Source organism: Phyllostomus hastatus, unplaced genomic scaffold, assembly GCF_019186645.2.
Source record: "Phyllostomus hastatus isolate PE091 unplaced genomic scaffold, TTU_PhHast_1.1 phas_contig_194, whole genome shotgun sequence".
NCBI classification, from domain to species: domain Eukaryota; kingdom Metazoa; phylum Chordata; class Mammalia; order Chiroptera; family Phyllostomidae; genus Phyllostomus; species Phyllostomus hastatus.
Window position 1 is genome coordinate 885,369 of NW_025333703.1, and position 72,089 is coordinate 957,457.

At 38.9% G+C, this 72,089-nt stretch overlaps 1 protein-coding gene across 3 annotated transcripts; it reads right to left on the reverse strand.

Annotated features, from left to right (window-relative positions):
* Positions 1-2,702: 2,702 nt before the first annotated feature.
* LOC123815533 (zinc finger protein 850-like) lies at positions 2,703-43,665 on the reverse strand. Of its 3 annotated transcripts, none has more exons than XM_045833815.1 (5): positions 43,644-43,665; positions 42,507-42,566; positions 37,013-37,139; positions 36,709-36,801; positions 2,703-4,235 (listed from the first exon to the last, which is right to left on the reverse strand). In XM_045833815.1, exons 2-5 carry the CDS (start codon positions 42,537-42,539, stop codon positions 3,043-3,045), a joined length of 1,446 nt encoding a protein of 481 aa, XP_045689771.1. In that variant the 5' UTR covers positions 42,540-42,566; positions 43,644-43,665; the 3' UTR covers positions 2,703-3,042. The 3 variants fall into 3 exon arrangements, with proteins under 3 accessions (XP_045689771.1, XP_045689769.1, XP_045689770.1); XM_045833813.1 differs by lacking the exon at positions 43,644-43,665 and adding an exon at positions 43,350-43,483; XM_045833814.1 differs by lacking the exon at positions 43,644-43,665 and adding an exon at positions 42,695-42,876.
* Between the last annotated feature and the right edge of the window lie 28,424 nt (positions 43,666-72,089).

A 72,089-nucleotide genomic window follows, 5' to 3' on the forward strand; every position in this document is an offset into this window, starting at 1 on the left:
AAATATGATCACTGAAAAATTAGGCATAAAGTTATTGTGCCAATGGCCTAAGTAAGATGGACTTGTTTGCCTTTAATCTTAGGTCCAGTGGTACCCAAAAGAACATAGCAAGTTCCTCCTTTAAATTTAGTGGGTTTTCTGGGAATTACCATAATTTGGAAACTGGTATCAATTAAAGCCATAAAAGGTTACACATTGTGTGGTGACCAATGGACCACCATGGCTGTATAGGGTCAGTTGTCTGTGGGTGGCGTTTGGAGTCCCAAGGGCATGCTATATCACTGTAAAGCTAGGGAGGTTGCCACTGTTTCAGGTGAGGAAATGGGGCAGTGGGTCCTACATCTTAGGGATCTGGGTGGACAAGGAAGAGGCTGGATGCTCTGTAAAGTTTGTCATAGAAGAACTTGGAGCTCCTTGGAGTGTTATTGAGATGAGATAACTGGAGAAGCCCAGATGGCAGTGTTACCAACACCAGGTCTTCTGGTGAGGGCTCTATAGTGGTAGGGGGCAGCCTGGAAACTGAATAAGGGTACTTCCTTCAGTAACAGAATGTTAATTAGTGTCTGTGCCACAGGACAACATAGGTGTTTTTTCAAACAATCCTGAGGATCAGAATCTTTGTTGGGGTACCAACAGAAGAAATATTTAAAGGTCTCTCAATCAGACATCTGCAGAGGACAGAGCTCAGCAAACCTCACAACTGTTTTTTCACTCTCTAATGACTCCTCTTCCCCAAGCAACCAACTGATAGGTGCATATAATGTATAGGATATCAGTCTTTCCCAACCATTTCTGTAGAACAGGGGCCAATGCCTGGTGAGAGACACAACCAGTAGTCACAGTGTAAGAGGCATTCCCCTGAGCCTAGCATCAGTCACAGCTTATTATGTTGGAACTAGAGACACACAATTCTAAGACACATATGGATGTATCCAGACCAGGACACACAACCCAGGACCACTTTAATGAGGGCCTCAATCCCACAAGTAATAGGACAAAAGCTACTTTCTCAGGCCCTCTTTCCCAGAGTTAGCTGGACCACAGAAAGCATGACTGACCCTAATTGTTTTATGAGCCTTTATCCTCAGAACTAGAAAATTACTGGAAGCACCCTGAAGGTACAGAGGTTCCAGGAACTTGCAAAACAGGACATATCAGACCACAACCACAGGACCCTACACCCAAAGATAACATTGAAAAAAGTTGCAACCTAACTGAAACATCCTCCTCTACAATGGCCCCATTCCCCAATAAAAACTCAAAGCCCTAACCCCTCAGTGCTGGTGCTAGTGCTGGTTCATATCCCTACTCCTAGCCCTTTCTCTCCCTTGGGAAAGTAAAATTACTCTCTACCTTTACTCTCTGCACTTTCTTCTCTTTGTGAATTCTTTCACAGCCTGCGTCACCATCCCCAACAACAAGCCCATCCCTAAACACCAACTATCAAACCATCTGACTTTGGTTGATTATACCTATAACAGAGGTTCTATAAAATTCAGCAGATGAAGCACACAGAGCAGTACAAAGAGCAAGCAGCAGAGCCATTTCCCCAACTATTTAAAGTGTTTTGTACCCAGTTAGTGAGCTATGAGCAAAAAAAGACAGACCTTAAAGTAGTGGTGGTCACCAACAGTGTTAATATAAGTCTAGTCCTGACATGGTGGTGAAGAAAAATGTGGGGCTGTGTCTACAGTGGTCATGGGCTGGATGTGTAAATGCACGCAGAGGCAGCATCCCTGCCAAAATGGATGGGTGTGGCACTGAACCTATGAAGGGAAAATCTGGCCCTAGACCTGCCCAGTGTTAACCACTAGAAAAAGCTTCATTTTATATCCTTTTGTAAAGCTTATGAATTTCAAGGGACTGGAGCATTAGACCAAAATACTTCAGGGGATTTTTTTTTAAATATCCCTCAGAATTTTGGTTATATCAATACATATGGAAAGCTATCATTTTTGTCTGAAAACTAAACATGGCTATCTTGTAAACTATTTGTTACCAAAGTCTTCCCTTTTAATTGCACATGCATCTTGAATTTCAGAAAACATTAATTCACAACAAGGAGGAGTAGAATGTGTTCTGTTGTTGAAACAATTATTGTACCATTTTGTCATGTTTGTATTCTATTTAAAAGGCTTGAAAAGTCAAAGTTTATGAATAGCTTAACTAAAGTAGAACTGAAATATTCATAATCCTCTACACACACTGTGGCATACAATATAAAAGTTGTAATGTTTGTGATTCCTGTGCATTTTATTATTTTTATAATTATGAGCATTTTGATAGTCATTTTAAAAACAAACCAAAAAGTGGTAGTGGCGGTCATAGCCCAGAGATTGCCCTGCCAACTACACAAATTAATTTATGGTCACTCCACAAAGCAGGGATTGCTCTCCCTCCCAATTTTATATTGATTGTTGAGGCTGATGACACTCCACACATCAAGAGATTTTGAAAGTTTCTTACTCACAAATGGGACGCCTGGGCAGAGCAGGGCCTGCACAAACATATCTCGGGTAGCTTGTGCAGGTGGAGGGAAAAGGTTAGCTTTCATAGTAGACAGGAGGTAGAACTGGATATGGACTGAAATTTGCAAAATTTAAATTTCCCACTGGCTCTAAAGGAAGAGGGGCCTGTCCAGTTGTGGGGCCAAAGTGGAGAGAAAGGTAAAGCTTAAAAAGTCAGTGGTCAAACATCAAAACTGGAGTCAGACTCTTTATTACAAATAGGTACCATCAACAGTTTAACAATTAGTAAGTTTAAGCACACAGAAGTTAAATTGCCTAATGGCACATAATAGTAAATAGCAGCCTTTTCTCATTCACCACATTTTCTAGTCTGAATTTGTAAAATTCAACAAGGTTTGAGTTATAATAAAAACTCTTCAACATTCATTACCCATTTTTTCAGCATTAAATGTTCTGATTCTGAATAAACTGAATATCAGGTCAAAGGAACTGCCACATCAACTGTATTTTACTCTAGCATGAAATCTGATGAGCTACAACAAATGAAAGGCAGATAAAGGGTTTCCTACATTAATTATATTAGATTATGAATTCTAAGATGTTGATTAAGGTGTGCACACTGTCTAAAGACCTTTCCACATACCTTACATTCATGGGGTTTCTCACCAGTATGAATGCTATGATGTCGGGTAAGTTCTGAGACACGAATAAAGGCCTTTCCACATTCCTTGCATTTATAGGGTTTCTTGGCAGTATGAATTCGCTGATGTTGAGTAAGTTGTGAGGCACAAATAAAGGCCCTCCCACATTGTGCACATTCATAGGACTTTTCACCAGTATGAATTTGGTGATGTTGAAAAAGCTGGGAACCACAAATAAAGGCCTTCCCACATTCTCTACATTCATAATGTTTCATACCAGGATGAATTCTCTGGTGTTCAGTAAGTTGTGAACTACGAATAAAGGCCATTCCACATTCCCTACATTGATAACATTTCTCACCAGTATGAAGACGCTGATGTTGAACAAGTTGTGAACGCAGTCTAAATGCCTTACCACATTCCTTACAACCATAGGGTTTCTCACCAGTGTGAATTCTCTGATGTCGAGTGAGTTCTGAGCCACAAATAAAAGACTTCCCACATTCCTTACATTTATAAGGTTTATCACCAGTATGAATTCTTTGATGTCGGGTAAGGTGTGCAGATTGTCTAAAGGCCCTCCCACAGTCCTGACATTCATAGGGTTTCTCATCTGCATGAATTCTCTGATGTTGAATAAGATGTGAGCCACGAATAAAAGCTTTTCCACATTCCTTACATTCATAGTGCTTCTCACCAGTATGAATTCTCTGATGTTCATTAAGATAGGAAAAATGACTAAAAACCTTCCCACATTCCTTACATTTATAGGGTTTCTCACCAACATGAATTCCTTGCTGTCGTATACGTTCTGAGCCATAAATGAAGGGTTTTCCACATTCTTTAAATTTACAGAGTTTCTCTCCAGGAAAAATTTGCTGATGAAGAACAATAGATGTCTTCAGGCTGCAAGTTGGCATTTTTTCATAAGTCATTAGTGCTTGCCCCAGACATCCACCCTGATTTATCTTTTGCTTCTCAAGCTGGCCTTTGCATGCCCAGTCATCTCTGACACTGGAGCCTACAAGGCTATAACTTTTTTCCATTATCATCCACTGGGCTGATGTTACTTCACAGATTTCTTTTTGAAGACACAATTCCTTGGTCTTGCATCCGAATTCCAAGCCTGAAGGATAACCAGAAAGTAATCACATGATGTTTCTTCTTTGGAGAGAAATAAAGCTTCTATGGTAGAAATAAAAATAATGTCCCTAATAAGTGAAGATGGTGTACATAGACTTCAATTTGAAAAAGAGATCAAGAGCATAAACAGTTAAGAACTATGAAGAGGGTTCTTAGGAAAGTAAGTATAGCCAGTAGTTTTTAAATTTAGGTTAGATCAGAGTCATCTAAATAGTCTATTTTAAAAATTGAATGTCAGCGTACTCATATCAAGTAAATAAGAATTTAGAGCAATAGGTCCTAGGTTTCCTATTTTTAACACTCTCCACTAGCTAATTCCGATGTTGCACAAAATTTAAGAATCCCATTTAGAATTTTTCAGTGGTTTCCAACTACACTTAGAATAACATCCAAACACCTTACCGGAGCTTATGAGATCCTCCATATCTTTTCTTGGACATATCTCAATCAAAATTCTATCCAACATCTCAACCCACTTCTCACAGTTCATTATGTACGAAATATTCATCACCTGCAAGCATCTGATATAAACCAACTCTTTACCATTTCAAATGTTTTCATAGACTGTTCAGCTTGTTAGAAATTCTCTAAACTTGATACTTTGCATGGCTGGCTTCGTATTATACTATAAGTCTCAGGTAAAAAGTTATCTCCTTAGAAAGTTTGAGCTAGATAATCCTACTTAAATTCACTTCATTCTTTCTCATTGCAGTTTTCTGGGTTTTAGAATTATACAATCATTTATTTATTCATATGTAATATTTTATCTTACTGTTAAAACTCTTAAGGAGCAGGAACAATGGAATATCTCTCAATACAGAATAACTAACATCTCACTCATAATAGGTTTCCATAAATTTTTAAATGAATGAATTGTTTACTTAATTCATTCAACTGCTTATTGAATGAATTAATCCATTCAATTAATGGATTAATAAAGGGATTATTATAGGGATAAAGAGAAATATTATACAGATATATGCATGTATCTGTCCAGTTTGTGTTTATAATTATAGAATAGTTCTAAGCACTTGTCCCTGATTTTAATCTCTTCCCCATCACTGAAAATACAGGGTCTGGCAGAAGTAAGGCCTACTTGAGTGTGGTTGGTAGGGTAATAATATGGGTGTAATACTATATAGTTTTAATTTGAACATTTCACCTAAAATGTTATGTGGTGTGCTTAAGTGTGATATTGTTATGTTACAGAATTACATGCCTATGATTTTGTAATAAATGATTTTGAAATAAAAAGGAGAGTTATTTGTGTCAGTCCCTGTATATGCTGCTTTTTACTTCATCACGTCCCTCAGAGGCTTAAACAAAATTACAACCAAAGCTAGATGATTAAATGATGCAAATAGAAAAATAATACATATACCTAACCACCCATCTATCCAACCATGTCTCTATTTATCCTTTCTGTCTCCTTATTTCAACTACTGAACTGAGGTGCATTTTCTTTTAATCTTCACTTAAACTTGTGGTATTACTTACCCTTTCTTCCAAAACACCCTCTATTTTGTTCCTCCAGGTCCTTTCTCAGGGTCTCCCTTCCACTCTTGTCTAAGACCACTATATTTGTACTTCCCAGAAAACTGTATTTTCCCCCCAGGCATCCTAACATGTTTAAAGCATAATAAAAGACCTATGTAATGTTAATTAAGCAAAGGGAACTGAGAATGTTGGGAGATGAGGATCACCAACTGTTTGGTAGAATGAGTGGGTAAAGTAGACCACTAGGAACGCTATTAACAAAGGGTATACTGGATGTAAAATGAAGGAAATAATGGAGAATGACAATCTAGATAATGGAACAGACTGAGAATATTCTAAAATGTTGAGTATAGAATGATTACAATACAAATATCCCTATGACTACAGTATGGTAAGTTTTGTGGATACAATGAAACTATCATTTGGTGCAGGTGCTATAAAGATTGTCCTTGAAATAATACAGAAAGGAACTCAGGCAAAGTCTATAATAATGAATGATTTGACAGTAAAGGCTGAGAAATGGTTCAGAATAAAAGAAAAAGCAGTAATGAAATTCAGTGAGAACAGGATTCAGAGGGATTAGCATTTCATACCACACTCTGTTGATGATGACCTGTTACAAACAAACTGCTTTTTTTTTTATTAATCATTGTTCATATACAGTTTTCTCCTTTTTACTCCCAATCCAGTTCCCCCTCCCACCCGCCCCCCTTCCCTCCCATTACCACCCTCCCCTTAGTCTATGACCATGTGTCCTTTAAGTTACAAACAAACTGCTTTTACCTACTTCAATCTCCATTTCATCATATAGTAATAAATATAGAAATACTTGTTCCATAAGCTTATGGAGATTAGAAATAATATATATAAAGTAGCTGGCATAGTCAAGTGGTTGTTACTATCATTCTTATTACTACAAAAGAAGGTTCAGGGAAAAAGGGTGAAGGAGGACTAAGCAAGGAAAATGATATTAAGTTGTTCCGCACCTGCGCTGCTTTTCATAAAAGTCTATCATAAAGAAGATAAATGTGAAAGAAATGAAGCATGAAAAAAAAATCAGAAACCACGGACCTCCAAAACTCAAGCAGAAAGGTAAATATTATTCTATAATCATCCTCTTGTTCATGCCCTAATTATCTGCAATGTTAATTTTACTGTCAATTATATTCCCAATGGCCTAATCTAGCTTAAATTCCACAGTCCATCATTATAACTTAACTTGCATTCATCTTCCTAACCCTGAGTAAATCCAATCCCACCCATTGTTCTTCTCCACCTGAGTAGTTAAACATGGCTGGTAAAAAACACACCATCTTGACTAATAACCACACAACTCAAGTACACCCTCAGTATTTCCCCTCATCCCTACTACATTTCTTATTCTTTCACTCTGGGAAAAATATTCCCCACCTTTTCTCTCTCCTAAAACCTGGAAACTATCTCATGACTGATGTCCATACTGATTATTTCACTGAGAGAAAAAGAAAAGAAAGAACGAGAACATTTTCCTTTATGTAAGCAAATCAACCAACTTGTACATAAACTCCAATAGTCTGTTATCTCTGCTGATAAAGTGCTCTTGCCAAGGCCAATACCACTATTGGGCACTAAAGAACATCATCTCTGATATAACCTCTTCTCTTATATGCTTCTGCAGTTCACACCCCCTTCTCCTTCAAAAGTATTTTTCCTGATCTCCTGTTTTGGTCCCATCAGCATACAAAGACACTCCCATATATTCTCTTGTAAAGTGCACACACACACAACTTCCTTGATCTTGATCGTAGGACCTGCCCATGCAGCTAAATCACTTCTTTGTCCCTAGCTTTACAAAATTTCATACTACAGTAAATCCTCACTTAACATCACAGATAGATTCTATGACTTTAAGCAAACCAACCTATAATGAAACCAATTTTACCACAGGCTTATTAATATAACTGAGAGTTAAATTCCTACAAAGAGAAAACAAAATGACAATATTTGAGGACCTGCTATAGTTAGTTCCCACTTCACCATCCACCTATTGTCTCACTCTCTATTTTTTATTTTTGCATTAAAATTGTCTGCCACACAAAAAAAGTAAACTTATTTAAGTGGAAAAAACCAATGTAACAATTACTCAGCTTCAACAACTGCCAACTTATAATTTTGTTTATTCATTCACTTCTCACAGCAAATTCCACAGATTTTTAAAAAGATTTTATTTTATTTATTTGTAGAGAAAGGGGAAGGGAAGGAGAGAGGGAGAGAAACATCAATGTGTGGCCTCTCATATGCCCCCTACTGGGGACCTGGCCCACAACCCAGGCATGTGCCCTGACTGGGAATAGGACCGGTGACCCTTTGGTTTGTAGGCCTGCACTCAATCCAGAGCTACACCAACCAGGGCTTCAGATTATTTTGAAGCAAATTCCAGGCATCATGTTATTTCATCTTGAAATACTTCAGCATGAATCCCTAAGTCAAGGACATTTTGGCAAAAGTGTAATAATACAGTAATCATACCGAAAATTTAACAGCAATTCTTTAAGACCAAATATCTGCCCTGGCAGGTGTAGCTCAGTGGATTGAGCACCACCAGCCTACCAACCAAAGGGCCACAGGTTTGATTCCCAGTCAGGGCACATGCCTGGGTTGCAGGACAGGTCCGTCCCAAGTGGGGGGCCTGTAACAGGCAACCACACATTGATCACATTGATGTTTCTCTCCCTTTCTTTCTCCCTCCCTTCCCCTTTATTTATTTCTAAAAATAAATAAAATCTTTAAAAAAACCTATAAGATCAAATATCCATTTAGTCTTTCTATTTAATTACTTAATTATAAATGAGTAATTTTCCATTTGTGTGAACCAGGATGGATATGAAATCTATATATAAAACTGATTGATATCTTTAAGTCTCTTTTACTCTATAAGATATATAATTAAAGATAAAATACAGGTTTAGTTCAAAATAATCCCTCCAATTCATATTCAGGGCTATATAGTTTTTACTTAATGTTATCAATCTTACATCTGTGTTTCCTTTATCTCATACTGAAAATCTCAGTTTTCAAAGACTCCACCTAAATTGCTCATTTATTTTATTCCTCACTACATACACAATATTCTCAGAATAACAATATCAATACTTCTACCACTAATATTATTACTAAAAATGATGTAAGGTGAAGAGGGAGTTTTTTGGCAGGGGGGACATTAGTTTCTTTTGTCTTTGCACTGGATACATATTAATATTGAATTGCTTCACTTCTCTTTTGATCTCAGAAAGTTTTCTAAATTTATTTTAAAATTGTATAGGAAATTTATATAGTTCACAACTCAAATCTACAAAGCAAAGTATAGTCAAAGAAATCCTCTTCATCCTACTTCTTTCCTTCCCCTTGTAGGTAACAATTGAAGAAAACTTCTAAAAAATTATAATATCCTCCCTGTTTTAAATAGTAGCATACTTTAGTACAATCAGTGTTTGGCCTTGTGCTATCATTTTGATTTATGATACATAAACACTTGAACATGCACACATCCTTATCTTTTATATAAAGTATTTCAATTTATAGACTTTTTTACTTATAATGTACTCTGAGGTATATCTTTTCATATTTAGTAGAGTTTAGGTTTTGATCCTATGGTTATGTAATAAATTTATATAATTATCGTTCTCTCTTTTTTTGCTATTATTTTACAGACTTCCTATTATGAGAAATACTGAAAGTAATTACTAACCTCTTTTCTCTCTACCCAGCCTCTGATTCAAAGTAACTACTCCCTGTTAATACCTATAAGATAATTTGCAAGCTTATTATACTTATTCATATATTCTCCACATTCTCACACTACATTTTGGAGAATTATACTGTATCTACTATACCTAAACAATAAAACTATACTCTCTCCCTTAATAATACCACTGGATGTTAAATATACATATTATTGTATATTTAATGCTCACCACCAGTCCTTAAGTTGATATGTTTCTATTTTGTCTTTCCGAAGCTCATTTCCCAGTGGATTCATCAGGAAGAAGTTACAAAAATAATATACTCTGCTACTGTATATACTTAACAATTTGGCTACAGGTAATAGTTAGTTCCCACTATATAGCTCACAATTCTTAGCTCACAATTTAATGGAAAAATATAAATTGTTTTCTGTAATGAAGCTTTGCTATAGAAAGACCAAACAGCAATCTAATTTTTTACTTTTAAGTAACTTTATGCCTGGATACCAAAGATGTAATTTTTTCTGGACACATGGTGAACTGTTACAAAACATAATTCCAATCCTTTTGTTCATAATTATAATAAAGTCATTTTGAATCATTTCTATTGATTATTGTTCATTGCACTTTTATTGGAACTCATTATGAAGATGTTAGATCTTCATTGCCTATCTTCCATATTTTAAAGATATAATTAAAGTATATATAAAGTAAATATAAAACTCAATGCCAATAATATTGAAACTTTATATGAAAACTTACTCATGATCAAACAGAAAACTAGAATTATACCATAGCCACTAAAGTAAACAAGTCAGTGGGTAAAAACTTTCCTCTAGGCACATAAATAAAAATAATAAGGACTTCCAGCCAAGACAGATAGGTAGACACACTGTGCCTCCTCGTACAACCAAGATAGGGACAACAACAATTTAGAAAGAAAAAAACAACCAGAACTGACAGAAAATTGAACTGTATGGAAGTCCGACAACCAAGGAGTTAAAATAGACACATTCATCCAGATCAGTAGGTGGGACAGAGCAGCAAGACGGCCGGGTGGAGAGGGGTCGAGACACAAAAAGCAGTGACATTGGGTGTGCAAGGCACCCCAGGTGCACAAGATGGCAGTGGGAAGGCCCTGGGTGTGCAGGCAGCAGCAGGCAGACCCCGGGCACAGGGTGGCAATTGTGAAGTGAGGCACTGCACACCAGGCGGCTAGCTGACCTGGTGGTCCCACATTCCCACGCAGATAAACCAGGTGAAACTGGGAAGAGAGACAGACTGTGCAGCCCAGGGTCCCAGCGCCACGAAATAAGGCCTCAAAACACCAATTGAAAACACCTGCAGGAGTTGAGGCACAGGGAGAGACTCCCAGCCTCACAGGAGAGTGCACTGGAGAGACCCACAGGGTCCTAGAATGGACACAGGCCCACCCACATGGGAATCAGCACCAGAAGGGCCCAGTTTGTTTGGGGGAAGCAGTAGAGGGGACTGGGATCCAACAGAGAGCAGAGCAAGCATCATTGTTCCCTCTCAGAACCCACCCCCACATACTGTGTGACAACCCAGCAACATGGGTCGCTGCGTCCTGGTGAACACCTAAGGCTCCACCCCTCACTACATAACAGGCGCCACAAGACAAAAAAAAAAATGGCCCAAATGAAAGAACAGATCAAAGCTCCAGAACAAATACAATTAAGCAACGAAGAGATAGCCAACTTATCAGATGCACAGTTCAAAGCACTGGTGGTCAAGAGGCTCACAGAACTGGTTGAATTTGGTCACAAATTAGATGAAAAAATGAAGGCTACGCTAAGTGAAATGAAGGAAAATGTACAGGGAACCAATAGTGATGGGAAGGAAACTGGGACTCAAATCAATGGAGTGGACCAGAAGGTAGAAAGAAACAAACAAACAGAACAGAAGGAAGAAACAAGAATTCAAAAAAAAAATGAGGAGAGGCCTAGGAATCTCCAGGATACCTTTAAACAGTCCAACATCCGAATTACAGGGGTACCAGAAGGGGAAGAGGAAGAGCAACAAGTGGAAAAGTTATTTGAACAAATAATAAAGGAGAACTTCCCTAATTTGGCAAAGGAAATAGACTTCCAGAAAGCTCAGAGAGTCCCAAGGAAGTTGGACCCAAGGAGGAACATACCAAGACACATCATATTACATTGGCCAAGGCAAAAATGAAGGAGAGAATACTAGAAGCAGCAAGACATAAGGAGACAGTAACCTACAAAGGGGTTCCCATCAGTGTCAGCTGATTTCTCAAAAGAGACCTTGCAGGAAAGAAGGGGCTGGAAAGAAGTATTCCAAGTCATGAAAGGCAAGGACCTACAATCCAAGATTGCTCTATCCAGCAAAGCTTTCATTTAGAATGGAAGGGCAGATAAAATACTTCTCAGATAAGGTCAAGTTCAAGGAGTTCATCATCACCAAGCCCTTATTATATGAAATGTTAAAGGGATTTATCTAAGAAAAAGAAGATAAAAAACATGTACAGTAAAATGACAGCAAACTCACAACTATTAACAACCACACCTAAAACAAAAACAAAAAGAAACTAAGCAAACAACTAGAACAGGAACAGAACTACAGAAATGGATGGAGATCACATGGAGGGTTAGCAACAGGGGAGTGGGAGGAGGAGAGAGGGGGAAAAGATACAGAGAATAAGCAGCATAGATGGTAGGTAGAAAATGGACAGGGGGAGGGCAAGAACAGTATGGGAAATGTAGAAGCTAAAATAAGTATGACACATGGACATGAACTAAAGGGGGGGGAATGTGATTGGCAGAGGGTGTGCAGGGTGGAGGGGAATGAAGGGGGAAATGGGACAACTGTAATAGCATAATCAATAAAATATATTTTTAAAAAAGAATAAAAAAAACTGAGCAGAAACATCAATGGCCACACACTGTAGGAAAACAGACTACAGAATTAGTCCAAACAAGTCACTAAACAAATAAATTTTGAAGAAAAAAATAATAACAGCATTAACAACTCCTGGAAGGATTGAAGTTGCTATATTATATTATTTGAAATGTCATATTTTCAACAAAAATACTCAAACCATAAGTGTGTGTGTGTGTGTATTGGGGCAAGGGACATGGAGGGAAAATAGTCAATAAAAACTATCTCCCAGGAAGCCCAGAAATACACTTCAAAGCCACAAAACAAGTCTTAATAAATTTGAAGACAGTGAAATTATATTAAGTATCTTTTCCAATCACAATGAAATAAAACTGGAAATCAACAGATCAAGAAATCAAGAGCTAAAACTACAAAACTCTTAGAAGAAAACAAAGAGGAAAAGCTTTATGAGATTGGATATGGCAGGGATTTCCTAGACATGACAGCAAAAGTCATACAAAAAAAATAATTTTAAATTTTGAGCATCAAAGAACACCATGCTGTGGTCTGAATGTTAATGTTTCCCCCCACCTCTGGAGGGTGCTGAGGTCGTGTGGTAGAGCCCTCAAAAATGAGATTACTGCCTTATAAAAGAGTCTCCACAGAAATCACTGGCCCTTTCACAACATGAGGACACTGTGAGAAGGCAGCAGTTATAAAACAGAAAGAGAGGACATGTTGGTACCATGATCTTGAACTTCTAGCCTCCAGAACACTGAGAAATAAATGTTATTGTTTACGAGCTACCCAGTCTATGGCACTTTGTTATAATAGCTCAAATGGACTAAGACACACCATCAACAGAATGAAAGGCTACCCACAAAATAAAAGAAAACACTTGCAAATTACATATCCAATAAGGGATTATATACCCAGAATATACAAAGAATTTCTACAAGTAAACAACAGAAAAACAAACAATCCAATATTAAAATTGGCAAAGGACTTGAATAGCTATTTCTCCAAAGATATACAAATAAATAATAAGCACATGAAATAATGCTCAACATCATTAATCATTAGGGAAACACAAATCCAAACCACAATGAGATACCACCTCATGCCCATTAGAATGGCTATTATTTAAAAAAAAAAAAATATTAGTAAGAATGCAGAGAAATCAAAACCTTTGTGCATTGCTGATGAGAATATAAAATGGTACATTCAATGTGAAAGTGGCAGACCTACGTAGGCCTAGGAGGAATGGAAATCACCAGGCAGGAAAACTGTATTGTGGGAAACTAGCCTGGGAAAATGCCTGCCTGGGAAACTGCCTGCCAACCTTGCCCAGGACAAACAGATGCCCAGCTAAGATTAGGGCCTGGGGTTGGCCTAGCCTGCATAACAGGATGCAGCTTTAACATGAGGCTGACAAGATGTATCAAGAACAATGATCAGCAGAAATGGCACCCAGCAACCAGCTCTAGCCAATCACACTCTGACACGCCAACCAGTTACCCTTCTCGGGTTTTTGCACTTAAAAACCCTGCCCTAAGAACAACCAAGCAAATCTTAACCTCCATTGGTTGGCTCCCCAACCTCCCTAGGTTGACCCACTTTCCCCCACGAGTCCCAACCTCCCTTGGTTCCTTGGTTGGCTCCACTTTTCCCTCTTATTCTCTGCCAATGAACCCTGCTCCTTAGCTTGCTGCATTTGTCTGGTTTCTTGAGCAATTCCGATTTAACAGACAGTATAGCAGTTCCTCAAAAAATTAAACATACAACATATGATCCAACAATTCTACTTCTGGGTATCTGCCCAAAATCTTAAAAGCAGAGACTTAAAGAGATATTTGTACACCATGTTCCTAGCAGCATTATTTGCAATAGCCAAAAGATAGAAGCAACTCCATCAATGAATGAATGGATAAATAAAATACAGTAAATGTATACAACAGAATATTATTCAGCCTTAAAAAGAAACTTCTGACACATGCTACAACATAGATGAACCTTGAGGACACTGTACTTGAGGTAAGTAAAGTAAAATAAGTCATACATGAAAGGACAAACATTGTATGATTCAACTCATATGAGTTCCCTAGAGTCCTGAAATTCACAGATACAGGGGAGAAAGGAATTGGGAGTTATTATTTAATGAGAGCATAGTTTCATTTTGAGAGATGAAAAAATTCTGCAGTTGAATGCAGTGATGATTGTACAACAATGTGAATGAACTTAATGCCAATGAATTTATACTCGAAGAAGTTAAGATGGTAATAAATTTGATTATTCATATTTTATAATTGTAAGTAAATAAATAAATGACTCCTATCAAAATAATTAAGTATTAAGAAAATAACTTAAACAGCCTAGTGACAAAGATGGCAAAATTTCATATAAAAAGTATAAATAGCAAATATACTTAAAAAATGTTAAGCCTAATTAATAAAAACTAAAAATATAGTACAATTTTACATTCACTATTATGCAGTGAAAATAATTAACTTTCCCTAAAAGAGGTCAGGCATTTCTCCTAGATCCTGGAATTACCCAAGTATAGGAGGGCCCCAGAGTGAGGCCCTTGGACCACACTTGAAAATTTTGTATATATAATTTTTGTGTATATATATATACATACTATATATATATATATATACACAAAATATACAAATATATATAAAATATATATATAATATATATATTTAAAATATATAATATATATATAATATACAAATTTTATATATATATAAAATTTTGTATATATAATTTTTTTTTGTGTGTGTGTGTGTGTATATATATGTGTGTGTGTGTATATATATATATATATATATATATATATATATATAATTTTGAGATATAGTATTAGGTTCCTGAGTTGTGTGAGTTGGTCTAGTCAATTACCAAAGTTGAGGGAGTCCACGAAGATCCTCAAATTTGTAACTAGCTGATCTGAAATGAGGATGACTCTTGGACCCCTTGAATTTTCAGCAGGTGTCAGAAGTCTTGGGCATATTCTGCAGTCTGGAGGACTGTGCACTTAACATAGATGAATCCTATAAATATCAATAAATACTATTCCATATACTATGAAACAATTTTTATAAAATTCAATAGCAATAGCAAAATAGTATGTTTACTCAGTGATTCCTGGTGGGGGTTGCCCATGCCAGAAAGATGAATTATATGACTAAAGGGTTGGGTGCGTGAGTTGGATGAAATCAGCTTCCACAGAAAGGAAGAAAGCTGGACATTAAGTTCAATCATATGTGCAATAACTTAATCAATCATGCCTATGTAATTAAGCCTCAATCAAAAACTTTGGATGCTCAAGTTCAGGAGGATATCCTGGACTGGCAATATTCCATGCATCCAGGGTAAGGCAGAAGTAGGTTTATCATTGTTCACGTAGAAAATAATACTGTAAGAATAAACTCTGTGTTTTGCATACTCCCAGGTGTAAACCTACTTTTGCCAAACTCTGTATTGTCATGCATGAATGACAGGAAAATGCACCCCTGAGGACATGGAAACTTCACCTGTGGAACCCTCCCAGATTCTGCCCTGTGTCTCTTCCTTTGGCTGGTTCTAATCCTTTTGCTGGTATTCTTACACTATAATAAAATTAATCATAGATATAGTATTAGGTTCCTGAGTTGTGTGAGTTGGTCTAGTCAATTACCAAATTTGAGGGAGTCCACGAAGATCCTCAAATTTGTAACTAGCTGATCTGAAATGAGGATGACTCTTGGACCCCTTGAATTTTCAGCAGGTGTCAGAAGTCTTGGGCATATTCTGCAGTCTGGAGGACTGTGCACTTAACATAGATGAATCCTATAAATATCAATAAATACTATTCCATATACTATGAAACAATTTTTATAATATTCAATAGCAAAAAAACTAAATACATTGCTTAGGGATACAAACATACAGGACAAAACTATTACAGTGGCCTTATAGTTTGATATCAGGAGTTGTGACACTTCCAGCTTTGTTCGGTCTTTAGCGGTTCCCTATAAATTTTTGGAAATTTTATTCTAGTTCGGTCAAATATGACATTGGTATTTTAATAGGAATTGTGTTGAATGTATTGATTGTTTTGGGTAGAAAAGACATTTTAGTGATGTCAATTTTTCCATTCCATGAACTCGGCATATGCTTCCACTTATTTGTATACTATAAGGTCACTATAATAAAAACTGCCTGGTACCAGCATAAGAACAGACACATAGATCATGTAACAGGAAGAGAGCCTAGGAATAAACCTACAGGGAACCGATCTGCCTGGCAATGACAATTGTAGCTCAGCCCTATTGAAAAGTCCAATAGGTGTGCTGTGGCACACAGGAGCCAAACCCACAGATTGGTTCTCCCATGGGAAATCAGGCCTGCATTATACCTAGGCTGCTTTGAGGCTTGCTCTTGCTAAAACTCCTTCACCCCGAGTTCAGGCAGCAAATGCTTACTGCATATCTTTAAAGTAACTCCCTGAAGTCTGTGCTAATTCTCCCAAGGACTGAAGTATAACCAGACCAATTACTCTTATTGTTCCCTTCTTTTTGCAACATTTTTTTCCTTGTTAATCTGTAAGAAGTAATCAGTAACTTCCTTTCCATTGCTATCTGTAAAAGGTAATTACCTAAAGCAGACCTAAGCATAATGAATGAAAACCTTCTTTGATGTATGCTATTAGAAAGCTGATAAAAGCCTGTCAAGGCAAAGGTCAGGGCACTCTCCCCTTGAGAGAGTGGCTGTGCCATCCCTTTTCCTTCACAGGACTCAGTAGTCCATCTCGTCTCATCCATAACGCTGGGGACACTGCTGGTCAGTGTCCATGTCATAAACCCATGCCTTTATAATCAATAGATAATTGACAAAGGTGAATGAAACATACAATGGAGCAAAGACAATCTCTTCAATAAATGGTGTTGGGAAAGCTGCACTGGTACATGCAAAAAAAAAAAAAAGAAAGAAAGAAACTAGACCACCAACTTATACCATACACAAGAATAAACTCAAAATTGACAAAACCCATAAATGTAAGTCATGAAACCATAAAAATCCTAGAACAAAACAAAGGCAGTAAAATCTCAGATATCTCACGTAGCAATATTTTTGCTGATACATCTCTTAGGGCATTGGAAACAAATAAGAAAATAAACAAATGGGACTACATCAAATTAAAAAGCTGCTGCTTAACTAAAACCACCAGCAAGACAAACAGGGAACCCACTGTATTAGAGAACATTTTTGCCAATGATACATCTGATAAGGGTTTATTCTCCAAAATTTATAAAGAACTAATAAAACTCAACACCAGGAAGACAAAAATTCAATTAAGAAGTGGGCAAAGGACCTGATAGACATTTCTCCAAAGAAGACATACAGATGGCCCACAGACATATGAAAAAATGCTCAACATCACTAATCATCAGAAAGATGAAAATTAAAACCACAATGAGATATCACCTCATACCTGTCAGAATGGCTACCATCAATAAATCATTAAACAACAAGTTCTGGAGAGGATGTAGAGAAAAGGGAACCCTAGCGCACTGTTGGTGGGAATGCAGACTGGTGCAGCCACTGTGGAAAACAATATGGAGTGTTCTCAAAAAAATGAACATAGAACTCCCTTTTGACCCAGTGATTCCACTTCTGAGATACATCCTGAATATCCTAAAACACCAATACAAAAAAATATGTGCACCCTTATGTTCATAGCAGTGCTATTTACAATAGCCACAATCCAGAAACAGCCTAAGTGCCCATCAGTAGATAAGTGGATAAAAAAAGCTGCGGTACATTTACACAATAGAATACTATACAGCAGTAAAAAGGAAGGAAATTCTAGATTTTGCAACAACATGGATGGACCCAGAGAATATTATGCTAAGTGAAATAAGCCAGTCAGTGAAATCTAATGAATAAAATAAACTAATGAACAAAATAGAAACAGAAGCACAGATACATGGAACAGGCTGACAGCTGCTAGAGGGGAGCAGAGGGTACTGGATGAAAGATGGTGAAGGGATTAACCAAAGAACATTCATGCACAACACATGGACATGGACGATATGGGGAACGACATAGGGAGGGGAGAGTGTGTGGCTGGGAAAGGGAGAAAATGCAAAAACAAAAGTAATAGCATAAACAAAAAAAATATTTCATTCATTTATTTAAATATAAATCAAAAGTATTATTATATCATATAAAAAGATCAAAGGAAGAATAAACACAAAATCAGGTTAGGTGCTATGGGGACATTAGGGAAGTAGTAAAAGAGAATTAAAAATAAGCACAAGTTAGGTGTAATGGCACTGTAAATTATTCTAGCTACTGAATAGTGTGGCAGAGTCACAGGTTTTTATTGTTATACTTTAAAATTTATATATATTCTTTTTAAATAGATCATAACAAATAATAAAAAGAGTTTTTCAAACACAAAAAATTAAGCGGAATGTTCTGGGAAATTCCATAGAGCCAATCACACACACACACACAAAAAAAACACTCTTGAATTATATGGAGATAAATCACCAGTGAAAACTTTGTGCACAGGAGAGGAACTCTCTACAATGAGAGAAATGCAAAAGAATTTTTTGAAATAATGAAAATATTCTGAATCTGAGTTGTCCAATGTAGTACCCCAGAGTCAAATGTAATAACTAAGCATATAAAATAGGGTTAGGCAGCTGAAAAATTGAATTTTTTATTTTATTCAATTTAAATTACTTTAAAGTTAAATTTAAATAGGCACATGTAGCTAGTGGCTACCATATAGGACAGCACAGTTCTTGAGCATTCTCTATTCTACATTGGATTGCAAGAATCTTTATGTTGTCCCTTCAGGGTAAAAAAAAAAAAAACCCACAAAAAACAACAACAACAAAAAACACCTGAAAGCTTAAATTATGATTATCACATTATGACTTTAATATGTGTGAAAAGTAAGGCAGAACTCCAAATCAGGAACACATTTTCAAACAAAATGCCTACCCTGACATAAGAAAATTAATAAAAGATCTATAATTAAATGTTTTCAGTTAAAATAAAATGGTTTTGGCGCATCATACTTTTTCACTTTAACATTTTCAATAAACTAGCTGACTATTAATACTTGTCTGTATTGAGTTGGATAAGTCAGCTTCATTGGATAATGTATTTCTGCGCTAGAATATCAGGAGCTTTAAAAGGTTTAAACTTTTTGGCCCAGGAATCTCACATCTGAGAATCTAACATGAAAACACCCAACTAAATCAAGTTACATAAGACTAGTAATTTTAAACAGCAGAAACAGAAAAGCAACCTAATGTTTGTTATCTTGGACTTGCTTTAAAATACATCAGGGTTGAGGATTATATAGGTCAATGGGGATAGATCAAATAAGATTGGAAACATTGTGATAATTGCTGGAGCTGAAAAATGATTCATGAGATGTTCAATTTACCATTCTTGTATATATTTAAAACTCTCTGCATTAAAGTAATAAAATTTAAAATACATTTGTAATGCCCTGTGAAAAAACTAAAAAGCATTGATACCCTACAACTAGAACACTTAAAAAATGGACAGTGTTCCCATTACTTAAAAGTATATTTTTAAGAAATTAAAAGCCTTATCTTTTCTCAAATTTAAAAAAAAATCCCTCAGTCTATGCTACTTAAAACCCAATTTTTGCCCACATTAAGAATGTTATCAATAACTTCAGCTTCCAGCCATGATGGAGGCATATGCAGATAAGCTTTGCTTCCTCACAGAACCAAAAGAAGGATAATAACCAATTTAAAAACAAAAAACAACCAGAACTGCCAGAAAATCAAACTGTATGGAAGTCTGACAACCAAGGAGTTAAAGAAGAAACATTCATCCAAATGGTAAGAGGGGCAGAGATGGGAAGCCAGGGTGGCCAGGACTCACAACAAGGCAGGGGCTGGCAGACTGGCTGATCCCACATTTGTCTGCAGATAAGCCAGGAGGAACAATTGATGAGCAACACAGACCACGCAATCCAGGATTCCTGCACAAGAAACTAAAGACTTAAAACCCCTGGCTGTAAAAAACTGTGGGGGTTGCAGTGTTGGCAGAAATTCCCAGTCTTATAGAAGAGTCTGTTGGAGTGGCCCATAGGATCCTAGAATGTACACAAGTGCACCCACCCAGGAATCAGCACTAGGGCAGCACCTGAAATGTCACATCCACTTGTGGAAAGTACGAAAGAGACTGAAAGCAGGGCGAGAGCCAAGTAAGTGGCATCATCCCACTTAGTCCTCGCCACATACAGCACCACACACAGCAAACTGGGTTCCCTGCCCTGGAGAGTACTTAAGGCCCCACCCCTTACAATGTAACAACTACATGGAGACAAAGAAATATGGCCCAAATGAAAGAACAGATCAAAACTTCAGAAAAAGAACTAAGTGACAAGGAGATAGCCAACCTATCAGATGTGGAGTTCAAAACACTGGTAATCAGGATCCTCACACAAATTATTGAATACAACTGCAAAATAAAGGAAGAAATGACAGCTATAGAAAGTGAGATAAAAGAAATATATAGGGAGCCAACAGTGAAGGGAAGGAACCGGGACTCAATTCAATGGTTTGGAACCATAGGAAAAAATAAACATTCATTTATCCACCTTGAATTTATTTTTGTGAATGGTGTAAGTTGGTGATCAAGTTTCATTTTCTTGCATGTTGCTGTCCAGAACTCCCAACACCATTTATTGAAGAGGCTATAATTGTAACACCATAAAAGTCCTAGAGAAAAACATTGGCAAGAAAATCTCAGACATTCCACGCAGCAACGTCTTCACAGATATAGCCCCTAAAGCAAGGAACATAAAGGAAAGAATAAACAAATGGGACCTCATCAAATTAAAAAGCTTCTACATGGCTAAAGGAAACAGCATTAAAATGAAAAGAGAGCCAACTGTATGGGAAAACATGTTTGCCAATGACAACTTGGACAAGGGCTTGATCTCCAGAATATATAAAGAACTCATATGACTCCACTCCACAAAGACAAAAAAAAAACAATTAGAAAATAGGCAAAAGACTTGAACAGACACTTCTCCAAGGAGGACATACACAGGGCCCGGAGACATATGAAAAGACGCTCAGCATCACTAGCCATCAGAGAGATGCAAATTAAAACCACAATGAGATACCACCTCACACAAGTCAGAATAGCCAACATAAACAAATCAACAAACAAGTGTTGGAGAGGATGCGGAGAAAAGGGAACCCTAGTGTACTGTTGGTGGGAATGCAGACTGGTGCAGCCACTGTGCAAAACAGTATGGAATTTCCTCAGAAAACTAAAATGGATCTGCCTTTTGACCCTGCAATTCAACTGCTGGAATTATACCCTAAGAATCCTGAAACACCAGTCCAAAAGAATCTATGCACCCCAATGTTCATAGCAGCACAATTTACAGCAGCCAAGTGCTGAAAGCAACCTAAGTGCCCATCAGCAAATGAGTGGATCAAAAAACTATGGTACATTTACACAATGGAATTCTATGTAGCAGAGAGAAAGAAGGAGCTTACATTCTTTGCAACAGCATGGATGGAACTAGAGAGCATTAGGCTAAGTGAAATAAGCCAGGCAGCGAGGGACAAATATCATATGATCTCACCTTTAACTGAAACATTATCAACAAAAGAAAAAAGCAAACAAAATATAACCAGAGTCATTGAAATTAAGAACAATCTAACAATAGCCAGAGGGGAGGGGGGAGGGAACAGTGGGAACAAGGGTTTTCAGGAACTACTATAAAGGACACATGGACAAAACCAAGGGAGGGAGGTGGGTTTGGAGGGGGTGAGGGTGAAGGGTGGGGAGAAAATACAGACAACTGTAATTGAACAACAATAAAATAATTTAAATTAAAAAAAGATATTTCATATTCTCAAAAAAAAAATTCAACCAGAACTGAATGAAGAAACAAGAATTCAAAAAAAAAAATGAGGAGAGGTTTAGGAATCTCTAGGACATCTTTAAACATTCCAACATCCGAATCATAGGGGTGCCAGAAGGAGAAGAGGAAGAGCAAGAAATAGAGAGATTTCTCAAAAGAGACCTTGCAGGCAGGGGGCTGGAAAAAGTATTCCAAGTCATGAAAGGCAAGGGCAGATGAGTGCTTCCCAGATAAGGTCAACTTAAAGCAGTACATCATCATCAAGCCCTTATTATATGTAATGTTAAAGGGACTTATCTAAGAAAAAGAAGATCAAAACAATGAACAGTAAAATGACAACAAATTCAAAACTATTGACAACTGAACCTAAAGAAACAGAAACAAAAACTAAACCAACAACTAGAATAGGAACAGAATCACAGATTCACAGAAAAGATCACACGGAGGGTTATTAGTGGGGAAGGGGCAGGGGAGAAGGGGGAAAAGATACAGGGAATAAGAGGCATAATTGGTGGGTACAAATAGGCAGGGGAATGTTAAGAATAATATAGGAAATGGAGAAGTCAAAGAATTTATATGTACAACCCATGGACATGAACTAAGGTGAGGATTACTGAAGGAAGGTGGGTGCAGAGAGGATGGGGAATAAAAGGGAGAAAAAAATGTGACAAGTATAATAGCATAATCAACAAAATATACTTTTAAAAAAAGCAGGTCATCAACTAGGGAGTATGAGGGACTTGGGGCAGTGTGGGTAGCTGCAGTGGTGCTTTCCTGCCGGACTCTGGTGGCCTTCACTTTCAACCGATAGTGGAAGCGCACAAGGCTGTCAAGCTGCACTTTTGCCAAGGAGCTCTTCCCAGGTAAAATCAATAAGAAAGAAGTTTTCACATTTCTGGAAGTTAGCCAAGATGAACTTCATGAAATCAGTTTGTGGAGCCCATAGAAAAATTTTTCACTGAGGGTAAAAAATCTCAAAGGAAACTTTAGAGAAACAGAACAGCCTAGGGCTTTGGGGAATGGAAGTCCCAAAAGAATATGGGGATCATTTTAGTTGGCAGTGAGGAGCTGAAGGCCAAATACCTGCCCAAACGGGCACCTGGAGAACACACTGTCACCTTAGGCCTGACAGAGCCAGCCAGTGGGTGTGATGCTGCCTCTACGCAGACCAGGGTGACCTTAAGTGAAGACAAGAAGCACTACATCCTCAGTGGCACCAAGGTCTGGATCATCAATGGAGGACTGGCCAATATTCTTATCTTGTTTTCTAAGACCAAGGTTGTTGATTCTGACAGCTCTAGTAAGACAAAGTCACATCATTCATAAAGAGAAACTTTGTTGGAGTCACCAACAGGAAGCCTAAAGGTAAGTTAGACATCCCAGGTTCCAGCAGTCAGCTCTGTGTGTGTGTGTGTGTGTGTGTGTGTGTGTGTGTGTGTTGTGTAAGAGAGACCCTTTAGCCCTATCCAAATGTCAAGATAAAATGAGATGTAAATACTTTTGATTGCACTTAAACATTTTAGCAAAATCAAATTAAGACTGCCACAGTGGCATTATAAATAATGCTGCAATGAACATAGGAGTGCATATATCTGTTTGAATTAGTGTTCTCATTTTCGTGGATAAATACCCAGAAGTATAGCTAAAGGGTCATATATCTATTTTTAGTTTTTTTGAGGAATCACCATTGTATATTTATTCCCTAGGGGATGCAGCCCACTGAGAGTGTACCAGGGTTCCCTGTTCTCCACATTTTCACCAACACATGTTATTTGTTAGCTTTTTAACAATAGCTCTTCTGACTGGTATGAGGTAGTATCTCTTTGTGGTTTTGAATTGCAGTTCCCTGATGATTAATGATATTAACTGTCTTTTCATATTTCTAATGTCCATCTGTATGCCCTCATTGGAAAAATATCTTTTCATGTCCTTTGCCTATTTTTGAATTGGATTATTTATTATTGGTTATTGAGTTTTATATTTTGGATATCAGCCACTTATCAGATATATCATTTGTGAATATATTCCCCTATTGCAGTAGGTTGTCTTTTTGTTTTGTTGGTACTTTCCTTCACTGTACATAAGCTCTCGTGGGACACAGTCCCATTTGTTTATTTTTGCTTTTGTTTCCCTTGCTCAAGAGTATAGGGAACCGGTCAGCATGGCAGTGGCGAATGTAGCTCAGCCACGATTTGGAAAACCGGCAGGCACGAGGCAGCACACAGGACCCAGGCATGCAGACCAGCTTTCATGAGCAACCAGGCCAGCATTGTACCTAGGCTGCTTTAAGGCTTGCTTTTGCTAAAACTCCCTCACTCTGAGTTAAGACTGCAGATGTTTAATGTATATCTCTGAAGCAACTCCCTCAAGTCTGTGCTAAGACGTCCCAAGGACAGAATGTAATCAGATCAATCACTTTTATCATTCCCTGCATTTGCAACATTTTTTCCCGTTGTTATCTGTAAGAAGTAATCACTTAAAGTAAGCCTGAGTATAATGAATGGGAACCTTCTTGATGTAATACAACTAGAAAGCAATAAAAGCCTGTCCAGGCAGGGGTTGAGGCACTCTCTCACTCAGAGAGTGGCCATGCCATCACTTTTTCTCCACAGGACTTCTGCAGTCCACGTGAATTTGTTTATTGCATCCACAACACCACAGACACTGCTGGCCAGAGTCTGCATCACAAGGGGATGTATCATAAAAGATATTATTTAAACTGCTGTCAATTAGTGTACCTCATGTTTTCTTCTAGGAGTTTTATGGTTCCAGGCCTTATATTTAAGTTTACCCATTTTGAGTTTATTTTTGTATATGGCATGAGAAAGTTTCAGCTTTTTTGCAGGTATCTGTTCAGTTCTCCTAACACCGCTTGTTAAAGAAACTGTCGTGACTCCATTGTGTATTTTTACCTTCTTTGTCACTGATTAGTTGACCATATAAGTGTTTATCTGTGGGCTCTATATTCTGTTCCACTGACCAATTTGTCTGTTTTTGTGTCAGTACTATATTGTCTTGATTATTATGGCACTGCAGTATAGTTTGAGACCAGAAAACATGATATCGCCAACTTTGTTGTTCTTTCTCAGGATTGCTTTGGCTATTTGGTGTCTTTTGCTGTTTCATATAAAGTTTAGGATTATTTGCTCTAGTTCTGAGAAGACTATGTATGCACCACTATGTTCACTGCAGTATTATTTACAATAGCCAAGATATGGAAGCAACATAAGTGTCCATCAATGGATGAAGGGGTAAAGATGTGATATATATGTGATAGAATATTACACAGCAATAAATAAATGAAATCCTGCCATTTCTAACAACATGGATGGATCTAGAAGATATTATACTCAGTAAAATAAGTCAGGCAGAGAAAGACAAATACTATATGCTTTCACTTACTATGTGGAATCTAAAAAAGCAAAACAAATAAACAAACAAATCAAAACAAAAACACTCTCATAGAAATAGAGACCAAAGGGCACTACCAGAAGGGAGAGGATGTGGAATGGGTGAAAAAGGGAAGAATAATGTAGTCAATAATATTGTGGTAAGTTTACGCAAATGATTACTATTATTAGTGTGATAATTACATGGTAAGATGTAAAAATGTCAAATCACTCTATTGTACACCTGAAACTAATATAACCAATATAATACTGTATACCAACTATACCTACATAAAATTTTTTACAAAATGAATGTCATCAACTTATTTGAAAATGAATCTCTCACTTTTCCTTGAAACCTAAATTTTCTACAATTTACTTATCCACTTTTATCCACAACCATTTCTGTGTAGTTTTTCTCCTAAAATGAGCGTATCATTTTCTCCTAGGACTCTCCCACATTAATATCTTTAGCTCTTTCTTCTAAGCACAATATTAGAAGTCTTATGGTTAATTCTGTTCTCTGGAAGTTATTTATCAACATGTTCTAGACCCTTTATTAGACTGTATCTTAATAGCTTATATACTTATTTAATTCCCACCCACCAAGAAAAGGCTGTATTAATTTTGAAGTCAAAAATGCTGATTTCAAATGAATGAATACCCATTCACACACAGAAATGCTGTATCAAAGCAAAAGGAGTCAGAAAAAAATAGTCGAAGATCAGTAGGAACTATGCACAGTAGGGTTTAATAATGTATTTCAAGAGATTTAAAACATACGCACACAAATTTGAAAGGGAAAGAAGGGACCCTGACTTGTGTGGCTCAGTGTGTTGGGCATCGTCCCACAAACTGATAGATCATCAGTTCAATTCCCAGTCAGGGCAATTCCTGGGTTGTGAGCCACGTCACCAGTTGGGGGCTTGTGAGAGGCAATGGATAGATGTTTCTCTCGCACATCAATGTTTCTCTCCCTTTCTCCCTCCCTTCCTCTCTCTCTAAAAATAAATAAAATCTTTAAAAATAAATAAAAGGGAGGAGACTTCCAGTCAAGATGGCAGACTAGGTAAATGCTGTGTTATCCCCCTCCCACAAACACAGCAGAATTCCAACTAAATACAGAACAACCACCCTTGCGAACTGCCAGAAGTCAAGCTGAACAAAAGTCCTATAAAGAAGAAACTATATGGAGTCTGGTAGGGGTGGTAAAGATGCCAAACTGGCTGATTCCAAACCCACCTGTGGCAGTTAATGATAGGTGCAATATCTCAGCTATGGAGGTCCACCCCAGAGGAACAAAGATCCCAGCTCTACACCAACCTCCCCAGCCCAGGTTTCCAGTGCCAGGAAGAAAAGTCCACATACCATCTGTCTGTGAAATTCAGAGAAGATTATGGCTGATTGAGAAGGAGGGCTTCTGGAGACCTAGGCATTCTTCTAAAGGGCCCATGCAAAACCTACTCAGACTCACTCATTCTGAGCTACAGCACAGGGGCAGGAGGTCACAAAGTGCTGAGGACATAGGGGAGGAACTAAATTGTCTGGCTTCAATGCAAGGGCTGGTGGGCAGCTTTCTCTGAGACATAGTGCTAGCAGAAGCCATTGTTCCTTTGTTGACCCCTCCCCCCACCCAGGCTGCAGGCTCAGGTGGGTGTCATGTCTCCATCGACCTACTAATACCACTCACCCCATCCTGGTGATTCACTGAGACCCCATCCCACACAACTTGTAAACCCATTCAAGACACATACAATGGCTTTTCCATACCAATGGGCTGTCTTACCTCACACTGTGGACTTTCCTAAAATCTCTCATATCTTCACAAACCCCAAACAAGCAGCATCTGGCCAGGACATACCCTGTACCACTTGCTAAACGGCTCCAAGACCAACACTAATGGCAGCCAGCCTCACTTCACAACTTAGCTTCTCCCAGGCACTTCCAAACCCAGCACAAGCAGAAACAATCTGCATATTGCTTAGTACCAGGTAGCCCCAGGGAAAGCACAGGCAGTGGCTGACCTTGGACTGCACCAGAAACCCTCTCAAGAAGCCCCCAAATCAACACACCTGATGGCCAGCTTCAGACCACACCAGAGCAGACCAGCAACCTCCACAAACAACATACCCAAAGTGCAGACTCAAAAGGCACCAAAGCCCCACTAACGCAAAACCTGCTTCATGGTTTCAGCCCTTGCACAGAAGCAGCTCCTCTGAGGCCTCAAGCCAATTAGCCTGAAGGTCAATTCCTCCCACTGACATGCCAATAGCAATCAAGGCTCAACTACAAGAGGACACACATGCGACTCACAATAGGAACACACCTAAAGCACCTGGCTGAGGTGGCCAAGGAGAGTGCGCCACTGGGCCCCACAGGACACCTACTACATAAACACACTCTGCTAAAATTGGGAGTTGTAGCAGTTCCACCTAACACTTAGAAACAAACGCAGGGAGGCAACGCAAATGAGGACAGAAAAAAACATGTCCCAAATGAAAGAAGTCCCAAAACTACAGAAAAAGAACTAAGCAAAATGGAGACAAGCAATCTACCAGATGCAGAGTTAAAAGGATGTTCAGTGAATAACAGTGAGAACTTCAATAAAAAGATATGAAACATAAAAATGGAAATAGAAAGCATAAAAAAGAACTAGTCAGAAATGAAGAATTCAATAACTGAAATGAAAAAATATTAGAGTAAATCAACAGCAGATTAGATAAAGCAGAGGTTCAAATCAGAGATTTTTAAACATGACAGATAATACCACTTCCGGCCAAGATGGAGGCGTAGGTAGACACACTGTGCCTCCTTGCACAACCAAAATAAGGTCAGCAACAATTTAGAAACAAGATAATAATCAGATCTGACAGAAAACTGAATTGTATGGAAGTTGGACAACCAAGGAGTTAAAATATACACATTCATCCAGAACGGTAGAAGGGGCAGAGTCGGGCAGCCGGGTGGAGAGGGGTTGAGGCACAAAAAACGGTGGCACCAGACACGTAACGCATCCTGAGTGCAAGACCGCAGCGGGCAGACCCTGGGAGAACAGGCAGCTGGCAGACCCAGTGAGGCGGCGACTGTGAATCGAAGCACTACGTACAAGGCACCTGGCTCTCTGGGCCGCTTTCGTGCACAGATAAACCAGGTGAATTGGGGAGTGAGACAGACCGTGCAACCCAGGGTCCCAGCACCGGGAAATAGAACCTCGGGACACTGAAAACACCTGTGGGGGTTGAGGCACAGGGAGAGACTCCGTCTCACAGGAGAGTGCATTGGAGAGACCCACGGGGTCCTAGAACAAACACAAGCCCACCCACACGGGAATTAACACCAGAAACGCCCAGTTTGCTTGGGGGAAGTGGCAGAAGGGACTGAAATCCAAGGAGAGAGGAGCAAGCGCCACTGTTTCCTCTCAGACCCCACCCCCAAATACAGCATCACAACCCAGCAACTGGGTTGCCCTGCCCTGGAGAACACTTAAGGTTCCACCCCTCACTATGTAACAGGCGTGACTAGACCACCCCCGCCTCGCACAATGGCTCAAATCAAAGCCCCAGAGCCAATACTTTTAAGCAACCAAGAGAGAGCCAACCTATCAGATGCACAGTTCAAAGCACAGGTGATCAGGATGCTCACTGAATTGGTTGAATTTGGTCACAAATTAGATGAAAAATGAAGGTTATGCTAAGTGAAATGAAGGAAAATGCAGAGGAAACCAATAGTGATGGGAAGGAAACTGGGACTCAAAACAATAGAGTGGACCAGGAGGAAGAAAGAAACAACCAAACAGAAAAGAGAGAAGAAATAAGAATTCAAAAAAATGAGGAGAAGCTTAGGAAACTCCAGGACATCTTTAAATGTTCCAACATCTGAATTATAGGGGTACCAGAAGGGGAAGAGGAAGAGCAACAAGTGGAAAACTTATTTGAAGAAATAATAAAGGAGAACTTCCCCATTCTGGCAAAAGAAATAGACTTCCAGGAAGTCCAGGAAGCTCAGAGAGTCCCAAAGAAGTTGGACCCAAGGAGAAACATACCAAGGCACATCATAATTACATTACCCAAGATAAAAATGAAGGAGAGAATCCTAGAAGCAGCAAGAGAGAAGGAGACAATACAAAGCAGTTCCCATCAGACTGTCAGCTGATTTCTCAAAAGAGACCTTACAGGCAAGAAGGGGTTTGAAAGAAGTATTCCAAGTCATGAAAGGCAAGGACCTACATCCAAGTTTACTCTATCCAGCAAAGCTTTCATTTAGAATGGAAGGGCAGATAAAGTGCTTCTCAGATAAGGTCAAGTTCAAGGAGTTCATCATCACCAAGCCCTTATTATATGAAATGTTAAGGGGACTTATCTAAGAAAAAGATAAAAAACATGTATAGTAAAATGACAGCCAACTCACAACTATTAACAACCACACCTAAAACAAAACACAAACTAAGCAATCAACTAGAACAGGAACAGAACCACAGAAATGGAGATCACATGGAGGGTTAGCAACAGGAGAGTGGTGGGGGACAAAGGGGAAAAAGGTACAGAGAATAAGTAGCATAGATGGTAGGTAGAAAATAGGGGGAGGGCAAGAATAGTATGGGAAATGTAGAAGCTAAAGAACTTATGACACATGGACATGAACTAAAGTGGGGGAACGTGGGTGGGAGAGGGTGTGCAGGGTAGAGGGGAGTGAAGGGGGGAAATGGGACTACTGTAATAGCATAATCAGTAAAATATATTTAAAAAATAAAATAAAGATAACAAATAATACCAAATGAGAAAGCAAAAAAATAAATAAACAAAATGAGTAAAGTTTAAAAGGCTTCTGGGACAACATCAAGCATGCAAACAATCATAGCATAGAGGTACCAGAAGAAAAGAGAAAGAGCAAGGAATGGAAAACATATTTAAAGAAATAATTACAGTAAACTTCCATAACATGGAGAAGGAAATAGAAATACAAGCTCAGGAAGGGCAGAGTCCCAAACAAGGTGAACCCAAAGAGGCTCACACCAAGACACATCATAATTAAAATGACAAAATTAAAAGATAGAGAATCTTAAAAGCAGCAAGAGAAAAGTCATTATCTACTAGGGAGCTGCCATAAGACTGCTAGTTGATTTCTCTACATAAATTTTGCAAGTTAGAAGGAATTGGCATAAAATATTCAAAGTAATGAAAACCAGGGATCTGCAACCAAGATTACTCCAATCCTGATGGCTATAATTTAGAATCAAAGGAGAGATAAAGAGCTTCCCAGATAAGAAAAAGCTAAAAAAAAATTTCATCCCCACAAAACCAGTATTACAAAAAATGTTAAAGGGACTTGTTTTAAAAGGAGAAAAAGAGATTAAAAACATGAATAATAAAATGGCAATAACTACATACCTATCAATAATTACTTTAAATGTAAATGGATTAAATGTTTCGGTCAAAATACAGAGAGCGGCTGAATGGTTAAGAAAATAAGATCCACATATACGAGTATGCTGCCAACAAAAGACCCACTTCAGACCAAGACACACAGAAACTGAAAGTAAAGAGATGAAAAAATATTTCATAAAAATAGGAATAAAAAAAGCTGAGTATTGATACTTTTATCAGACAAAAATAGGCTTTAAAACAAAGACTATAACAAGAGACAAATAAGAGCCCAGCAATTTCACTTCTGGATATTTATCTGAAGAAACCCAAACACTAATTTGAAGAGACATTTGAACCATATGCTCACTGTAGTATTATTTACAATATCCAAGTGTCCATCGATAGACAATGGATTAAGAGGAGGTGGTACATATATACAATCTTACTAACCCCCAAAGAGAATGAAATCTTGCCATCTGCAACAGCATGGATGGATCTAGAAGGTATTACACTAAGTAAAATAAATCTGAGAAAAACAAAAACCATATGATTTCATTTCTGGGTGGAATCTAAATACAAAATAAGCAAACAACACATTAACAAACTCATAGATAAAGAGAATATTTTGATGATTGCCAAATGGAGGAGGATTATGAGAGTGAGTGAAAAGGGGGAAGAAATTAAGATATGCAAATTGCCAGTTATAAAAACACTCACAGGGACTTCCGGTCAAGATGGAGGCATAGGTAGACACACTGTGCCTCCTTGCACAACCAAAAGAAGGACAACAAATTTGAAAACAAAAAACATGGGGGGCACTGAGGGAGTGTGTTGGGATGGGAGTAAAAGATAGAAAACTACTTGAACAACAAGTAAAATTTTAAAAAAAGAAGAATTTGAATAAGAAAAAAAACAAAACAGCCCTGGCTGGTGTAGCTCAGTGGATTGAGCACAGGCTTGCCAGCCAAAGGGTCACTAGTTTGATTCCCAGTCAGGGCACATGCCTGGGTTGCGGGCCAGGTTCTCGGTGGGGGATATGCAGGAGGCAAACACACATTGATGTTTCTCTCCCTCTACTTCTCCCTCCCTTTCCCTCTCTCTAAAAATAAAAAAATCTTTAAAAAACAAACAACCAGAACTGACAGAAAATCGAACCATATGGAAGTCCGATAACCAAGGAGCATTCATCCAGACCAGTAGGAGGGGAAGAGATGGGCAGCCAGGTGGAGAGGACTCATGGCAAGGCAGCAGCTGGTGGACCAGGACGAGGCTGAGGCTGGCAGACGCGGTGTTCCCACATTTGCGTGCAGATAAACCCAGAGAAACAACTGGGAGGGAGACAGAAGTCACAACCCAGGGTTCCAGCACAGGGAAATAAAGTCGCAAAGCCTCTGACTGAAAACACCTGTGGGGGTTGAAGCGGCAGTGGGAGAAACTCACAGCCTCATATGAGAGTTCACTGGAGAAACAAACCCACAGGGCCCTAGAACATACACAAACCCACTGACCCGGGAATCAGCACCAGAAGAACCCAATTTAACTGTGGGAGCAGGGGAAGTGGGTAAAAACCACCACAGAGCAGAGCAAGTAGCACTGTTCCCTCTCAGACCCTTCCCCCACATACAGCATCACAATGCAGCAAGGTAGGTTACCTAGCCCTGGTAAAAACCCAAGGTTCTGCTCCTTACTACTTAACAGGTGAACCAAGACAAAAAAAAATGGCCCAAATGACAAAACAGATCAAAGCTCCAAAAAAAGCACCATGAGTGGCAAAGAGATAGCCAAGCTATCAAATGCACAGTTCAAAACACTGGTAATCAGGATGCTCACAGAACTGGTTGAGTATGGTCACAAAATAGAGGAAAAAAATAAAGACTATGCAAAATGAAATAAAGGAAAATATACAGAGAACCAACAGTGAAGGGAAGGAAACCAAGACTTAAATCAATGGTGTGGACCAGAAGGAAAAAAGAAACATTCGACCAGAACAGAATGAAGAAACAAGAATTCAAAAAAGTGACGAGAGGCTTAGGAACCTCCAGGACATCTTTAAATGTTCCAACATCTGAATCACAGGGGTGCCAGAAAGAGAACAAGAGCAAGAAGTTGAAAACTTATTTGAACAAATAATGAAGCAGAACTTCTCCAATCTGGCTTAGGAAATAAACTTCCAGGAAGTCCAGGAAGCTCAGAGAGTCCCAAAGAAGTTGGATCCAAGGAGAAACACACCAAGGCACATCACAATTATCCAAGACTAAAGATATAGAGAGAATCTTAAAAGCAGCAAGAGAAAAGGAGACACTTACCTACAAAGGAGTTCCCATAAGACTATCAGCTGATTTCTCAAAGGAAACCTTGCAGGCAAGAAGGGGCTGGCAAGAAGTATTCCAAGTCATGAAAGGCAAGATCCTACACCCAAGATTACTCTATCCAGCAAAGCTATCATTTAGAATGGAAGGGCAGAGATAAGATCAAGTTAAAGGAATTCATCATCACCAGGCCCTTATATATGAAATGTGAAAGAGACTTATCTAAGAAAACGATAAAATATATGAACAGTAAAATGACAACAAACTCACACTTACTAACAACCAAACCTAAAACAAAAACAAAAGCAAAAGCACTAAGCAAACAAATAGAACAGAAACAGGACCACAGAAATGGAGATCACATAGACGGTTATCAGTGGGGGAGTGGGAGGAGGAGAGATGGAGAAAAGGTATAGAGAATAAGTAACATAGATGGTAGGCAGAAAATAGACAGGGGAAGGTTAACAATACTATAGGACATATAGAAGCCAAAAAACTTATATGTACGACCCATGGACATAAACTAAAGGCGGGGAATGCAAATGGGATAGGGTGTGCAGGGCGGAAGGGAATAAACCAGGGAAAATGGGACAACTATAATAGCATAATCAATAAAATATATTTTAAAAAACACACTCACTGGGGTGTGAAGAACATTACAGGGATATAGCCAATAATATTTTAATAACTATGGACTTCCGGCCAAGATGGAGGCACAAGTAGACACATTGTGCCTCCTCACACAACCAAAATAAGGACAACAAAAATTTAGAAAAGAAAAACAACCACTACTGACAGAAAATTGAACTGTATGGAAGTCCGACAACCAAGGAGTTAAAATAGACACATTCATCCAGACCGGTAAGGGGCTCAGAGTTGGGCAGCCAGGAGGAGAGAGGTTGCAGCCAAAAAAAAAAAAAAAGCAGTGGCTGGTGGACCTCAGTCACGCAGGCAGCAGCTGGCAGACCCCGGGCGTGCAAGATGGCAGCAGGCAGAGCCTGGGCATGGGGTGGCAAAGAGCAGACCCATTGAGGCAGCAGATTGTGGAGAGGTGCCACACACAAGGTAGCTGGCAGACCAGGCTGTCCCATATTTGCGCACAGTTAAATCAGGTAAAACTGGAGAGAGAGACAGACCATGCAACCCAGGGCTCCAGCACAGGGAAATAAAGCCGAAACACTGATTGAAAACACCTGTGGGGGTTGAGGTGCCGGGAGAGACTCCCAGCCTCACAGGAGAGTGTATTGGAGAGACCCACAGGGTCCTAGAATGTACACAGGCCCACCCACATGGAGATCAGCACCAGAAGGGCCCCGTTAGCTTGGGGGAAGCAGCAGAAGGGACTGAAATCCAGCAGAGAGCAGAGCAAGCACCACTGTTACCTCTTGAACCCCACCCACACAAACATCATCATAACTCAGCCACGTGAGTTGCCCCACCCTGGTAAACACCTAAGGCTCCACCCCTCACTACATAACAGGCGCCACAAGACAAAAAAAAAAAACAAAAAAAGGCTCAAATGAAAGAACAGATCAAAGCTTCAGAACAAATACAATTAAGCAACGAAGAGATAGACAACCTATCAGATGCACAGTTCAAAGCACTGGCCATCAGAATGCTCACAGAACTGGTTGAATTTGATTGCAAATTAGATGAAAAAAATGAAGGCTATGCTGAGTGAAATAAAGGAAAATGTACAGGGAACAAATAGTGATGGGAAGGAAACTGGGACTCAAATCAATGGAGTGGACCAGAAGGTAGAAAGAAACAAACAAACAGAAAAAGAAGAAACAAGAATTCAAAAAAAAATGAGGACAGGCCCAGGAATCTCCAGGACACCTTTAAACAATCCAACATCCAAATTACAGGGGTACCAGAAGGGGAAGGGGAAGAGCAACAAGTGGAAAACTTATTTGAACAAATAATAAAGGAGAACTTCCCTAATCTGGCAAAGGAAATAGACTTCCAGGAAGCTCAGAGAGTCCCAAAGAAGTTGGACCCAAGGAGGAACATACCAAGGCACATCATAATTATATTACCCAAGATTAAAATGAAGGAGAGAATCCTAGAAGCAGCAAAAGATAAGGAGACAGTAACCTACAAAGGAGTTCCCATCAGACTGTCAGCTGATTTCTCAAAAGAGACCTTGCAGGAAAGAAGGGGCTGGCAAGAAGTATTTGAAGTCATGAAAGGCAAGGACCTACAATCCAAGATTGTTCTATCCAGCAAAGCTTTCATTTAGAATGGAAGGGCAGATAAAGTGCTTCTCAGATAAGGTCAAGTTCAAGGAGTTCATCATCACCAAGCCCTTATTTTATGAAATGTTAAAGGGACTTATCTAAGAAAAAGAAGATAAAAAATATGTACAATAAAATGACAGCAAAGTCACAATTATCAACAACCACACCTAAAACAAAAAGAAACTAAGCAAACAAGTGGAACAGGAATAGAACCACAGAAATAGAGATCACATGGAAGGTTAGCAATAGGGGAGTGGAGGGAGAAGAGAGGGGGAAAAGGTACAGAGAATAAGTAGCATAGATGGTAGGTAGAAAATAGATGGGGGGGGGTTAAGAATAGTATAGAAAATGTAGAAGCCAAAGAATTTATATGTACGACCCATAGACACAAACTAAAGGGGAAGAATGTGAGTGGGAGAGGGTATGCAGGGTGGAGGGGAGCAAAGGGGGGGAAATGGGACTACTATAATAGCATAATCAATAAAATATATTTAAAAATATTATAATAACTATGTCAGATGTCAGATGAGTACTAGACTTATCACTTCAAAAGTTATATAAAAGTCTAACTGCTATCTTTTACACCTGAAATATAATATTGTACATCAACTGTGATTAAAAAATAATTTAAAAAATACATAATAAAATAAAAGGGAAAGAAGTAGATCCAAGTTATATCAAATAGGATATCTCCTCAAGACCAAAAAAGGGCTTTAAAATGGGAGAAAATGAAGGCAAATGAGGAGCACAGAGAACACAGAGAGTACTCTTCTCCATATATCTTAGACCTTTTCTCCACAACTCTTGGATGGGCCTACAAAGGATAGATTCTTCAATCGTTACCTTTAAGATTCTGCCTCCCACCAGCTGGGTTCTTTTTTTTTTTTTTAATTATTTATTTTTTAGAGGGAGTGTAATGGACAGAGAAAGAAGGGAATAGAAACCTCAATGTGCAAGAGATACATCAACTCGTTGCCTCTCGCATGCCCCCAGCTGGGGACCTGGCCCACAACCCAGGCATGTGCCCTGGCTGGGAATTGAACCAGCAATCTTTCAGTTCACAGGCTGGTACTCAATCCACTGAGCCACACCAGCCAGGGCGGTGGGTTCTTAACTGCAGTGCCTTTTCCCAGTTAAATCCTCACTCACCTGGGCACCATCCTCCCTCCAAGTTCCTTTGCATCCAGGGCTCTTTCCCTTGCTCCAATAAGGAAATCACATCAGGCTTAGAAATAGAGAGCCCTGTTTACAAGAAAAGATAATAAGACATAACCATGCTGTTGCTGAATTCAAACCTAGTTCTCAAGAAAATAGGCAACTACATGAAAAGCAAGTTATAAAGTTCTAAAGAATGGAGAAGATAAAGGGATTACAAAGAGCTACCCATATCCTAAACTGCAAGGCACAAAATACACCCAAAATTCACAAGATGTCTGGGGATAAATAACCTTACCTAGTAAGACCAGGTTGCTGTAGTTCTCCATCATCACATCTCTGTACAAATCTCTCTGAGCAGGGTCCAGATAGTCCCACTCCTCCTGTGAGAAGTCTATAGCCACATCCCTGAAAGTCACCAACCACTGAAATGATAAAACTATATTGTACTGTTGAAGTTAAAGGAGGCCTTCCCCAAATGAGAATACAAGAAGTCAGCAGTCTGTAATCAGAAGCGAGACTTCACCAACAATACTGGTACCACTTTAGTCATAAAGACAGAAAAAGAAATCATTGGAGACAATCCAGCAGAAATTCATGAGTATTTATCAGCATTTGAGAATTCCATTGGTGCTGTAGATCAAGATGTCTGTTTTTAGAAATGAGTTGTTGCAGAAGTTGGGCCCACTTGAACATGTAATAGTGTATGTATTTTCTGCTTACACAACAAAATCGATGTTTTGGGTTTATTTGGCAACTCAGGGAGTTAATCCTAAGGAACATCCAGTAAGGCAGGAACCGGAAAGAATCAGAGTATACATGAAGAGAGTCAAGAAAATAAAGGCAAGAAAAAGGCTGCACCTCTCTTCAGGAGGCTCAGTTGGTTGGAGCATCATCCCATACACCAAGTTTGTGGGTTTGATCCTTGGTCAGGGTGCAAATGGGAGGCAACCAATCGATGCTTCTCTCTCACATCGATGTATCTCTCTCTCCCTCCTTCCCTTCCTCTCTCTCTAAAAATCAATAAAAATATCCTTGGGTGAAGATTTTAAAAAGTACTATATTGCATATATGAAAGTTGCTAAGAGTGTAAGTAGATCCTAAAAGTTTTCATCACAAGAAAAAAACTTGTATCTATACATGGTGACAGATATTAACTAGTTATTATGGTGATCATCATATATCAAAATAGCTAATCATTATGTTAAACACCTGAAACTACATGTCAATTATAACTCAATAAAAATGTTTTTAAAAAAGACATTATATTTCAGGAGAGAAGAAATGACCCAGAGTATGCCTTTTAAAATTTTTATGCTGAGTTGTACATTCCTAAATTCCTCTTTTGGAAAAGTACAGCATCCCAAGAAAGCAGCTGGGATAAGAAAAAATAACTCCCCGATATGCCCAAAATAACTCCTCTTTCAATTTACTTACTGTGCTGCCTACCCCTACTCCTCCCAGGCACATACATACACTCTCCATGATGGAAACTAAAAGGGATGTATACAAATCCCAGCACTTCCCTAAGCTTGTGAAACCCAAGAACATCAGGATGGATTCAGGGCAGATATGCTCCAGCACTAGAGGGGCTCAGGTACCTCTGCAGGAGGGATTCAGGCAGACCATTACACAAATCTAAAGATGTTGGTCTGAACCTCAGGTGGGTATAATAACATGGCTCCATAGTTCCCCCTTCGTAGGTATGGCCAGTTTTCCTCAAGCCAGGTAACCCAAGTCACAGCTTAAGTCAAAGATGGAGTCCTCAAGCTGGAAACCCAATATACTTGCACATGTTCCATACTTAGACAAAGACTTTCAGAGGCTTCCAGTATACACCAGGCTTAAGATGTAAAAATCTCTTGGCTTCTGACTATATTATGGACCACCAAATCTAAGACAGGCATGCCAGAGACCAGAAGGCCTTGATACCCGGCCCCACAAACTATTGGGTTAGCCAAGAAGTCTGTTTATTTTCTGTAAGATGGCTCTACTAGCACTTCATTGTCTTTAACTTCATTCAAAACAATTTTGTTAGATTGTATTGTGACAGCTGTCATATTAGCATGCATTCTTAAAAAATATCAAAATTGGTGAATTTTTTGTGTAGCCATTTAAATGTTGAAGATGGAAGAAAATGCACATTTTTGCTATATTATGCTTTATTATTTCAAGAAAGGTGAAATGCAACTGAAACACAAAAAAAAGATTTGTGCAGTGTATGGAGAAGGTGGTGTAACTGATTGAATGTGTCAAAAGTGGTTTGTGAAGTTTCATGCTGGTGATTTCTCACTGGACAATATTCCATGGCCAGGTAGACCAGTTGAAGTTGATATCGATCCAATCAAGACATTAATTGAGAACAATCAACATCACACCACACGGGAGATAGCCAACATACTGAAAATATCCAAATCAATAACGTTATTGATGAAAGTAAAAAATGTGTCTTTAAAATTTTATGGAAAAAACTAAAAAGACTTTTTAGCCAACCCAATGGATAGGAAACAAGACAAAAATTTAGCTACACTCTTGTATATAACCCATGATGGGTAGGTAGTATGAATGAGAAATAAACTTTGCATGTTAAGATACTGACATTTAAGTTAAAATAGCATGGCCTAGTCTAGTCTGCTACTGCTACAGTAATAATACTAAATTCCTTGTCAACCCTTTCACCATCCTTGGAGCACCAGAGATATACTTAAGACTTAGTTGTAGATGGCGGATACAAATATATATGGTATGCAAATCAAAACCAAAATGAGATATCACCTCACATATATTAGAATGGCTGTTATCAAAAATAATGAGTGTTGCCCTGGCTGGTGTGGCTCAGTGGACTGAGTGCCAGCCTGAGATCCAAAGGGTAGCCAGTTCAATTCCCCAGTTAGGGCACATGCCTGGGTTATGGGCAAGGTCCCTGGTGTGGGGTATGTGAGAGGCCATTGATCAAGTATCTCTCGCACATTGATGTTTCTCGCCCTCTCTTTCTCCCTCCCTTCCCCCTCTTTAAAAGTATATAAATAAAACCTTTAAAAAAAAATGAGTGTTGGCAACAATGTGGAAAACGGGAACACTTGTGCACTACTGATGAGAATGTAAATTGGTACAGCCACATTGGAAAACAATATAAAGTTTCTAAAAAAATTCAAAATAGAACTACCATATGATCTAGAAATTCCACCTTTGGGTATTTATTTGAAAAAAATCAAAAACACTAATTTGAAAATATATGTGCATCCCATGTTCACTGCTGCATTATTTCCGATAGCCAAGGCATGGAAACAATTTAAGTGTCCATCAGTGAATGAATATGTATAAAAGAAGGAAATCCTGACATTTGCAACAACATGGATGGAACCCGAACACATTATGCTAAGTGAAATAAGTCAAAGAAAGACAAACACCATACAATCTCACTTACATGTGGAATTTAAAGAAACAAAACAAAAAAATGCATAAATACAGAGAATAGATTGGTGATTGCCAAAGGCTGAGGGTGGAAAGTGGACAAAATGGGTGAAGATGGTCAAAAAGTACAAACTTCCATTATAAAATAAGTAAGTCCTAGGGATGTAATGTAAAGCACAGTGACTTAGTTAATAATACTGTATATTTGAAAGTTGCCAAGAGAATAGATCTTAAAAGTTCTCATCACATGAAAAAAATCAAAGCTATCTGTAGTGATTAGTAGCTAGACTCATTGAGGTGACCATTTCACAATATATACAAATGTTGAAACTAATGTTATATGTCAATTATATGTCCATAAAAAATAATAATAGCTATGGAGAAAAGTAAAATAGAACAGGAGAAATAGAAAGTGTGTTGGTTGAGATGCTATTCTATGTAGGGTAGTCAAGGAATGTTTTTCCAATTTGGAGACAGATGATGGAAGTCTTGAAGAAGTTATGGATTAAATGATGCAGGTATCAGGAATAAGAAAATTCCTAGCAGGGCAATCAGTAAGCTCAAATGCATAGGGGAAAGAATTGAATGTCAAAAATATTATAGAAAATAAGTCAGGGAGGTAACAGAGATAGATTACATATGAGTATGTTAAGCCACTATAGAAACTTTATTCTTTATTCTGAGTAAGATGGAAAGCCACAGAAAGTTTTAAGTCAAGAAATAACATAATCTAACTTACATTTTAGAAAAATCACCCTGGCTGCTCTGTTAAAAAAGAAGGCAGGCCATGAAGGAAGTAGGGAGATCAGTTAATAGTCTACTGCAACAGATCAAATGAAAGAAGACTGTGGCCTAGACATAAACCAGATGAACTTTCACATGCAAGGCTTCCAAATTCTGAGTTCCCCTCACTCACCTGGGCATAGGCTTATCACCTTTCTCTCCACTATCTGGAACTACCCTTGTTTCCAATAATAAATAAGTCTAGCTATAACTCAAACTATAGATTTTTATAATCTAATTGATTACTGTGTGAAGTTTAGAATGTCAAATATTGCCTGTGTACATGCTATCCACTTGCAACATTTTGATTACCTTATCTTCCCTCTCATTGCTCCTTCCCTATTTCCACCCCCACCAGGGCAACATGGAAGCACAGGCCCCTGGACAAGAAAATTTTTGCCATCTCAGAGGAGGGAAGTATTCATGGATGTAGTCATCATCTGCTAGGTGGAAGACAAAAGACTAAATTCTGTTCAGAGGGACTTTTTTCAAGGATATTATACAAGAGAAGGAAAGAAGCCTAGTTTTGCTCATTGAGTGTTCATAATCTGCCTTTTATGACATCTTTTTGTCATGTGAATCTCAAAGGAGTGCCTGAAGAGCTTAACTCTATCTAAGAATTGCTTTGTGATTTACTGAGCTGCAAATTGTGTTCCAAAGCTTTGTCATTCTGAAGACCTCAAATTCCATTAGCCCTTTTACAAATACTTTTCTTCCTAAAAAAAAAAATAAGGAGGTAGATTTAAATAACAATTCCTTGACTATTTCTATTTATTTTAGTGTTGCTTAATGTTAGCCATAATAAAAATGCATATGCTATATCTCAAACGTAGTTTTAATTAGCTGTATAAAATACCATCTTATAGTGGGGTTTACTTAAAACTTCCCTATTTACGAAAACTAATTTTAGATACTATGATCTTAAGTCTTGTCCCAACATGTTATAGTCTCTATCCATGGTTCTACCTTTTTTATAACCCTTAATGAATATCATTACAATCTTCCTTCCCTTTAGAAATCCAATGATGGAGTCCAAGAATTCCAGGCTGAGAACCCCAAGAGGACCATTTGAGTATTTAATTCCAAATAGATCTGAAAATTGATTCAGGGCTTACTCACAGATTACCTGGCAAATCCTTGGTACAATTGGTAAAGAACTCTTTGATCAATCCCCTAATCTCACTCATACTGCAAAAATAATGGCAAAGTGAAAGATCCTGTCACCTACTTGAACTGAGACTAACCAACACCATCTTATAAGTTCCATGGCTTTCAATAACAGGACTGTGATGTGTGACGTTACATATGCACTAATCTTATTTTCAACAATTCAGTTATTATGATAAGGCTTTTATATTTGCCTCTTAGAGATATGGCACACAAAAGAAACTGTCACAATAAAACTAAGATGAAAGGGATAGATAGGAAACTGGGCTTTGGTTCTAATCCCAAGGTCCCCCATTATGTATCTAAATGGGAAGTAGTACAGACAAGGTCTGCTAATTAGGCTTTGATTACTGGGAATTGCCAGAAGAGAAAAAAAATTACCCCCTGAAAAACAAGATCTCAGGGAAGAAAGAAATACCCCAAAGCACCTTGATCTTGGTCTTTGAATGTTCAATAACCATTCTGTCTTCTTCCTCTTAGTGACAGAACTGTGGAAAGAAAAAATTGATGAGACACTTGGCTTTTCAATCCACACTTCCTCTAGCCCCTCTTCTACCCACACATACATACAGAGGAAGATCAGGGAAAACTGAAGAGTACAACCCAATGTACTTACAGGATGAGGCAGTCTCCTAGGTAAAGAAAGTGGTGAAGTCACTCTCACACGGTCCCAACCCTTCATCTCCCATGTGTGTACCGTATGTGTACCATAGGTCCATAGTGTTGTACCTAGTTTCCTGGTTACTTAGAATACCATATGAGCACGTAGGGGACCCACAAAATCCCAATCCCACTACCACAGGCTTCCCCACATCCACCTACCCATTGCCCCACAGCCAATCACAATCTCACAAATACACACACACGGGGGTCACACTACTTGCACCTGCAGTTACAGGCGCCTAATACCACACAGTCCCAGACTCCCGACTCCCACACACATGGTACGCTGCACAATCACACACCCAACACAGGGACACACAGTCCCAACAGCACGATTACCGTCCCTCTACATTCCCGTTCACAATGGTGCAGTCATGTAGCCACTACTACATTCCCACTGTAGGAATACACAGCCACAAGCACTCCATTCCATCACCCAGAGACTGTATGTTTTCACCACATACAGTCACAATCACATACCACGAGGACAGTAACAATCTCAATCTCTCACACACAAACGATCTCCTCTCGTCACCTCCCTTCGGGCACGAAAGAACCGGCCCATCAGCCAGCTCCAGACCCTAAAGGCTGGGTCCCCGACTCCTCACCCTAGTCCTCCCCTAGTTCCGGTCTAGTGCGAACTGGCCAAGTTGCACCGGGATCCAAAGTCTCCAGAGGAGGTAAGACCTCAGAGCCTACCGGCCCACCACTCTGTACACAGGCTGCCGAAAGCCCGCCGAACGTTGTGCCTGCCTGCGGAGTCCTCTGGGAAATGTAGTCCAGAGGCAGACCACAGCACCGCCCCCCTCCCTAATCCCGCCCCGCCGTTCCTCTCAAAGCGGAAACTGTGTTTGAGCTATCTACCCCTCCTCCACACCAAATCCTACAGCTAGGACCCCTACAGGGACGGAGCGAGCGAGTCGGCCGAGGGAGTTGCCCGTCTTGCTTGTCCCCGGCAGCCTGGTTATCGCCGGTATGGAAAGGACAGGCGCCCAGTTCGCGGCAGAAGTACCTTCTAGCCGCAGATCCTATGGGAAATGTAGTCCGAGCACACAAAAGAGCAGCCACCAGAACACGAGCAGATTCCCGTCAGTCAGCCCTAAGCCTTGTTTGCAGAGTCCGAGTTCCAAACTTACAAAGAAGCGTGTAGGAGGTTCATTATGGGACTGAAAGACTGTAAGTTAACAGCCAGCCGAGGAACATCTTAGGAGTTTCCTTCACCTCTTATGATCAGTCTCTGGTTTCCTAGAGTTTATGACTTTTTTTTTTCTCTCAGTTTAGTTGCTTATTTTTGTAAATAAATTGCTCCATTAGCAACTTGAGAAAGCTCAATTTGGAGTAAAATTTAGGGACCCTTACACCTCTAAAAATGCCTTTATTCTACCCATTTGGGATGGTAGCTTAAATAGGTTTGGAATTTTTGGTTGGACAGAGTTTTCCCTTAGAATTTCAAAAGAATTATATCTTATCGTCTAGTCTTTTTAAAGAAAAAGACTAGAAAAAATAGGGTTTCTTTTTTCTTAAAAAACAGTAGCTGTATTTTTATTAATGTAAAAAGGAAAACTAAATGAAGATAAACAGATGTTGAAAACATAAAGAAAATCAAGGGATTGATTACCACAGTACATGGAAGTGATTATCCTTGATAAGAAGGGAGAAGACACAGCTATAGATAAGTGTAGGGGTAATATCTAAGGTAGTGATTCTCAAACTTTAGGAACATCAGAATCACCCAGAGAGCTTCTTAATAACAGATATACTAGGCCTGACTGATGTGACTCAGTTGTTTGAAGGCTGTCCTGTGGTTCCATTCCTGGTCAGGACATGTGCCTGGGTTAAGGGCCTGGTCCCCTGAAAGTAACCAATCAATGTTTCTCTCCTTCTTTCTACCTCCCTTCCCCTCTCTCTTAAAATAAATAAATAAAATCTTTTTTTAAGAAAAAGAGAGATTACTGGGTCCCACCACCATCTAATCTTATTCATTATGTCTGTGGTGGGGCCTGAATATTTCCTTTTTTTTTTTTTAATTGAAAACTTCTTGGCAACGTGGCAGTGTAGGTAAATGTACTTGCCTCCTCCCACAACCACATCACAATTACAATTGAACTACAGAATAACCATTGTTTAGAATTGCCTGAAATAGGGCTGAACAGAAGTCCTACCTCTAGGGACTTAAAGAAGCCACATAAGGACTGAGACTGATGCAAGGTGTAGAACTGTGGAATGGGTTGATCCCACACTCACAGGCAGCAGATAAAAATTGGGAAGGGCATATCATCTGGCTTAGTTTTTTTGTTTTTTAGGTTCAGTTGTTGATATTTATGAGTTTGTTGTCATTTTACTGTTCATAATTTTTAATCTTCTATTTCTTAGATAAGTCCCTTTAACATTTCATACAATAAAAGTTTGGTAACAATGCACTCCTTTAACTTGACCTTATCTAGGAAGCACTTTATCTGCTCTTCCATTCTAAATGATAGCTTTGCTGGATAGAGTAATCTGGGAGGTAGGTCCTTGCCTTTCATGACTTCAAATACATCTTTCTAGCCCCTTCTTGCCTATAAGGTTTCTTTTGAGAAATCAGCTGACAGTCTGATAGGCACTCTTTTGTAGGTAACTGTCTCCTTTCCTCTCGCTGCATTTAAGATTCTCTCCTTATATTTAATTTTGGGTAATGTATTCATGATGTGCCTTGGTGTGCTCCTCCTTGGGTCCAATATCTTTGGGACTCTCTGGACTTCCTGGGCCTTCTGGGAGTCTATTTCCTTTGCCAGATTGGGGAAGTTTTCCTTCATTATTTGTTCAAATATGTTTGCAATTTCTCAATCTTCCTCTTCTCCTTCTGGGACCCCTATGATTCTGATGTTGGAGCACTTAAAGTTGTTCCAGAGTTTTCTAAGCCTCTCCTCATTTTTTTGAATTCTTGATTCTTTATTCTGTTCTAGTTGAATGTTTATTTCTTCCTGTGGTTCCAAATTGTTGATTTGAGTTCTGGTGTTTTTCCCTTCACTTTTGGTTCCTTAAATGTTTTCCTTTATTTCACTTTGCAAAGCCTTCATTTCTAACTTCATTTTGCAACCGAGCTCAATCATTTCTCAATCATAACAGTGTTTTGAACTTTACATCAGATAGGTTGTCTGTATCCTCATCACTTAGCTCTTTTTCTGGAGTTTTGATCTGATCTTTCACTTGGGCATATTTCTTTGTCTCGATGAACCTGTTATGTTGTAAGGTGGCAGAGCCTTGGTATTCACCAGGGTGGGGCAACCCACTTTGCTGTGTGGCTCTGTCTGTGGGGGAGGGGTCAGAGAGAGAACAATGACCATCTCTCACTCTGCTCAAGCCCCACTTTCCAAAGAACTCTCCTGTTAGACTGGGAGTTTCTCCCACTTTCACCATCCCCACAGTATTTTATAGCTAGAGGTTTTGAGTCTTTAGTTTCCTGGTCAGCCAGCCCTGCTTCACCTGCACAGTCTGCCACCTAGCTGTGAGTCCTCTCTCCTCATCTGCTTGTCTCTGCCCCTTCTACCAGTCTGGGTGAATGTTTCTTTAATTATTGGTTGTCGGAGTTCCATGCAGTTTGATTTTCTGGCAGTTCTGGTTGTTTGTTGTTTTTAAATTGGTTATTATCCTTCTTTTGGTTGTTCAAGGAAGCAAAGCATTTCTACCTATGCCTCTATCTTGGCCAGAACCTGTATCTCCCCAGTGGCTTTTCCTTACAATTGGTTTGCCTTGGCTCATGCACCAGATTTCCCTAAAATCTCTCAAACAAGCAGCATCGGGCCTCACCATGCCCCATACCTCTAACTAAATGGTGCCAGGCCCAGCATCAGTGACAATCAGTCTGATTGGCAGCTTTCCTTTGCTTGGGCAACTCCAAGCCCAGCAAAAATAGCAGCCATCTGCTAATCACATTGTAACTTATATCAGGTGGCCCCACACAGGACACAAGTGGCAACTGCTCTTGGCCTGCACCTCCTGGGAGGCCTCAGAGCCAGTGCACCTAGTGGACAGCTTCAGACAACATTGAAGCATCACTCCTGAATCACCTCCATAAGCAACACACTCAAGGGGCAGAGTCAGCAGGCACCATGTCCTCACTAAAGTAACTACTATTCTGTGGAGTGGGCCCCTACACAGCTGATCCTCAACCAAGGTCAGAGATCAGTGGTCAGAGGTCACAGCCAGTCTTTGCAACTGATTGCCCTTGGAGTATATCCTTCCCATTGACATGCCAACAGCAATCCAGGCTCAACTGCAAGAGGAGGGTGTACTCAGCTCACATGGAATGTACCTCGAGTGTCCAACTTGGGTGATCAAGAAGATTATGCCACTGGACCCTACAGAACAACTACTACATTAAGCCACTCCACCAAGCCCAGGAGTAATAGCAGCTCTACCTAATACATAGAAACAGACACAGGGAGGCAGGGAAAATGAGACTGAAAACATGTTTCAAATGAAATATCATCAAACCTTCAGGAAAAAAAACTAAACAAAATAAAGACAAGCAATCTGCTACATGTAGAGTTCCAAACACTGGTTATAAGGATCCTCAATGAACTCAGTGACAGCTTTGACAGCATAAAAAAAGGACACACTAATTGAAATGGAAAAATAACTTACAGAGAATCAACAGAAGAGTAGATGAAGCCAAGAATCAAATCAGTGATTTGCAATTTAAAGATACAAAAAAATACCCAATCAGAACAACAAAAACTAAAAAAAAAAGAATTTTTTTAAAAATGAGAAGGGTTTAAAGAGCCTATGAGACAACCTTAATAGTACCAACATTCACATCATAGAAGTGCCAGAAGAAGAGAGGCCCACACCATGACTCATCATAATTAAAATGCAAAAGGTCAAAGACAAAAAGAGAATGTTAAAAGCAGCAGGAGAAAAGCAGTTAGTTACTTGCTAGAAAGCTACCATAAGACTGTCAGCTGATTTCTCAGAACCTTTGCAGGCCAGAAGGGATTGGCAAGAAATACTCAAAGCAATGAAAAGCAAGGGCCTACAACTAAGATTACCAGGAGGGTTATCATTTAGAATGAAAGGGCAGATAAAGAATTTCCCAGACAAGGGAAAGCTAAAGGAGTTTATCACCACCAAATTAGTATTATATGAAATGTTAAAGAGTCTTCCTCAAGAAAAAAAAAGATAAAAAATATGAACAATTAAATGGCAATAAAAACATATCTATCAAGAATTTAACCTAAAAAAACTAAATAATCAGAACACAAAGAAACTTATAGATACAGAGAACATTTTGATAGTTGCCAAATGAGAGAGGTGTTGGGGGGGATGGGTGAATCTGATGCAAGGATTAAGAAGTACCAATTGGTTGTTACAGAATAGTCATGGGGAAGTAAAGTACAACATAGAGAATATAGTCAATAATATCCTAATAACTATGTATCATTCCAGATGGGTGCAAGATTTATCTGGATGATAACGTAGTAATTATGTAATGTCTAATCACTGGGTGTACACCACAAACTAATGTAATAATGTGTCAACTGTAATCAAAAATAAAAATGATTTCACCATGGCTAGTGTGGCTCAGTGAATTGAATGCTGGCCTGCAAAATGAAGGGTTGCTGGTTTGGTTCCCAGTTGGGGCACATGCTTAGGTTGAGGGCTGGGTTCTCAGTTGGGGGCATGTGAGAGGCAACAGATCAATGTATCTCTCACACATCACATCGACATTTCTCTCCTTCTCATTCTCCTTCCTTTCCCCTCTCTAAAAAGAAATAAACAAAATCTTTTAAAAAAATGATTTAAAAATAAAAACCAAATAAAAATTTTTTGAATTGAGATACAATTTACTATAACATTACATTAGTTTTACATGTACTACTAATGATTTAATGTACGTATATGTTGCAAATAATCATTATAAGTTTAGTTAACATCCATCACTACACATTGTTATAATTTGTTCCATTATGATAAGAACTTTTAAGATCTATTCTTTTAGCATCTTTCAAATCCAATCCAGTATTGTTAACTAGAGTGAGCATGGGGTAAATTACATCCCCAGGACTTACATATCTTAAACCAGAAGTTTGTACTTTCACAGTTTTTGTCAGAAAGTATAATGAAAGTTTTTGAATTATGTTTTGTTGTTTTCTGGAACAATTTGCTATCTGATCTTCATATTAGTTTTCTGAAAATTCACAAATTTCAGTGCTTTAGTAAGGGACTTATTTGTTCATTGTATCGGATACTCTTTATTTTTTAAGAAACATGACCTGTTTTTTTCTAGAAAACTCTTTATATATGTACTCTGAAAAATTTCTCCATTCATTTCTCTTCTCTCTCTCTCTGGAACTCTTTTTAGATTAATGTTGAAATTCCTTATTTTATCTGTTTTCTTTCTTGTCTTAAAAAATTGAGGACCCCACATTTGTGTGCATATTAACAAGGAGGGAAACTGGAGAGCAAGATACACCATGCAACACAGGGTTCCAGCATGGGGAAATAAAGCCTCAGAACTGTGGACTGAAAAAACCTGTGGGAGTTGAGGTATTGAGAAAAAACTCTGTGGGGTCAGAGGGGGAACAATGCAGCTTGCTTGGCTCTCGCCCCACTTTCTGTCACTTCTTTCACTTCCCACAAGTGGATTGTGCCCTTTCAGGTGCTGATTCCTGGGTGGGTGGGCTTGCGTATGTTCCTAGAATCATGTGGGCCCCTCCAAAGACTCTTCTGTAAGACTGGGAGTTTCTCCTGCTGCCACAACAACACAAGTTTTTACAGCCAGGGGTTTTGATCCTTTATTTCCCCATGCTGGAACCCTGGATTGCACAATTTGTCTTGCTCTCCAGTTGTTCCTCCCAGTTTATCTGCACGCAAGTGTAGAATAACCCAGTCCATCAGCACCACCTTGTGGCACATCCTTGCCCTCCCCCGCCACCCTGCCCCACCTGCTGCTTTTCTGTCTCCACTCCTCCTACCAATCTGGAAGGATGTTTCTTTAATTCCTTGGTTGTCAGACTTCCATACAGTTCAATTTTCTGGCAGTTCTGATGATTTTTTGTATAGGATACTCTTTATTTTTTAAGAAACATGACCTGTTTTTTTCTAGAAAACTCTTTATATATGTACTCTGAAAATTTTCTCCATTCATTTCTCTTCTCTCTCTCTCTCTGGAACTCTTTTTAGATGAATGTTGAAATTCCTTATTTTATCTGTTTTCTTTCTTGTCTTAAAAAAATTGAGGACCCCACATTTGTGTGCATATTAACTAGGAGGGACAACTCCTCCTAGTTATGGACAACTCCTCCAATGTTTTTCAATTGGTTGTTATCCTTCTTTTGGTTGTGCAGGAGAACACAGCATATCTACTTATGCCTCTATCTTGGCCAGCCAAAACTTAAAGATCTACATTATAATTAAAATGGAAAGGGTAAAGACAAAAAGAAAATCTTAAAGGCAGAAAGAGAAAGACAGTTAGTTACCTACAAGGGATTTCTCATGACAATGTCAGCTGATTTCTCAACAGAAACACTACAGAACAGACAGGATTGGCATGAAATATTCAAGGTGATGAAAAATAAGGACATGCAACCAAGAATTCTCTACCCAGAAAGTCTATAATTTAAAATTGAAGGCAAAACAAAGAGCTTCCCAGAAACAAAAAGTCTAAAGATGTTCCTTACCACCAAACTAGCATTAGAAGAAATGTTAAAAAGAACTGGTTTAAGAAAAGAAGAAATAGTGAAAGAGAGAAGCATAGGTACAATTTAAAATAGCAATAAGCATGCATCTATCTTTAATAACATTAACTGTGAATGAACTAAATGCTCCAATCAAAAGACAGAGGGTAGCTGAGTGGATAAGAAAACATGACCCTGATATGTGCTGTCTACAAGAGACTCACCTCAGATCAAAAAATTTACATGGGCTGAAAGTGAAGGATAACATTCCATACAAATGGAAACAAAAAAAGCTGGGGTAGCAATACTTACATATGACAAAACAGACTTCAAAACAAAGGCCATAATAAAATACAAAGAAGGACAGTAAAAAAACTCTAAAGGGATCAATACAACAAGAAGATATAACCCTTGTAAACATATGCACCAAACACATGAGCAGCTAAATATATAAAAAAAATCTTGATGAACTTTAAGGAAGCAATTGACAGTGATACATTTATAGTAGGGTATTTTAACACCCCACTGTCATCAATGGGTTGACATTCCAGGCAAAAAAAAATCAACAAGGAAACAGTGACCTTAAATGACACACTATATCAAATGGATTTGATAGCAACACAACATTTCATCCCAAAGCAGCAGAATATACATTCTTCTCAAGTGCACATGGGTCATTCCCACAGACAAACAATACGTTAGAACACAGTCTGTCTTAACAAATTCAAGAAGATTGACATTATATGAAGCATTTTTCAGATCACATTGGCATAAAAGTAGAAATCAACCTCAATAAAAAGACTCAAAACCATTCAAATACATGAAGGCTAAACATCATGTTACTAAATAATGAATGGGTTATCAATGAGATCAAGGAACAAATCAAAACTTATCTGGAAATAAATGAAAATGAAGACACAAAACAAAATATCTGGTCCACAGCAAAAGCAATCCTGAGAGGGAAATTCATAGTAGTACAAGCCTACTTCAAGGAGGGAAATAATCTCAAATAATCTATCTAACCCTACACCTAAATAACTGGAAAACAACAACAAGCAAAGCCCAGAGTGAATAGAAGGAAATAATCAATATCAGAGCAGAAATAAATGACATAAAGACCAGAAACCAATTCAAAAGATCAATAAAACCAGGAGCTGTTTCTTTGAAATGATAAACAAGATAGTGAACCTTTAACTAGAATCATCAAGAGGAAAAAAGGGATGACCCAAATCAACAAAATCAGAAATGAAATGGGAGAAGTAACAACTGACACCACAGAGATACAGGGGATTGTAAGAAAATACTATGACAAGTATATGCCAAGAAAATGGACAATCACGATGAAATGGAGAAATGTTGAAAACATACAATCTTCCAAAACAATGTTAGGAAAAATCAGAAAACCTGAATAGACCAATGACAAATGATTAAATTGAAGTAGTAATCAAAAACACTCCCAGAAAACAAAAGTCCTAGACCAGAAGGTGTCACAGGCTAATTTTACCAATCATTCAAAGAAGAACTAACACCTATGCTCGCCAAACTATTGCAAAAAATTCCAGAGAAGGGAAGTTTTCCAAACTCTCTTTGTGGGGCCAGCATTATCCTCATTCCAAAACCAGATAAAGACACAACAAAGAAATAAAATATAGGCCAATGTCCCTGACGAACATAGATGCTGAAACCCTCAACAAAATATTAGCAAACCAAATACAGCAATACATTAAAAAGATCATACACCATGATCAAGTGTAATTTATACCAGGTATTCAAGGTTGGCTCAATATTCACAAATCAATAAATATGATACATCACATAAACAAAATGAAAGACAAAAATCACACAAGGAAAAGGCATTTGGTAAAATTCAGCACCATTTAAAATAAAAACTTTTAGTAAAGTGGAAATAGAGGGGTTTTATCTCAACATAATAAAGACCATAGATGGACATCATACTCATACTCAATGGACAAAAACTAAAAACATTTCCTTTAAAATAGAAATAAAACAGGGATGTCTGCTTTCACCATTCTTATTGTACATAGTACTGGAAGTCCTAGTCACAGTGATCAGACAAGAAGAAAGAAAATAAAAGGCATCCAAATTGGAAAGGAGTAAGAAAAACTCATTATTTACAGACAACATGATTGTACATAGAAAACCCTAAAGACATCATAAAAAAAAAAACTACTAGACCTAATGAATGAATTAAGCAAAATAGCAAGATACAAAATCAATAGTCAGAAATCAATGGCATTTTTATACACCAATAATGAACTGCCAGAAAGAGAAACTACCAGAAAGAGAATAAAACAACCCTATTTTCTACTTAAACAAAAGTAAATATGGTACCTAGGAATAAATTTAACCAAGGACATAAAAGACCTGTACTCAGAACACTATGGGACACCAAAGAAAGAAACTGAGAAAAATACAAATAAGTGAAAGTATGGGAGGATGGGAAACGTGCATCTTATAGTCCAAAAAATATGGTATATACCCTGTTTATAGATTAGAATAACTAACATTATCAAAATGTCTATACTACCCAAAGCAAGCTATATATTTAACACAATTTCTATTAAAATACCAATAGAACATTTCACAAATCTAGAATAAATAGTACAAAAATTTATATGGGACCAAAAATAGTCAGGTATCCTCAGCAATCTTGACAAAAGAATAGCAAAGTTAGAGGTATCACAATATCTGGTATCAAACTATGCTATAAAACCACTGTAATCAAAACACTTGGTACTAGCATAAGAAGAGACATATAGATCAATGGAACAGAACAGAGCCCAGAATCAACCCATAGCTCTATGGTCAATTAATATTTAATAAAGAAAGCAATAGCATACAATTGAGCAAAAGACAGTCTCTCTGATAAATGGTTTTTGGAAAACTGGACTGGTACATGCAAAAAATATGAAACTAGACCACCAACTTACATCATACACAAGAATAAACTAGAAATGGATAAAAGACTTAAATGTAAGTCATGAAAACATAAAAATCCTAGAAGAAAACATAAGCAGTAAAATGTCAGATCTCAGTAATCAATATTTTTGCTGATATATCTCCTAGAACAAGGAAAACAAAGAAAAATAAATAAACAAATGGGACTACATAAAATTAAAAGCTTCTCCACAGCTATAGAGACTATCATCAAATGAAAAGGGAACCCACTGTGTGGAAAAATGTATTTGCTAATGATACATCTGATAAGGGGTTAATTTCTGAAATTTATAAAGCATACAACTCAATACCAGGAAGATAAGCAATACAATTAAAAATTGGCAAAGGACCTGAATAAACACTTCTTCAAAGATGACATACAGATGGACAATAGACATGAAAAAATGCTCAATGTCACCAATCATCAAATAGTTGCAAATTAAAGGCAAATTAATGAGATATCACCTCACACTATTCAGAATGGCTGTCATCAATAAATCAACAAGTGCTGTCAAAGATGTGGAGAAAAGGGAGCCTTAGTGTACTTTTGGTAAAAATGAAGACTGGTACAGCCACAGTGAAAAAAAAAGATGGAGTTTCCTCAAAAAATTAAACATGGAACTCCCTTTTGACTGAGCTATTCCACTTCTAAGAATATATCCTAAGAATCCTGAAACACTGATTCAGAAGAATATATGCACCCCTATGTTCATAGCAGCATTATTTACAATAGCGAACATCTGGAAACAGCCTAAAAAATGGTGTGGTACATTTACACAATATTATGCACAGGAATATTATACAGCAATAAAAAAGAAGGACCTCTTACCCTTTGCAAAGCATGGATGGACCTGAAGACTATTACACTAAGTATAAGCTAGTCAAGAAAGACAAATACCATATAATCTCACTTATATGTTGAATCTAATGAACAAAGTAAACTAAGACACAAAATAGGAATAGAGGCATAGATACATGGAACAGACTAATAGCTGTCAGAGGGGAGGGAGAAGTGGACACTGGATTTTAAAATGACAGGATTAGCCAAAGAACATATATGTACAACCCCATGGATACAGACTATGGTATGGAGATTGCCTGGGGGGTAGTTGGCAAAAGTGGACAAAGTGTGGACAACAGTAAAGTATAAACAATAGAATATAATAAAAGAGAATTCACACAACTCAACATCAACAAATACCCCAATTAAAAATTGGGCAGCGAACCTGAATAAACACTTCTTTAAAGAAAACAGAGATGGTCAATAGACATAAGGAAAGATTGTCAATGTCAGTAATTATCAGAAAAATGTAAATTTAAACCACAATGAAGTACAACCTCAAACCTATCAGAAGAATTATTGTCAATAAATCCACAAAGAACAATGTTGGCAAATATGTGAAGAAAAGAGAACCCTCATGCACTGTGGTTGGGAACGAAAGTAGATTCAGTTATTATGAAAAACAGTATGGAGGATCTTCAAAAAATTAAAAATGTAACTGCCTTATGACCCAGGAATTTCACTTCTAGGTATATATCCAAAGAAACACAAATCACTAATTCAAAACCATATATTCACTTCTATGTTTTTTGCAGAGTTACTTACAATAGCCAAGTTACAGAAGTTCCCACCAATATACCAGTTCCCACCAATATACTTCCATATTGGTGAAAGTTCCCCACAATATACCAGGAATATAATGGAGCCATATGTTCCATTATATATACATATGAATATTACGTACAATGGAATATATATATGTGTGTATGTATACACACACACACACACACACACACACACTGGAATATTACTCAGCCACAAAAAAGAACAAAATCTTACCATTTGCAGCAGCATGGTTGGGTCTATAGGTTAAGTGAAATAAGCCAATCAAAAAAAGAGAAATATCATTTGATTTCACTTATATGGGGCATCTAAAGAACAAAATTAATGAACAAACAAAATTGAAACAGAATCGTAGACATAGAGAATAGACTGATGATTGCTAGAGGGTAGGGCCATTAATGACTGGATGATGAAGGTGAAGGGATTAAGTACAAATTGGTTTAAAAAATAATGAATGCTAATCAATAATTATTTATACACTGAGAATATCTTTTAGGAATTAAGGTAAAATAAAGGTATTCTTGGATGAAGGAAACCCAAAAGAATTCACTGCCAATATCTCTGCTCTAAAAGGAATGCTAAAGAGAGCATATCACGCTGAAGAAAAATAAAAGAAATGGGAAACTTAGAACTTCCAAAATGATGAAAGAACAATAAAATGGCGTATATATATGGATAAACATAAAATGTTTATCTATTCCTTGATGATTGGTCAATGTATATAGACACAATAACTACAGCATAAAATGGAAAAGATAAGAAGACATTATGGGTATATGGCTTACATTTTTGCTAAACTGGTAAAATATCAACTCTAGGTAGACTTTTAGCACTTAGGTGTGTATATTATATGAATATATATATACATATACATATATATAAAACCACTAAAACATAATATAAAGAGACGTAAAAAAAGTAACTGCTCAATACAATAAAATATTACAAAATATACAATATCCAAAAGATAGCAAGAAAAAGACATGGAAAGAGAAAAAAGAGGGTAAAAATATATATCTATATAAATTATAAACTTTAAGTTAACTATGTCTATAATTACATTAAATTGAAATGTCCTAAACATAGCAAACACAACAAATAAAAGAGAGATTTGTAAGATTGGATTTTAAAACACATATTCAAAATAAGTTTATTTTAAAAACACTGTCTTATTTTTTATTTAAGTTAATTTTACATAACATAACATTAACCATTTTAACATGTATAATCCCATGACATTTAGTTCATCCATAATATTGTGCAAATTTCACCTGTATTTAGTTCCAAAACATTTTCACCACCTCAAGAAGAAATTCCATACTTTCTAAGCAGTCACATGTTGTTCTCCCAGCACCTGGCAACTGCTAATCTCCTGTCTAAATGGATTTACCTATTCTGAATATTTCATATAAAATAAATTATACAATATGTGACCTTTTGTGTCTGAGTTGTTTCACTTAACATGTTTTTAATGTTTAATGATGTTTTAACATGTATTAATAATTCATTTCTTTTTAAAAGGACCTTATTTATTTATTTTTAGATAGAGAGGAAGGGAGTGAGAAAGAGAGGGAAAGAAATATTAATGTGTGGTTGATTCTCATGTGGCCCCCACTGGGGACCTGGCCTGCAACCCAGGCATGTGCCCTGACTGGGAATCAAACCGGTGACCCTTTGGTTCACAGCCCATGCTCAACCCACTGAGCTACAACAGCCAGGGCAATAATTCATTTCTTTTTATGACTAAATGATATTCCATTGTATGATGGTGTTGGGGGAAAACCTCAAAAGTCTAAATTCAGGATCAATTCTGAGGAACTGACACATAGCCTTATTCATATTTATAAGAGCTTTAATAGGGGAAACTTACATATACAGGCAAAGCAGCTGCTTGTTCCTAGTGGTGGCTGGCCTGGAAAAGATCCACACTCTCTCAGGATAGGATCTCCTTTATATAGGGGTTTAATATTAAAACTATATGCTAGGTAGTCACATAGACCACCAGCAAGAACAAAGCATTTCTAAGTTAACAGATAACAGGCAGCTATCACACTCTATACATTCATTAATCTCCTTCCTGGGGACACGATGTTTATCTTTGGACCCAATTCCAGCTTTCTGGGTAGTCAGCCAAGCCTGGGGCTACAGAGTTAAACAGTCAGAGAAAGTTAAACAGGGAGTCCAACATTTCCCAGCCACTCTTAGTGCTGGAGCCCTACTGCATCTCTGATTTCCCCGACACTCCATCCCAGATATAATATGGGTCCTTCCATTCTGTGCACCAATCTTCCTCAGACCTTTTATACCATAATGGTTTGGAGTCAGAGGACACAGCAACAGTATACTCCACAGATGCACAAAATAATCAACTAACAATAATAATGTCTAACAGAGCCCCCTTCCAAGGTAGCAATAAACACTGAAGCCAAATAGACAAAGGATCAGTTGCTAACTGATGAATAGTGGAGATCTGGCTATTCCTTTGGAGTCCATTGGAAGCAGGAAAGGGTATTTCTCTGCAGACCCAGCAGTCGCTCGTATTGTGAGCCCAGGTAACAGATAGGTTACCTTGCATGCTATGATCGGAGGACAAAGAAGTTACAGGCACAAGAAATGGTAAATTGTAAGTTTCAGGCAAAATACAGGCTACTGTTATCTGAACTAGAAACCACGGCTGGGAACAGTTTCTGTCCTGGTGTGCAATACCACTCCAAGTTCCCAGCAGGGGATGGGGCAGTTGGGGACACTAATGTAACAGAAGGAATAATAATACTTTAAATAGCTACAAAGGGTGTGCCCTTAATGTTTGGTCAAATGGGTTCAGTACCACTAACCAATAGTGGGTGTGCTGGAAGCAACCAACCAGTTATTTGCAAGTTAAGATTTTGTCCCTCTCTGTAGGTGTCAATGAGCCCAAACCATCTTGAGGAAAAACTGCCATACCCAAAGTACTCATAAGTCACTGGTTTCTGGCCCTGGGTCATATGGAGCCATCAACAATATGGCATTACATTGCCCCAGCTCTGGAGTCGATTCAGCAGTCAAGCTCTCCAGCTGAATCCTCATTTCTGTCAGTAGTCCCCTGGTTAAGGGATGATATGCACTAGAATATGCTTGTCTGGCATACCTGTTGCATTCCATCAGAGTTTCTGGAAACCTATGTGTCCACCCCTTTCAAGAGTGGGTTTCTCTTCACAGAGCCTGTTCATTCTCTCAATCAATCCAGTGGCTTTAGGATTATAAGGCAGATGGAAGTGCTATAATATATTGTTCTCATTGGCCCATTCCTGCAACTTATGACCAGTGAAATGAGTCCCTTGGTCACTGTCAATGTCTGTGGGTCATCTGTGCATAGCACATAGTTTCCTAAGTCTCTGTATGGTAGCCTTTTTGGTTGCATTCTTAGTTGGATATGCTTGCAACTGGCCAGTGGCAGTATCAATGCATGTCAATAAATATCTGAAGTTCTGAGGCAGGAGCAAGGGTCCAACTTAGTCTACCTGCCATCCCACAGCTGGTGTTCCTGCCTTTGCTATCTATCCAAGATGTCACAGCAATTGTCTCCTGCATTTGAGGGAATAAGGGTACATTTTGCATGCCTCCTTAAGGCTTGAATAAGGCTTATGCTCATCTGTTTATCAATTTCCCAAAGACAGTGTACCCCCTTGTGTCCAGTCTTTCTATGTAGCCAGCAGGCCACTTCTTGAGGGTCACTCTTTTCCTCTATGTACTGGACCTGGTGCAGCTGATATGCCTCTTGATTCCCTGGAGAGGGCATAATACCGTGGACTGCTACGTGTACATTGTGATCTCCATGTTTCTTGTCCTTTCCCAGATCTCATTCCACATTTCAGCTCCCCATAATGGTTGATGATGAATTTCCCAGTTGACCTTTTTCCATTGTTTTATTCACCAAGTGAGGCCTTTGTAGCCAGCCCAACTGTCAGAGCAATAAGGCTCGCTTAATGCATTAATACTATCCAAGCTGCTCATAGCTCTGCCCATTGACTGTTCTGCTTGCTTCCTCCATTCAGCCATATAGTGTCTGTACTTGCCTATATGGCCACTGCAGTCCAGCAGGGCAGGTTGTCTTTAGCAGACCCATCAACATACCAGGCAGTCACAGAGACTGCAACTCTTTAATATGCTATTCTAATGGTGGATATGCCCACAAACCCATGTCTTGTCTGCAGTCATTTCACCAATGTATGTGACTAGACCCAAAATAGCATGCACCTCAGCACTAAGTGGACTAATTAATAGAGCACATCATTGCTGCAGATAAGCATACCATTTGTGCAGGGTAGTGGACTGAGTTACCACTGATTGGCATTTGTCAAATTTCTGGATCCATCCAGCAATGGGTTATTGTGTCCTTAGTGTCACTGGCAAGGCTTTTGTGATGCTCTCTACATGCTGTAGACTAAGGTATGCTTCCAGCAGTTGCTACTCCATAGGACTACAGCTCTGTTCAGCTTCATTCCATAAATGGGAACAGAGTGCAAGGGGTACTTCTATTCTATCCTGCTTTTGCCAGAAAACCCCACCCAGAGCTCTCTGGATAGACAAAAACATCTAATTTTCACCAGGGTCAGTTGCATCCACTACCCCCAACTCCTGAGTCTGTTTTAGTATCACCTTTGCACAGGAAAAGGCATCGGTGTGTTCTTGTCTTCAACCCCAAATTGCTCCTTTCTTTACTAATTTTATACAAGGGATGTAATAGCTGAGCTAGATGGGGAATGAAAGGCCTCCAATATCCAAAAGCTTTGCAGTTGTTTCATTGATTCTGGCATAGGATAATTTTGGATCTTATTCAACACAGCAGCTGGAATGACTTTTGTCTTACCAGACCGGACAACTGCCAAGAATTTACCAGAGAACCCAGGCCCTTGTACCTTGTTGCAATTTATAACTCATTCCCATACTTTTAGGTGCTCCAGCAGACTCTCTGACACCTTATGTAAAATAGCAAGGTCATTACCACTTAGCATAATGTCATCAATATAATAATGTAATGCTATCCCCTCCCCTACTTTCCCACACAGATATATCTTTTGCTACTAAACAATGGCAGATGGTGGGCAATGCAGGTAGCTTTGTGGTAATGCCTGAAATGTCCAGTGTTCTCCATTCCAGCTGAAGGCAAACTGGTCTTGGCTTTGTGGGTCTATGGAAGTAACTGAAATAATTGTTAGCAAGATATAATACAATACATGTTCCCAGAGACTCTGTGACTTCATTCAATAATTGGGAAATATTAGGAACTGCAGCATGGATTGGGGGGACTACTTTATTAAGCTCCTGATAGTTCACAGTCATCAACCAGGACCCAACTAGTTTACATGCTGGCCAGACAGGGCTGCTAAAGCAACTAGTGGTGAAACAAATTATGCCCCCTCAATATAGTTTTAACTATATTGGTGATCTGCATGCCCCCTAGGTAAGTGATACTGTCTCACTGATATAACTGACATTGGTGCTGGAAGCTTCACAGGTGTCCATTTAGCCTTTCCCCTGAGCATTGGCATAATTGTGCATATGTGCAAATGGAACCCTTTTATTGTGGATGTTTGACCTAATTGAGCTAAGATGTCAATACCCAATATATAGGTAGTTAGGGGTGAAATAAACACCTTATAGGACCTTGGGGGCAACTGACCAATCTGCATGCAGAGCAAAACTTGTTTCACCTTTAGGAAACTACCCCCATAGCTATCTACAACAGTAACATAGCCCATAAACTTATGAATATTATAGATCAGTGTATATTCTGCTTCAGTATCTACTAGAGCCAAGACCCATTGTTTCTTTTGTAGTGTCCAATGGATGGTTAGCTCTTCATGGGACCACTGGTCCTCTGCACCATCCTTACAGAGGGACATCAGCCACTTCCATAGTCCAGCTGCTAAGGCTCCTCCCATAAAGGAGGAGCAGACTGCGGAGCAGACAGCACCACCAGGTTCCCATCCCCATGTGTTTCCCTCTTAGAAGGCAGCTTTTGAAATTGCTGTTCAGGTTTTAGTTTTTGCCATAATTGTACCCAAATGGTTGGCTGTTTGTCAAGTCTCTTTAATGGTGTGCCTGCTTTTATTAAATTATACCACAATTGTCTATGGGAGACCTTGATTGGGCCCTTCTCTCCATATTTCCAACCCTTCTTGCCAGTTGCCTAAATATTAGCTTGTCTTCTGGCTATTTCAGTTTCTTTTAAATCTGCAGTAGCCTGGGCCACTTGATTTACCAGCAGTCTAACCATAGGTTTCAGGATCAACACCAGGAATCCATACCACTGATTGGGGAAGATGGTAGAATAATACTTTCATACCAGAGGTAAAGAGCTCAGTATCAGGCCCCAAATGCTGTGCATAAATAGCATTCCTCACTCCTAGCTTTCTAATTCCTGAAGTTCTTCTATGGTCTGCCAAGGGATAGAGAGGAGGGCAGATGGCCCACATTTGGCCAAGTTCCCTGGCATGCCCCCTATATCTATTCCAGCACAAACAGCACCCACTCTTTGTTCATAAAGGTGTTGTCTCATAGTTTGTTGTATGGTTACCAAGCCTAATTTCAACATTTCTCCCCCTGTCTTGCTCACCTGGAAATATACTCACTAGTGTATTCATATGACTTTGCAACCCCAGAAGCCACATGCCCCATGGAAGCCTGAAACAGACAGCAACCAGGAACTAGCTAACCTACAGGGATGACCACTTAGCAGCCACCTGCAATTTCCAAAGGACTGTATTTTAAATTGAAATAGGAACTCTGCATTTTGTTTTGGTCTTGCTAAGGAAATGGACTTTGAGATAGATTCTGCCATTCTTCCAAATGGTGCAGCATCTGAATAAAACCTCTTTCCTTCTTCATCAGCAACTGCCTTAGAAATTTGGCTTTTGTAACAGCAGTTGGTTGGATGAACTTCCCTTTTTTTGTTCGGTAACACTAGAAAGTTTTGGGGGGTGAGAGACACTAGCACTGGCCACTAGGAATTGCTATTTTGAAGGGGGCCTCTGATTAGAAAGGGAAACCCACCCGTACAGGTGGCTACTACTGAAGTGCTCCCACAGTGTCTGCAAGATAGAGATGAAAAGGTAGAGACCTTAGCCTGCAGGGTAGTAAAACTGGAAGGAAAGTTGAGTACCACACTGCAAGGTCTGGGCAGTTAGTCAGGAAAAAATGGGATCCCCAAACTTGGCATTTCATGGAGGATTCATCCTTCTCTTTCCCATCATTGGAGGAGGAAGAGGGTAACATCATAGAGATACTAGAGTTATGAGCATGACCAGTAATGATCACAAAAGATTAAGACAGAGCAACCATAGCCACAGGTGGGTGAACCTGGCAGGTCTCCCTGTGCTGGAGACATGTCAGTTTATGTCCATGAAGGAATATACCTCAGCTGAGCTAGGAGAGTTAGGAAACAGATATAGGCAGAAGGAGAAGGAGTCTGTAGCAGTCTGGGTGCTGTACTTGTGGGATTCAGGTGCCAAAGGTATTTTTCTGGTAAAGCCACATGGCCCATGGAATAAACAGGCTAATGCACTGTGTGAGTGTAAGTCATGAGGAAGCCAGCTACGAGACAGAGACAGAGAGACAGAGACACAGAGACAGAGACACACACAGAGAGAAAAGAGAGATAGAGATATTGAGATTGAGATTTATTCCTGGTTTATGTTAGCTTGGGTGTGAAACAGGCCAGGTTCTTTCTCAGAATGACTAATCAACTTTCCAAACTTTCATGTGCTACAGGTGGGTCCACCTCCCAACCAATCCCTTCTTTCCCCAAACTAGATTGACAGCCCTCTTTGGTCCAGCACCTCTTCCCTGCTGCCATTTTGACTTCTATGGCACATGTCTCTGCCTTCACCTCGTCCCACCCCCACTATGGTACTGGAAAGGCAGTGGGAGGGGCTTTTCATGCACTCAGTGTAAGAAACTCCCTCTGCTGCCCTCTTGGCCAGGGGGAGATTCCCCAGGCTCTGACTGATCACTGTAGCCTTAACAACTCTCTTTTCCTTATCTATCTTCAGTTTCTCCCATAACTCTACTACTCCAGCAGACACTTTCAATGCATCCTCATACTCATAAGCCTCCAATGCCTGTGCCAACTGGCTCAAAGAATGAGTATTTGGCCATCCCTGAATATCCCTCCACAGTGTCTGTTTTTCCCTTATTTTGCTGTTGGCTTTCATGGGTTCTTCAGAATCCTGCTCATAGCACCAACTATTGGGGGAAAGCCCCAAAAGGCTAATTCAGAAACAATTCTGAATAATTGATGCATAGCCTTATTCATATTCATAAGAGCTTTAATAGGGGAAACTTAACACACATGGGCAAAGCAGTTGCTTGTTCCCAGTGGTGGCTGGCTAGGAGAGATCCACACTCCCAGGACAGGGTTTCTTTTTTATAAGGGGTTAATAGTAAAGCCATATGGTGGGTAGTCACAAAGACCACCAGGAAAAACAATGCATTTCCAAGTTCACAAATAACATCAGGCAGTTATCCACATTCTATACATTTATTAACCTCCTTCCTGGGGGTATGAGGTTTGTTATCTTTAGGTGCCACTCTGGCTTTCTGAGTAGTCAGTCAAGCCAGAGTCTATAGGGAGTTAAACAGAGTCAGAAGGTTAAACCGAGAGTCCAACATTTCCCAAGTATATAACTGTTAGAGCCATATTGCATCTCTCACTTCTCCTGCAGATGAATAAACTACATTTTGTTTATATATTCATCAGTAAATAGATAGGAATTAATTGTGAAAACTGTTGCTACAATCATATTTATACAAGTTTTTGTGTAAACACCTATTTTCTATTATGGAGGTATATCTCTAAGAGCAGAAAGTCTGGGTCACATGGTAATTCTATGTTTAACTTACCGATAAACCACCAAAATGTTTTCTATAGTAACAGTACCCTTTCAAATTAAATATAGCAATATATGAGGGTTTTAGTTTCTTTACATCCTTGTCAGGATTTATTATTTTCCATTGTTTTGGCTATTACCTTCCTAGTGGATGTGAAGTGGCATCTTATTATGGTTTTAATTTGTATTTTCCTAAAGATTAGTGACATTGAATATCCTGTCATGTATTTGTTGAACATTTATATACCTTCTTTGAAAAAAAGGACTCTAATTTTCTTGTGCTTTTTTTTATCAGGTTGACTTTTTTCATTGTAAAAGTTCTGTCAGCATAAGAAACATCCAAACCTGTCAGAATTTTTATGAGTTTATTTGAGCCAAACTGACAATTGCTGGCAAGCCAAATCTCAACAGATTTAGGAAATGCAACAGAAAGAGGATGGGAGCAAGATAGGTGGAAGAGGAGTCCGCTTCCCCCCACCCCACCCCCCTCCCGCGCATGGGTGAAATACCTAGCTGATCTGAGGAACAGAGTGAACAGCCAAAGGCATCCCAGCATATATGAAGATTGTCAGCCAAAACTGTAGAGGACATTGAAAAATCAGATGGTAAGGAGAGTGCTTTGGGACATTAAGTTCCCTGGGACTGGCATGGGGACCAGGACAGCTGCAGTATCAGGGCTGCCACAGGATTCTTGGGAGAGACCCAAGTCAACGGCTCCCTCCTCTGCCAAACGAGGTTTGAGCAGTACCAGGAGAGACCTGGATACTTGAAGTGGCAAACACCTAGGGATGGTGTGCAACTGCTGAGACTGTGGACGCCAGCTGGGAAGAGTAGGGCTGTGACAGACCCTGGCCTGGATAGTTCCGGGTCCGGTTGGAGAGTTGGGTTGTGTGAGAGGCCAGGTACTTGTTTGAAGTGGCAGGCCTAAATAGGGGGAATTTTTCAAAAAAGAAAAAGAAAAAAAAAAGAGTCACTAAGAGGCTGTTTAGTGAATTCTCCCGCCGCAGCGGCCCCCTGCCCCATCCTGCGCCCCTACCCCCAGCCTCAGCAGCTGCATTCCACTTGAAGCAGCAGAGGCCAAGCGCTCTTGCCCGCAGCCCCTGGGATGGTGAGCACCCGAACCTGCTGCCAAGAGGCTGCCCATACCACCCCAGCAGCAGAGGCCTAGCACTCACTTCCACAGCCTTGAGAGTGGAAGGCGCCTGACCCCACCACCCCAGCCCCACAGCAGCAGCAGAGGCTGCACATCTGAAACCCCAGGGATGGTGCACACCCAAGGCCAGGGCCCAGAGGCTGCCAGTCCTGTCCCAGCAGCAGAGGCAAGCACTCGTGCCCACAGCCCTGGGGACAAAGCACACCCGACCCTACCACCCAGAGGCACCTCGCACCCAACCTCACCACACCACGTGCAGCTGCAGAAAAGTCACGCACCCACATCTGCCATGGCAGCCCCCACCCTGCAGGGCTCACTGCCTCTTCAAGAGGAAGGCAGAGATGCCCTCCAAAGAGGAGAGCAGCAAGGTTCAGGAAGTCAGCAACCCTGGAAAGGCTTAACTCAGTGTGGGGGCTAGACTACCCTGAAGAGATTCTGAGAAGCTCCAGCAGCTAGGACAGCAAAGAGCAAGAAACTGGTGTTTGAGTTGCCTCTAATTGGTGCACCTCAAGGACAGGTCAACTGGTGGACTGAAGGCATAGGCCAGACACAGAAGGGCACTGGGGGCCAGGCAGCAAACTGAGAAACTGGGCTGGAGGCAAGGCAACTTTGAAGAGTGCAGCTCAGACGTGGGCACCACCCCCCACAAAAAAAACACAAGAAGGGAGGAAAGCGAAACCAATCCCCACTCAGCTTGCTGCAGCCAGGAAGACCAGCAGAAGTGGCTTGGCTTGTTTAAAGCCAGTAGGAGGCTTTCTTTTTCTAAATTCCTTCTTCCTTTTTTTCTTTTTTAATTCTTTCTTCCCTTTTTCTTTTTTTTTAAATTCCCACAAGAGACAATAAAACTTAGACCTGTGAAAGGACCAGAGTTAGACCCAAAGAGGGGTCATCCCAACAACTGAGACAGTGAGACAAATTTCACTTTGCTACTCAAAAGAACTTGCAAGTTATTGTATATTCGTATTATGATGATTTTTTCATTATTTTTACATATTTTATTTTATTAGCATTTTTTAATTTTTCTACTTTCTGTTTAGTTTTCTTTGCTTGGATTGTTAAATTGCACTGTTTGGTTTCCCTTGTTTTCTCTTTCATAGTGTACTTTTAATTTTCCATCTTTTACTTCACTTGTGTTCCAATAGCACACTATTCTAGGTCTTGTACTTTCTATTCTTATTATTCAGATCACATAGATTCTGTCATATGATTGTTGCTCCATTACTATTGTAAACACTACACCTATTTTCTATCCTTTACTCTTACTTTATGTCATAATCTGACCTCCCACAAGCTCACTGCTTTCTAGATCCAACTCACAATCCTTATCTCCATTAACAAGAGTCTTATCATTTTTCCATCATTTCTAAAAAATGGCTAGTTGAGTGAAATATCACGGTTAACACTATACATAACCAAAGAATCTCCTTTCTCTTCTCTATGGGTTAGTATCTTAAATACCATAGAATACACTCCCACTGTCTTAAACCATTCTTCCCTCCCTCTCCAACTGATCACAAAAAAGAGTAGGTGGAAGCTGTGAACACTAGTATATCTGCTGAAAGAAGAAACCCCCCAACAAAGGAACCACCAATAGATAACAAAAGAAGGTGAAGGAGGGAGTGGAAGCCACACTAACCTCCACCCAGGACCAACCTGGAAATACAACTAAATGGTGGAGAAATTACCCAGAACAAATAACTGAACAAGAACAAGAGAGAAGCCACAAACCTTATACAGCCAGAAGAACCAGCTTCAACACAAACTGTCTACACCTGCACAACAGGATACAAGATGTGGTGGATGAAGTGACCCTCAGTTAACCAGCTGGTGGGAGGGCCCACCAAAGAAAGACCCAACAACAATCAACCAAAAAACATACAAAGAGTCAATATTAACGACAGCCCAAGACTGGTGAGCTCATGAGATCAAGAAGACTGCACCACTGAATTTCACAGGTCTTCTACCATAGAAGTTCACACCAGAAACTCAGGGAGTCAGAACAGATCAATTTAAGAAGCAGAGGCTAATAAGAAGAGTCTCACAAACAATGGAAAGACAAAAAAAACAATCCCCAAATGAAAGGAAAGGAAGACGTTTCAGGGAGAATGCTAAATGAAATAGAGGCAACTCAAATATCAGATATTGAGTTCAAACCAATGATTATCAGGAAGCTCAACAGAATTACCAAAAACTATAGGGAAAATACAATGAATTCACTGCAAACTATATCAACACGAAAAAGGAAATAGAAACTATCAACAAGGGCCAAGAGGAAATGAAGAATACAATTTCTGAATTGAAGAACACAGTAGAAGAAATCAAAAGTAGGCTAGATGAAGCAGAGAAATGGAACAGCAGACTGGAGGACAAGGTAGAAGAAAAACACCCAGAAAGAACAAGAAAAGGAAAAGAGGCTCAGAAAGAATGAAGACAGGTTAAGGGAAATGCAAGACAATATGAAATGTAATAATATCCATATAATAGGGATACCAGAAGGAGAAGAAGAAGAGCAAGGGATAGAAAACCTGTTTGAAAAAGTAATGATGGAAAACTTCCCTAGTTTGATGAGAGAAAAAGTCATACAAATCCAGGATATACAGAGAATCCCAATCAAGAGGAACCCAAAGAGGCCCACTTCAAGACACATCATAATTAAAATGACACAATTCCAAGACAAAGTGAGAATCTTAAAGGTAGCAAGGGAAAAACAGGAAGTAACATACAAGAGGGCCCTGATAAGGCTAGCAGCTGACTTCTCAATGGAAACACTCCAGGCCAGAAGAGAATGGCAAGAAATATTCAAAGTAAAGAAAACCAAGGGCCTGCAACCAAGACTACTCCATTCAGCAAGGCTCCAAATGAAAATGGAAGGTCAATTAAGAAGCTTACCGAACAAAAGAAGCCTTAAAGAATATACCTCCTCCACACCAGCTCTGTAAGAGATGCTAAAGGGTCTGCTTTAAGAATAGGAAGAAAAACAGTGAGAGAGAAAGGAATGCAGGTACAAAAAAAAATGGCAGTGAACAAGTACCTATCAATAATAGCCTAAATGTAAACTGATTAAAGGCCCAAATCAAAAAAATAAAAAATAAAATAGCTGAATGAGTAAGAAATCATGACCCACACATATGCTGACTACAAGAGACCCCCCTCAGAACAAAAGACCTACACTGACTGAAAGTGAAGAGCTGGAAACAAATATTTCAAGAAAATGGACAAGGAAAAAAAGCCAGGGTAGCAATACTTATATCAGACAACACAGACTTCAAGAAAAGGGCCATAAAAAGAGACCCAGAAGGTCACTTCATAATACTCAAGGGAAGAATCCACCAAGAAGACATAAACATTGTAAATACATATGCACCCAACATAGGATCACTCAAATATATAAAGAAAATCTTGGAGGACTTCAGGAAAGATATTGACACCAACAAAATAATTGTAGGGGATTTCAACACTGCATGTCAAAATGGATAGATCTTCCAAACAAAATATCAACAAAGATGTTGTGGCATTGAACTATGTCCTACATCAAATTTACTTAACTGATATATATATATATATATATATATATATATATATATATATATATAGAGAGAGAGAGAGAGAGAGAGAGAGAGAGAGAGCCTTTCATCCCAAAGAAGCAAAATACACATTCTTTTCAAATACACAAGGAACATTTTCACAGATAGGCCACACAATAGATCACAAAACAAGCTTCAACAAATTCAAGAATATGGAAATCATGTCAAGCATTTTCTCTGACCACAATGGACTAAAACTAGAAGCCAACCTCAAGGAAAAGGCCCCCAAACACTCAAATGCATGGAGATTGAATAGCATGCTATTAAACAATGAACGGGTTAAGAATGACATCAAGGAACAAATCAAAAAGTTTTTGGAAACAAATGAAAATGAACTCACAACAGTCCAAAACTTATGGGACACAGTGAAGACAGTCCTGAGAGGGAAGTTCATAGCAATACAGGCCTACCTAAAAAAGATAGAAACATTTCAAATAAACAGCCTAACCATACACTTACAAGAACTCAAAGAACAACAACAAAGACAGCCAAGAGCAAGTGGATGGAAGAAAATAACCAATATCAGAGCAGAATTAAATGACATAGAGTCTAAAAGTACAATTCTAAGGATCAATAAATCAAGGAGCTGGTTCTTTGAAAAGATAAACAAAATTGACAAGCCTTTAAGCAGACTCATGAAGAAAAAAAGAGAGAGGACCCAAATAAACACAATCAGAAATGAAAGAGTAGAGATGACAACTGATATCACAGGAATACAAAGGATTGTAAGAAATTACTATGAAGAACTGTATGCCTAGAAATTTGAAAACCTAGGTGAAATAGATGAATTTCTAGAAAAATAAAATCTTCCAAAACTGAATCAAGAAGAAGCAGAAAGCCTGAACAGACCAATAATGGCTGATGAAACTGAAGCAGTAATTAAAAAACTTCTGACACATGAAAACTCTGGAACAGATGGTTCACAGGAGAATTCTACAAAGCATTTAAGGAAGAGCTAACACCTACCCTTCACAGACTATTCCAAAAAAATGCAAGAAGTTGAAAAACTCCCAAACTCTTTTCCTGAAGCCAGCATCATCCTAATCCCAAAACCAGATAAAGACACAACAAAGGAAACTTCAGGCCAATATCGCTAATGAACATAGACGCTAAAGACCTCAACAAAATATTGGCAAACCATGTCCAGCAATACATTAGAAAGATCATACAACATAACCAAGTGGTATTCATCCCAGCGATGCAAGGATGGTACAACATTTGCAAATCAATAAACATAATACATCACATAAACACAACAAGAGACAAAAACCATATGATCATATTAACAGATGCGGGAAGACCATTTAATAAGGTACCACACCTATTTATGATAAAAAACACTCAGCGAAGTGGGAATAGAGGGAGCATTCCTCAACATAATAAAGACCATATATTGAGAGACCTACAGCCAACATCATACTCAATGGGCAAAAACTTAGAGCTTTCCACTAAGATCAGGAACTAGCCAAGAATGCCCTCTTTCACCACTCCTATTCAACATAGTATTGGAAGTCCTAGCCACAACAATCAGACACAAAAATAAATAAAAAGCATCCAAATTGGAAAGGAGGAAGTATAACTATCATTGTTTGTAGATGATGTGTGTACACAGAGAATCCTATAGACTCCAGCAAAAAACCACTCAACCTATTTACTGAATTTGGCAAAACAGTGGGATGCAAGGTATATTCAGAAATCAAATGCATTTCTGTACACCAAAAATGAAATATCAGAAACAGAAATCAGGGGAAAAAGTCCCACTCAATATAGCAACAAGAAAAATAAAGTACCTAGGAATAAACCTAACCAAGGAGGTAAAAGACCTGTACTCAGAAAACTATGCACCAGTGAATAAGGAAATTAAGGAAGACAAAAACAAATGGAAGCATGTACCATGTTCATGGATTGGAAGAATTAACATCATCAAAATGGCCATACTACCCAAAGGATTTTATAGATTCAATGTAATCCCTATTAAAGTACCAATGACATATTTCACAGATATAGAAAAAAAATTCAAAATTTATATCAAATCATAAGTGACCCCAAATAGCTGCAGCAATTTTGAGGAAGAAGGACTATGTAGGAGGGATCACAATACCAGATACCAATCTGTATTACAAGACCACTGTAATCAAAAGAGCCTGGTACTGGCATAAAAACAGACATATAGACCAATGAAACAGAATAGACATCCCAGAAATAAATACAAGTCTCTATGGTCAATTAATATTTGACAAAGGGGGAAGAAGCATAAAGTAGAGAAAATATAGCCTCTTCAATAAATGATGTTGGGTTATCTGGACAGCTATGTGCAAAAAAGTGAAACTCAATCACCACCTTACACCATACACAAAAATAAATTCAAGGTGGATGAAAGACTTAAATATGGCCAGAATGGCCATCATAAACAAAACAACAAACAACAAATATTTAAGAGGATGTGGAGAAAAGGGAATCCTAGTGCACTGTTGGTGGGAATGCAGACTGGTGCAGCCACTGTGCAAAACAGTATGAAATTTCCTCAGAAAACTAAAAATGGAACTGCTTTGTGACCTGGCAATTCCACTACTGGGATTATATTCTAAGAATCCTGAAACACCGGTCCAAAAGAACCTATGCACCCCAATGTTCATAGCAGCACAATTTACAATAGCCAAGTGCTGGAAGCAACCTAAGTGCTCATCAGCAAATGAGTGGATCAATAAACTATGGTACACTTACACGATGAAATACTATGGAATAGAGTGAAAGAAGGAGCTCCTGCCCTTTGCAACAGCATGGATAGAACTGGAGAGCATTATACTAAGCAAAATAAGCCAGGTGGTGAGGGACAAATACCATATGATTTCACCTTTAACTGGAACATAATTAATACAAGAGAAAAGCAAACAAAATATAATGAGAGACATTGAAATTAAGAACAATCTGACAGTAACCAGAGGGGAGGGGAGATTATAGGGGGAAGAATTTTCAGGAACTACTATAAAGGACACATGGACAAAACCAAGGGGGAGGGTGGAAGCAAGGGAGGGAGGTGGATTTGGCTGGGGTGGTGGGGAGTAGTGGGGAAAATGCAGACAACTGTAATTGAACAATAAAATAATCAGATGACTTCCGGCCAAGATGGAGGCATAGGTAGACACACTGTGCCTCCTAGCACAACCAAAATAAGGACAACAATTTAGAAACAAAAAACAACCAGTACTGACAGAAAATTGAACTGTATGGAAGTCCAACAACCAAGGAGTTAAAGTAGACACATTCATCCAGACCAGTAGGAGGGGCAGAGTCAGGTGGCTGGGCAGAGAGGGGTCTCGGCAAAAAAAAGTGGTGGCTGGTGGACCCCAGGTGCAGGGTGGCAAAGGGCAAACCCAGTGAGGTGGCTGATTGTGGAGGGGCGTGGTGCCCAAGGCAGCTGGTGGACCAGGTGGTCCCACATTCTCATGCAGATAAACCAAGCAAAACTGGGGGGCAAGACAGACTGCGCAACCCAGGGTC

Excerpts from the sequence above, each read along its gene's own strand:
- LOC123815533 (XM_045833815.1), bottom strand. The coding sequence starts at position 42,539 with ATGGTTATTGAACATTCAAAGACCAAGATCAAG. Across the intron at positions 37,140-42,506 it reads ATTCAAAGACCAAGATCAAG|TGGTTGGTGACTTTCAGGGA; the intron begins GTGCTTTGGGGT and ends TTATCATTTCAG. Across the intron at positions 4,236-36,708 it reads GGAGGGAGGATGGTGCCCAG|GCTTGGAATTCGGATGCAAG; the intron begins GTGAGTGAGGAT and ends GTTATCCTTCAG.